Source organism: Dermacentor variabilis, chromosome 3 (genome assembly GCF_050947875.1).
Source record: "Dermacentor variabilis isolate Ectoservices chromosome 3, ASM5094787v1, whole genome shotgun sequence".
NCBI classification, from domain to species: Eukaryota; Metazoa; Arthropoda; class Arachnida; order Ixodida; family Ixodidae; genus Dermacentor; species Dermacentor variabilis.
In genome coordinates, this window is record NC_134570.1 from 166207591 (window position 1) to 166279679 (window position 72089).

Consider the following 72089-nt stretch of genomic DNA (forward strand, 5'->3'; position numbering starts at 1 on the left):
TGATACGTAATGCTGTTTGTTTTTGTTCTATTCTAAAGATAGAAATCTTGGGTTCCGTCTTATATTCAGGCCTGGATATCTCAACACGAAGAACAGATAGACGACGAAGAAACATTGTTAAAGAATGGTCTGGCAGTTTTTGTTGTGGTGGCCTCAGGTGTAGTCCTTGGACTCGGGCGGCATCTTCGGCTTGCCGGACGGTGCGGAGCTGGTCTGCCAACTCTGAACTTTCGAGAGCCGCCTCCCAGCGGCGGCGACGCCGATTGAGAAGGTCCCCGGTAGCTCCCTCGGACGGGGCGACGCCGGGAAGAACCGAGCTCGAGGCTTCCCATACTCTGGCAACGGCCACGATTAAGGACGTGTCGTCGGGCGGAGGTAGTTTCAGTACCGTTGTTGTCGGTGCATTCCCAGAGCATGTGTCGCAGCGTTGGTCTCGGTCCGCAAGCTTGACACGCATCTGTTGGATATAAACTCGGGTAGCAGTGACATAAGACGGTGGGGCAAAGGTAGGGGTGTGTCTGGAGCAAGCGTAATGTTACGGCCTCGTTCCTGTTTAATTTATCGTGTGGTGGCGGGAATGTGCGTCTTTCGAGTTAGTTGTTTTGGGTGAGGTCTCTGAACGGTGGCTAGGCGATCGCCCCACGGCCACTGTGAGTCTTCTTGCTGCGTTTCTGTCGCAGTGTCCCGATCCGGCAGATCCGATGCCCAGCTGTCAAGAGGCGGAGGCGGTGGCAACAGAATCTGCGGCGACAAGGCGTATGAGATTTCGAGCCGTGGTGTGGGCCGCCGTGTTGCCCGCTAGCGGGAAATAGGTGTCTGCCGGGGTCCAGAGGAGGAAGAGCGTAGAATTTCAGGATTGCGAGGGCGATGACGAGTCGCCGTCGTCACAAATTTGGAGTATGAGGGGCCGCATTCTTCTTTTTTTTGAGAACGAAGCCTACTGCATAATCTATTTATTCAATGGGCTGTAAAATATACATTAATAGTCGGATAAAAAGAGTGCTTGCCATCTTTCATTCTCTACTCTGTGTGCTATCTAAAAGTGCCTTACAAATAACTTTTTGTGAAATTTATTTCCCATTCTGGCCTTAACCAATGGAAGTGCAATGTTAATTATCACAGGAACTAATTTGCCGGCAAAACTAATAACAGTTGAAATCAGCACAGAAGCTTTAATAACACTGGGAGGTTTCATTAATATTGTTGAAAAACATTATGAACATTATTTCAGTAGTCCCGCTCCTTAGTATAGTGCTATAGTTTGTCAGCATATATATCTTCTATAGGACGAACGAAATTAGCCTTGTGGAGAGACTTGCAATTGTACCTTTCATTTGCAATGCATGTTCATATATCACGATGAATTTGCCTCCCCTAGACAGCCCATCAAATGCTCGTAGCCAATTGGTGGGGCTTGTTGATTAGAGAAACCTGGGGGCTAGAATTTAGGTGTCATTGTCCAACTTACCCCATACGTAGATGCAAATTATCACTGTTTCCTGCCCAGACCTGCCTATATGACAGTTTCCCAGACAGGCCACGACAGCAGATTAAGGTGACTGTGTTTCTGCAGATGTGCTTTTCACCACCTTTACCACATCTCGATACTACCTTCCTCGCGTTGCAGGGCACATATACTTCAGTTCTCGCTTCATGCATTCGAAATTAGGTGCTCTTAATGCCACAATTAGAAGAAGTTTACTTACTGACAGACTGTTTGCATGCTGGTTTTAATTTCTGATCGGTGCACGACAGTCGGTTTAACACATTTGTCGACATAGATGACGACCACATTATTTGTGATGGCGATAGGATCCGACTTGTGGCTCAACAGCACACAAAGTAACTAGATGAAATTTATAGTTTTGTATGCCTTATTTTGCATCAGTACAAATTTATGGAGGTTATACATTGATGTTATGTATATTCTTCATCAAAGAGGAAGGGCATAGCCATGGAACGAATGAAAACGAAGATATGCTGACGAACAGTGACGTAGATAATGTCAGCTGCATGCAAATCAGGCCCAGCGACCTACACCAGACGTACTGATAGGCATAAGCTTCCCGCCAAGCCTTTTGATATCAAGGTTAATACTGCAAACCTGAAACAAGGAAAGCTGTCTTTCTCCACAAAATCACGGATTGTGACCTGGATAACGACACACTTACGCACAGTAAGCTTGTGAGTAGTTCCAATTAATGTCAAGTTTTCTTTCAAATGCTTTGTAAAGAACATTTTAGGGGAGTTCGCCTCTTTAAACATTGGTGTGCCATGCATTTTTGCTAGATGCAATAAATTATATTTCTAATGACATATACGTAAGCTTTAAATTGAAATCCTATTTATTAGCAATATGTTGCTGAACATATTAAACAGATTTAAGTTTGAAAATTCAGAAATATACCCTGCTCAATAAAATAATCGATGTCCTTAATTGGAAAATTTAGCATTCTCAGTCAGCTTGGTGTCTTCGTTCCTATCATTGTCCCTTAAAGCACCTCATATTCAAGATCAAAATCCTCTAGAATTCATAGGGCGTTGTTCTTTGTTCTTAAACTGTGCAGGATGTTTGTGCTTATCCAGCAAGTCTGAAAACGATACGGGCGCAACGCCAACCGTTGCTTGAGCTTTGTCACGTTATGTGTCACATAAAAACAAAACCTATTATAATATGTTAGTTTAACCTTCTTGTCGCTTAACAAGCGACAAGAAGTAGCTTGGAGACGACTTCAGACGAACACCTTCCCCAAGCCCGTAGCCTATCACTACTACTACCGGGACCAATACCCTAATACATGTAAGCCACTGTAAGCAAAAAGCGGATATATTCCATATTATGTGGTCGTGCCCAGCCGAAAATCACACAAATCACGAAACCCTTTCCTGTTAGTCTGTACTGTTTTAGGATTTCCTTTCCTTTAATTTCTTATTTTCGGATCATACATTTTTGTTTTGTTAGCAATCTGTATTTATTTTTGCTCCCACTCCTGTAAGAGGCTGTCAAGGCTTACAGTATAAATAAATAAATAAATAAATAAATAAATAAATAAATAAATAAATAAATAAATAAATAATGCACTCTGGGAAGACATGGGTTCGGCCTCTTTTGAAGTCGCAGAAGCACTGAGCAAAATTTGTTTTGAACAAAGACTTCGGAACACGGATGAAAATAAATGGACAACTAAAATGCACGAGCATCTGTAGATTAAATGCGTCCCCACAGAATGGAGGAAGAGGTCAAGAACGTTGGCAACCAAGTACAGTGTAATTGAAACTGCAGATAGACAACTAGGAGTCATCAGAAAGAAAGTGAAAAAAAAACATAGACAGTTAATTGGATGGAAAGAATGAAAACAAAAAGGACCATGGAAATATACAAGAAGAAGAAAGAAAGAAATTGGAAGGGAGAACCTGTGCGATAACAGAAATGCCAGTATCTGGCTATTTTAGGATCGAGCCGATTGCCTACGGACAGAAACATACCGGAGCAAGTATTCGGAACTAGATAAGACGTGTATGTTGCAGCAAAAATCCGGACACCACTCAGCACATCCTAATAACACGCGAAAGGTTTCAACCAGTGAGAACCGTAGGTAACGCACACGTTCCAGAAGTGCCTTGGTTTAAAGTGTACGGAAACGTCAACCGATGAGCAGTCGAGATAAGCAAGAGACGTTTAGAGTATTTGAAAAAAAAATCAGGGAATAGATTGATATGACCTGGGGCCATATAACGTAAAACTATTCCAATACGTTTTTATTCCAATCCTCTGACGTCATATTTGCGTAACCACCGACGCAAGTAACGGGCGGTCAACCGCAGGGTTACCCGAACAGACCAATAAAACGCTTTCCTCGTTCATGGGAAGTCACTTTTGTTTGCTTGAAAAACGAATAATATTGCCTACACTGAGCGGCGCATCTGATCTAATTCCCTGACAAGAGGCGAAGAGAACGCTCAAGTGGAGGGCAGTTCGATGGGGCCGAGCCACTGCACTAAAGATCGATAACAGGATGAACAGGGAGGGTGCCAGCGTCTGCTATTGGTCCGCTTTCCCTCACCTAGCTTGCTGTGGCTGGTTCAAAATCACGGCGGCATGCAACGGTAAGTTAAGAATGCCGCTAAAAAGGATCCTCAGCAAAGTTGGCTGAGTGAGGTCGTAAGCGTGCCGAAAGTGTTCAAAAACGTTACACAGTCACGCAAAAGTTTATTCTACGCAAATAAACCCATGCTTACTGGCAGGTGCGAGTAGCCAGTGCCTGAGCGATTGGCGGCAGCCATCTTTTATTCCTTTCGAAACGGGGCAGCCTGCGGCTACTCAGAAGAAAATTCAGTTTGGTTCGGCGAAATAATGCATCTTTAACGCGTGCACGTCACTTTTGAGGCGGTGAGTTTTTGCAATTTTGTGATGTCGCGTAACAAGCATGTGAAGTGGGTGCAACCCGAAAACTTTTGACCACTAGCCGAGGGCTACTCGCGAAAAGGTGTCGAATGTGAAATAACTATTTTTTTTGTTCCGTCAATTCATGTATAATTCGTGTGTACACGTCGTGTCAGATGGGGAGCTATCGCGGTGTTTATGACGTCGCATGACATACAGGTCCAGTGGAGTTTGTCCAAAAAGATTTTGACCAATCGCGGAGGGCTCATTGCTGAATTGGAATAGAAAAGTTTGGAAAAGTTTTAAGTTATAGCGCCCCTGATCTCTAACAGTCAATGCTAGCGCCATAAATCATGCATTCAAAAATGCTAGATAAGGTACTTCCACAAGTGTAGTTCATAAAATGACGCAGGCGACTATCTGTCACCGCCCCGTTGCGAAGGGGATTCCATTAAATAATCATCATTATCAAAGCGCGAAAGAGGAGTCCCACTGTTGTGCACCCTTGACACATAACTCGTTTTGGCACATAACCCGTGGTACTGTGTTGCGTCGATACATTGATCCAGTGATAAGCGCATTACTTTCGACAGTTATAGTGAGTTGGGTTCCAGCAAATTTTTTCGAATAGCTTTTCCGCTAGAGTCAGTATAATATCTCTATAAGCTCCATAGTTCCTTTTTAATTTGGCTGCGTTTTACGCTTGGCACCCATTTGCTTATCTGCCGTTCGCCGGGCAGCAGCAGCGGCAGCCGCGTAAGGCCGGGAGATGGTAGGCGCTCCTAAGCTGGCGCCGTATTCCGTAAGAGTCCACCTAGTGGGCTGTCCATTTCGGCCACTGCTTATTAGATGCAGCGGGCAGCTTGCCAACTGCCGAGCGTATCCCTTTGAATCTTCGCATGAATAAGGCACATTCTCTGGGGAACACGTTCATACAATTGGCAACTGCGGCGTGTTTCTAGTAGTAGGAGGACTCACCCCTGCCAAAAGATGCGTTCCACAAAAGTGGTCCGCACAATTTCTTATGTAACGTAGTCGCCCACATATGCGGATATTGATTTAATAGGCGTAAGACAAACAACTTGATTTAGTGGGTTGGTTCATCTTGCAAGTAAAACTTCAAGCAGCGCGAAGAAGACGAAGACGACAATCAAAAACACACAGAACAAGACGAACGCTCGTTCTGTTTTGTGCGTTTTTGATTGTGGTCTTTGTCTTCACGCCATGTTTTGGATGTATGGGAGAGAGCGCAGTTCGGGCTTCGACACGGACAGACACCTCGGCGTTTGAATAAAGCGTCTCTTTATCGGACAACGGCTTTTCCTTCGCACTGCCACCGTGCACTCGAATCATCGAGGCGCGCGGATTTCGGACCTTAAACACCTTACCTCCTTAACTGGTGTTCAAGCTACCAGAGCATAAAGGGAAATGTTGGTGTGTGTTTGATTGAGTGCCAGTGAGTCGACATATCAATGAGTTTACGGACCGATGGCGGCCACTTTGGCCAATGCGAGCGTTGCCGAAAGACAGTGAAACTTCCAAAACAACCGCCCTAACAACAGCGTGTCACAGTCCTACGTAAGTACGTTCAGCACAACTGACTGTGGTGTCAGGAGCATGGCTATCAAGCTTCAATTGAATGCTGGCTCAGCGCATTCTTCGACTGTAAAATATCATCTATGTTATGCTTGAAATCAGCCGTGTATAAAAGATGTTCATTTCCTGCAGGCTAGTTCAGGGGCGCAAGCGAACGGTTTTCTATTGGTTATGTATTCTGACAATTTATCATTATTATTAGTTAGTTTTTAGCATGCACTCGTGAACGGTTTCTTCTTTAAAATGAAAGCAGTGGGAGAAGACAGAACCTCCACGTTTCTGCTGCTGTGTTGCAAAAGAAAATGAGTTATTCTGTGCCTGCACTCTCCATGTCACTCTATAGGCTGTTTTACGTGACACGATTTTCAGTCAGCGACACAGCGAATTCCGTCGCTCAGCGACCGCCGCGACGTCGTGGGCTCTCCGCGACTGAATTCCAACAAGTTGGTCGCGCCGTCGCCGAGTCGCAGCGATAACGTACGTGCCGACTTGATCGCCCCCGTCGTCAACCTCTTCATTGCAACAAACTGTGCGAGCTGCTTTCACACTCACACTGAATATTAGCTTGTTCTTCTGCAAAAGCAAATACTCATCCAGGAAAAAAATGTTGGGGCCTTCATAGTAACAACTAAATTAGAGCGTACTAAACGGATCCACCCCACCGACGCCGCACAAGCCGCACGCTCGTACTTGCGGTGTTGTGCAGCGTCTCACTCACCGCATCTGAAAGCTGCCCTAAAGCCTCAATGCTTTTAAACGTTAAAAAAGGGTGTACTTATTCTATTATCGAACAATAATAGAAAAATGCGAATATTTGACTAGTTTTCATATTGTTTTTCTTCAATGATACAGGCATGGACACTTCGTGAGCAGGAGGCAACCTTGCGCATCTCTGCGACGGAAATCGCGGTGCCGCAAGCGCATGTGAAAGCTGTCAGCTAAAATCGCTCTACGGCGTGCGCGGAAAACTGTTTTTTTTTTCGCCCCAATCGCGCCATGTGAAACAGTCTTATGTGATTCGGACTGGTACTACGTACGATGCCGGCATAGTGTTCTTTTTCAGGAAGTAGGCTCGAAAGTGCTTATGCGTTCATTAGGAGGAATGCACAGAGTGGGACTGGTCGTCAGGGGACTGTGTGCACATTTAACCACGCCACGAGCTTTACACGCTGTAGTAAGGCTTGATCACAAGGCTCGTCTGTCTTGCCGCAAGACTTACATTCCGAGAACACAGCCATGGGTCGTTCCTAAACATTTCGTTACACTGCAGATTCCTATGAATATAAAAATCTAATCCGTTGCATCCATTTGCTTCAAGAAACTTTGCGTGTTCCGCGTTTCTGCAGAGTAAAGAGATACTGTACACGTTGGCTCTGTCACAGCATTTTCCTCCACTGTAGCTTTCGTAACCCTACATATGATCATTGCTCGGCGGTTTAAACTAGACCATAGGTGAACATCAACTGCCGCAGAACTTGTTGCTATCCGGGAGACAGATTTCTCTCCGAGGAGCCTCCTCACGCAGGGACAATATTCTGCTATTCCAAGTCAGCTCTTCAAACGATCGACTGCATAGTATTCGAGGACTACAGAACTTACACAGCGTCTCGACCATGCAAATAGAAATAGCCACAACCTCACCTTTTGGTGGATACTTTGCCACTGTGCCGTGATACGGCATGAATAGGCAGACGCTGAATTGAAAGCTGCATTAAATAATCCTTCTGAAATATGGATACTGCTCTCACGAACAGACATACGCGCCCTACTTTGCTGCGTAATACGCAACCGTGCTTTGGAACAATGGACCCATTGACGTTGACGACACGAACGAGCACATAAATGGGACCAAGAAATGAATTATTGTATGCCTCACAAACTCAAAAGAAACAAACCATGCAAGGTGCACCAGATTCCCCTTGGTATCGTATTCACCAGCCATAATTAATCTCTGATGGGTTGCAGTGACAGTAGCCCAAACTGTGAATATTGTCAGGTGCCAGAAACACTTGAGCATATATATTGCGTTTTTCCCGCGTACGCGCAAGAACGACGGAAACTGGCCTCTTACATTGCAAACGTTGATAAGAGGCCGCTATAAGACGAGTTTCCTTAGGTTCTTGGCCTAATGCGAACAGCTGAGCCCTGATAATAAGTGCCGCTACAGCCTTTCTCCAGCCCACTGGGCTGGACGCACGGCTTTAGAGATGCCACAACGCTGTGAACATGTGTATATGCACCTCTTCCTCATATCATCATCATCATCATCATCATCATCATCATCATCATCATTTTTATTGTCCATCAGCCCTTTTGCTCCCAGTCCCTTTTCGCCAGTGTTGAGTAGCAGGCTGGAACGAGTTATAGCTCAGGCCGAGATCTCTGCCTCTCTTTCTCTCTCTCTCTCTCTCTATATATATATATATATATATATATATATATATTGTGAGACGAGGTTTAGGCAGCCAGTCTCTTCTTTATTCTCTCGAGTGAGAGCCCCACCACCAGGGTCCAAAACGGTGATGATGAGTATGTACAGGTGAGAATATGAAGCGTATGAATAATGCTCACACTAATTTCCCCGCACGCGCAAGCGGCCAGCCAGGCCGTGACTTAGCCAGGAGGGGAACGCCGAACGAATCGTTTTAGGCGCGAAACGTGAACGATCTCCGAACCACGACAACGATGGTCGGAAGAAACGTCTACGGGAGTAACGCGATAGTTCACGGGGGATGTTTGTTCGTTAATAATATAAGGTCCAAGAAAGCGGGATTCAAACTTCTCGCACAAACCGGGTGTACGAATGGGCGTCCAAAGGAGCACTTCTTCTCCAGGACGAAAGGAGACGTCGCGACGAGAGATGTCGTAACGTTGCTTGCGGTCTAGCTGACTGACTTCTGTGTTGAAGCGAGCGCGTTGACGGCATTCCTCAAGTCTCGAGACGAACTGTTCGGGTATACTGGCCGAGGTGTTAGCTGGGGCATTGAAGAAAGCGGCGTCGATGGTGAATGTCGGGGAACGGCCGTAAACTAGGTAGAAAGGTGAGTATCCCGTAGTTCGTTGGATAGCGGTGTTGTGAGCAAAAGTCACGAAAGGTAAAAGTTTGTCCCAGTTGTCGTGGCTTGGCCCGATATACATGGATATCATATCTATTAGTGTGCGATGAAATCGCTCGGTTAAGCCATTTGTTTGTGGGTGATAGGCGGATGTTGTCTTATGAACTGTGCCACAAGCTCCGAGTACTTCTGCTAGCATTGTTGACATGAAAGTCTTGCCGCGGTCGCTTAACAGTACACGAGGTGCACCATGGCGCAGCACAATGGCATCTAGAAAGAAGGTGGCAACGTCGGAGGCCGAACTAGAGCGTAGAGGAGCGGTCTCTGCGTAACGTGTGAGCTGGTCAACAGCTGTCACGACCCATCGATGACCCGCTGGCGTTATGGGCAGAGGGCCGACTAGGTCTATCCCAACGATGGCAAACGGTGTCTCGGGACATGGAATGGGCTGTAAAAGCCCAGCAGGAGGCGAAGTCGGACGTTTCCGCCGTTGACACTGAACGCAAGAAGCGACGTACTTGGCCACAAAGGTAGACATGCCTGGCCAAAAGAAACGGCTCCTAACGCGGTGGTATGTTTTGTGGAATCCCAAATGGCCAGCAGATGGGTCGTCGTGCAAGGCTTCAAGGACTTGTGTGCGCATCGAACGTGGAAGAATAGGTACCCAGCGGTGTCCGTCGGAGTTGTATACGTAGCGGTACAGTACATCGTTGTCAAGCTTAAATAGCCGCAGCTGTCGACGTAATCTGGCATTTGGTGCAGATGTAGTTCCGCACAGGCGTTGGATGATGCTGTCGCAGTAGGGGTCAGAACGTTGACACGAGGCGAGGTGAGTGACGCGATTGGAAGATAACGTGTCAGTAACCGATAGAGGTAATAACGGTAATAACGGGAGTGACGACTTAGTCTCATCATCAAGTGGCGAGCAATGGGGAGGTGTACTCGAAGCTAATAGTGGCAGCGGGCAGCGAGAGAGAGCGTCGGCATCTTGATGCTTTTTCCCAGACTTGTAGACAACGTCAAAATCGTACTCTTGTAAGCGTACCACCCAGCGACCAAGTCGTCCGGACAAATTTTTGATTGACGACAACCAGCATAAGGCGTGGTGGTCGGTTATGACCGTGAAATGGCGTCCGTAAAGATATGGTCGAAATTTTTGGATTGCCCAAACTACTGCGAGACATTCCTGTTCTGTGATCGAGTAATTCTTTTCGGCAGGTGTTAGTGCGCGACTGGCATAGGCAACAACTCTCTCTCGTGAGGTGGTATCACGCTGTAAAAGTACAGCACCGATCCCATGGCCACTAGCGTCGGTGTGCAAGCAAGTTGGTGCGTTCTCATCGAAGTGACAGAGGACAGGGTCGGTGGTTAATGCCTGCTTGAGGGCTTGAAAAGAAAGTTCGCATTCATCTGTCCAAGGGAAAGCAGTGCCCGACGTGAGCAACTTGTGTAGCGGCGATGCCACGGCCGCAAAATGACTGATAAAGCGGCGGAAGTAGGATGCCAGGCCCAAGAAACTTCTTAATTGCTTTTGATTTTCAGGGCGAGGGAAGCGAAGCACGGCAGCAACCTTTTCGGGATCCGGTCGAACGCCATCTTTGCTGATAAGATGGCCCAACACTGTGATGTTCGTTCTGGCAAAAAGGCATTTCTTTGTGTTGAGTTGGAGTCCAGCGTTGGAAATGCATGTGAAAACTTCGTCCAAGCGCTCAAGGTGCTGACGAAAAGTTGTAGAAAAAATAACGATGTCATCTAAATAGCACAGACAGGTCTTCCACTTAAGGCCACGTAAAACTGTGTCGATCATGCGTTCAAATGTTGCAGGGGCATTACATAAACCGAATGGCATGACGTTGAACTCGTAAAGTCCGTCTGGTGTTGCAAAGGCTGTCTTGTCCCTGTCCGCATCGTGCATGGGGATTTGCCAGTATCCGGATCGGAGGTCTAGACTAGAGAAATATTCTGCACCCTGGAGGGAGTCAATGGCATCGTCAATTCTTGGCATCGGATATACGTCTTTGCGCGTGATCTTATTAAGGGCTCGATAATCAACGCAGAATCGTACAGAGCCGTCTTTCTTGCGAACCAGCACGACAGGAGACGACCAAGAACTGGAGGATGGCCGAATGATGTCTCTCTTGAGCATGTCATCAACGTTATCCGCAATGATTTTCCGTTCTGCGGAAGACACGCGATACGGGCGGCGGCGTACAACCGAAGTGCCTTCGGTTTCGATGCGATGAACTGCGACGGAAGTGCGCCCCAGAAGCTTGGAGTGGACGTCAAATAAGGCTCTGTGTTTGTGCAGGAGTGCCAGAAGGTCTTCTTTCTGCGCAGCGGTCAAATCGGGATTTATCGCGGCCGTTAAAGCAGCGGTAGCAGTGTGATAATCAGTTGTGGTAGACAAAGGTGGTGATTCGGTGTGAAGCGGTACCAGCGAAAGAGGTTCGGTGTCAGTAAAGCATGTCACAGTAGAGCCCTGGGAGAGCACAACTGGCGAAGAAGTAGGGTTATGAACAGCGACTAACGCTCTACCGTCCTGAAACCGTACTAGGCTAGGAGTAAGGCTAAGCCCACCAGAAATGCAGTAACCGCTCGGTGCAAGGAACACATCACCATTAATAATAGTGTCGGAAGTCAGCGTCAGAATATGCTCATTACCCGCGGGAATGAAACAGTCGGTAGACGTGACAAAACGCAGGCTATGAGCATTGACAGCGGACGAAGATTCAGTGTCCGTCATATGAATAGTTCGCTGACGGCAAGAGATGAAAGCTGAGGCGGAGGACAGGAAGTCCCATCCCAAAATCATCGCGTAAGTGCACGAAGATAGCACGACGAACTGAATGTGGTGGAGGATGCCATCAATGAAAACGCGCGCAGTGCAAACACTGGAGGGCTGAACAAGAACTGTATTAGCACAACGAAGGGGAGGGCCATCATACGGTGTCTTCACTTTTCGCAATCGAGAACACAAGTCAGCACTAATAACGGAAAGCGATGCACCTGTGTCAACCAAGGCTTCGATTCGGACACCTTCAACACACACCAGAAGTACATTTGACGGGCGCTCCGGAGGAGTTTCACGTTGTCCAAAAGATGCAGCTTTCCCTCCTGAAGCTGCACCATTTAGTTTTCCGGGCGGTGATCGGAGGACGAAGTAGCCGGTCGTAGAGGGGAAGAAGAGCGCCGCATCGGTGATGGAGAGCGACGACGCGGGAAACGCAATGAACCGGCAGTGTTGAAGTCCTGTGGAGATGGGGAACGTCGTGGATAATAATCGTAGTCAGAACGCCGACGTCGTGGTACAGGGCCAGAAAACTGATCCCTTTCAAAGCCGTCATAGCCACGTCTTTCATCTTGCTGACGGCGTCGGCAAAACCTGGAAATGTGGCCACGGATGCCGCAGTAGTAACAAACCGGTCGAGGTGGGCTCCATGCGTTATAAGACGGAACAGGCGATGGTCTTGCAGTGATAGGATTCAGGGACATGTGCGGTGCAGGTGCATGTTGTGGTGGCTGCTGGGAGGGTGGCGCTATAGAGGCAACCTGAGCGTACGTTGGCGTATGGATCGGGCGCGGGCTCGTGATTTGCGGGCAGGTCACGGCAGCTAGCTCTTCCCTCACGATATGGCGTAGGCCGCGACCAGGGGGCATCAGATGGACCTCAGGAGGGTTTGACGAAGCTTGGGCGTGCAGTTCCTCACGGATGATGGAGCGAATCAAAGCACGTAGCTCGCTGTCGTTGGACGCCTTGCAATCAGACGTGTCAGGGTGTAAGCGGAGCATATGAAGGTCATCGAGACGCTGACACGTACTGATGATGTCGGCGACGGTAGTGGGATTCAGCACTACAAGAGCATTGAATGCCGCAGTCCCAATACCCTTGAGCAGGTGGCGCACACGGTCACTCTCTGCCATCGAGGTGTTCACGCGGCGGCAGAGGGCGAGGACGTCCTCTATGTACGAAGTGTAGGACTCGCCTGAGTGCTGTACACGCTCAGCAAGCTTCTTCTTAGCGATATCGGAGCGGACAGACGAGTTCGCGAAAATCTGGCGTAGATGGTGTTTAAAGATGCTCCAGCTGACCAAATCGAGCTCATGATTGGAAAACCAAGTTTTCGCAACTCCGGTTAGGTAGAAGGCGACGTGAGCAAGTTTTGCTGATTCGTTCCAGTGGTTAAAGTCACTCACGCGCTCGTATAGCTCCAACCAGTCTTCAACGTCGTCGCCTGGAAGCCCAGCAAAGAGCGGTGGATCCTTCTGAGGGGTGGTGACTGTCCAAGAAGGGGTTCCCGCAGGAGTAGGCAAGGTGGATGTCGTGGTACTGGTCTGCTGGTCTTGCGACATGGTTGAGTGCAGTTGGTAGAGGCGGCGACCCGAGCGGAGCTCCAGGGATGTAGCGTAGGTGAAGCTGGAGAGAGACCGGGAGCGAGAGGGCGAAGGAACCGGACAGCACACTCCACCACTTGTGAGACGAGGTTTAGGCAGCCAGTCTCTTCTTTATTCTCTCGAGTGAGAGCCCCACCACCAGGGTCCAAAACGGTGATGATGAGTATGTACAGGTGAGAATATGAAGCGTATGAATAATGCTCACAATATATATATATATATATATATATATATATATATGTATATATATATATATATATATATATATATAGGAGAAAGAACCCGACGCATTGAGGAGAAAGAACCCGACGTGTGCCCACATGATATATGGTCGCCATCTTTGCCACCGTTGGTCTACATGTTAATGTATTGTAAATAGACTTGTACATCAGCTACACGGAGCATTAATTTCATTAATTTGGTGGAGGCGGACGTTCCCCGTACCCGCCATGGAGCTCCGCAGCGGTCGCAACGGCGACAGTGTTATTTCGGCTCCTGCTGGCGGCACTTCATCTCCACAAGAGTCTCCGCCTGCGACCCCGACCAACGTCGCCGTTTTCCCCCCTTGGATCCTGGTGCTTTCATCGGAGTCGATAGTCCTGATGTTGACGACTGGCTGCGCTTATACGAACGTGTCAGCACCAGTCACAGGTGGGATCCGACTATTAGGCTTGCCAACGTTCTTTCTACCTCGACGGAGCTCCACTGGCATGGTTCCATACTTACGAAGAGGAGTTCTCGAGCTGGGATCTCTTCAAAGAGAAGGTCCGCGACCTTTATGGCAATCTGTTCGGTCGCCAAGTCAATTGAAAGAAAGCCCTTGCCACACGTGTACAGACGTCCACCGAGTCCTACGTGTTGTACATTCTCGACATCTTGGCCCTTTGCGCCAAGGCTGAGCCGATCATGTGTGAAGACGATAAGGTTAATCACGTCCTTAAAGGCATTGCTGACGACGCCTTCAATTTACTGGCGTTTGTGAACGTCACTAGCATCGACACGATCCTCAAGGAGTGCCGGCGTCTCGATCATGCTAAAAGCCGCCGGGTATCCCAGCACATCACGCGACTTCTCAACACAGCTGCTACGTCACCTTGTGACGACCACTTTCACCAGCCGTCGTGATGCGACCATTTGCCCTGTATAATTCGTCGTGAATTCGAAGCAGCACAACCGGTGGCCCCTTAATTCCCCTCACCTGATCATTCTCCGGTGACAATCTCCTTGATCCAGGCCGTTGTCTGTCAAGAGTTGTCCAACGTCGGCCTGCAATCCATTCGTTCTGTACACTCAGAACCTCCTTCTCCACGCACGTCCCCACCGCACTCTTCTTACTCCTCTTATGGACAGCGCAACCACTCCGAATGGCTAACCGTGGACGACAAGCCGACCTGTTTTAACTACCGACGAATTGGACATCTCACTCGCCACTGCCGCAGCCGCTGGACTTCTTCATCGCGCTATTCTCCTGATTACCACCCTCGTCCCACAAGCGCGTCCTTTTCCTTCGCTTCTTCTATGCCCGCCCCATCATCGGAGCCTGCGACACCTTTGACACGATCCCGCTACTCCCACTCTCCTTCTCCACTCACCGTCAATCTCGCTCGCCCCCGTCATGCCGTGCTCCTTCTCCTACCTACTCGCCGCACCCCCGACCGGAAAACTAGACAATGCAGCTTCTGGAGGTGAAGCTGCAATGACGACATTGGCACAAAATACTCACGTCACCTTACCCACGAATAAGAATATTTTGGACGTTCTCGTCGACAATGATCCTGTGTGCGCGTTGATTGACACCGGGGCGCATGTGTCCATTATGAGTGCTGTTCTTCGCTGTCGGCTCAAGAAAGTTCTGACGCCTGCCCCGAACCGAGTTGTACAAGTCCCCGACGGAGGGACTGTCGCTCTTGTTGGCATGTGCTCTGCCCGACTCACCATCGCTGAGAGACCCACCGTCGTCCTCTTCACCGTCATCGAGCATCGCCCTCACGAACTCATTCTCGGTCTGCATTTCCTTGCCAATCATTCTGCCCTCATTGACTATTCGCCCGGCTCACTTTGCCTTGAATTGCCTCTTGCTGACCCTGTGGACCCGTCTCCAGGCCATTTGAGCTGCATGGATTTTATTCGCCTACCGCCTCGCTCTGTGACACACGTCGACTTATTGTCCTCACAAGCTGTACCTGACGGCAATTACGTAGTCGCACCAATTCCGGCCATTATACTTACACATGGTGTTACCGTGCCGCACACTGTGCTGACAATTACTGGCAACCGCGCCTGCCTTCCCTTTGTAAATTTCGCGCTAACCGCGCAAGTTCTGCCTCAGGGAATCTCATTGGCTATAATTAGCGCTTTGCAGGATGATGAGGTCGAGCCATTCACAGTGGAAGGTCGTTACAGGTCAGCCCATACCGTGACGTTATAGCACGGCACTGACGTAGACATTGAGAAGATGGTTTCCTCTGACCTTACACCTGCTCAAGCTGAAGCGCTTTGCCGCGTTCTCGAAGGCTATGGCGACATTTTTTACTTTGACAATCGACCCTTAGGTCAAACGTCCGTTGTGACCCATCGCATAAATACTGGTGATGCGAACCCTATTCACCGACATCCATATCGTGTTTCTGCGTCGAAACGAGCTGTTATCCAACAGGAAGCAAAAAAGATGCTTGAAAAGGACACTGTCGAGCCTTCCTGTAGTCCCTGGGCTTTTCCAGTCGTACTTATCAAAAAGAAGAATCGAACGTGGCGCTTTTGTGCAGATTATCGCCACCTGAACAAAATCACTAAAGAAGGACGTGTACCCTTTGCCACTGTAGTGGGCAATATGCACGTGGCGCTGTGAGGACTGCCACCGCTGCGGCGCGAGATCCGAGCTCGGGCAGCTGATGCGAACGCCTAGGACTCGCGATCAAGCGCTACTTGCGATCCCGCGTGCGACCTGCAATAAACCCTCTTTCATTTGGTGGAGCTGCGGTGTAGACCTCGGAAACTGGAACTCCGAAGCCGGACGCTACTTACTGCTGCGACCATGCCTGACAAAACCACCCAGGAAGATGCACCACAGCCTCCGGCGGTCATCGTTTCCGGTGTGTTGCGCCAGCGTGATCCTGCCATCTTTAGCGGCACCGATAATCATGACGTGGAGGATTGGTTGCGATCTTACGAACGGGTGCGCCAGCATAACAAGTGCGACGACGTCACCAAGTTGCACAACGTGCTGTTTTACTTAACCGGCGTCGCGAACCTCTGGTTCCGAAACCACGAACACGATTTCGCAACATGGAGCACATTCAAAACAAGTTTCGCAGAAGTGTTCGAGCGCCCCGCTGTGCGCAAGCTTCGCGCAGAACAACGCTTACGGGGGCGAGCGCAACATCACGGTGAAACTTTCACAAGTTACATCGAAGATGTCATTGACCTGTCTAAGCGCGTGAATCCCTCAATGTCAGAAGAGGACAAGATAAAACACATTATGAAAGGCATTGATGAGAACGCCTTTCAAATGTTTTTAGCGAAGGATCCGCGTACCGTGGCTGAAGTTATCAATTTGTGCCAAAGTTTTGACAAGCTACGGAAATAACGCATCTTAGCTCGGCGCCCACCGCCTACGGAAGATTCGTTAGCAGCATTAATTATTGGCGACAACCACACAACTTTGCTGACGCAAATAAAAGAATTTGTGCGCGAGGAGTGCACGACAGCTCTCGATTTTGCCGACCACGGAGAATCCTTCTCAATCTTTGGCTCCAGCGATCCGACAGATAATTCAAGAGCAAGTGACCGAAGCTTTTCCACCTCCGTGTCAGCCGGCTCCCGTGGCCGCGCCTCTGACGTTCGCTGAAGCCGTTGCACGGGCGCCTCGTCTGCCGATGTTCTCTCCTCGGCCTTCGCCTCACCAGCCGGCGGATCCCTTTTTCAGTGCAGAGCAGCAGGGCACAAATCCTTGGCGCACTGCTCACAACCGCCCAATATGCTATGCCTGCGGTACCCCGGGTCATGTAGTGCGCTTCTGCCTCCGGCGCTTGCCGGCCTTCGTGGGCAGCCCGCGACGACCCAGCTCCGACTTCCAACCTTTCCGTATGCCTCAACGACCACCACCGGAAGTCTACGCTGCTGATGACATACCGGCACCGCAGTCACACCTCTACGGCACTCGTCGCTCGCCTTCTCCTCGTCGGCGCGCACTCTCACCCATGCGTCGTAGACCCCGTGCCAGTACTACTGAGGCGGAAAACTGATTTCCGCAGTTCCTGAGGCACGATCTGCGTCATCGTCGGAACATCAAAGTCTTCGTTTTTCCCCCGCTAACGTTAGTGAAGTGTCCGTTGATGGCATCAAATCTCTTGCGCTCGTCGATACAGGTGCTGCTGTATCCGTGATTAGTGAGAAGCTTTGTCGTGCATTACGGAAAGTGACCATGAAGCCGTCGGTACCATTGCTTAGAACAGCCAGTGCACAACAAGTACAGCCAGTCGCTATATGCACTGCCAGGGTGCTGATTCGAGACATCTTGTATTCGATTGATTTCTTTGTGTTAACTTGTTGCTCCCACGATGTGATTCTCGGTTGGGATTTTTTGTCGCGCCATCATGCCGCCATTGACTGTGCACGTGCTGAGGTTCAGTTTTCTGTTCTCTACGATTTGCCATCTCACGACTTTCAAGTTCGGGATCTTAGCAGGATCTGTGTAGCTTCAGATACTGACCTTCCTCCTGTATTTGTCCCGCTTTCATGCGCATCGCTTGCCTAAGCGACGGTCATGTTTACACCTGCTGTCGTCTTCATTCGCCGCCAGCCTATATTGTTGCATTTCGCCCTCCTCACGGTTCACCATGGTGCTGCAGAATTACTGATTTCAAACCCAAATTCGTACACTTTGGCTTTGCACTGTGGTGAGACTATTGGTACCATCGAGTCTGTGGACGCTGACGTTATTGTGCATTTCCCTATTGCCGACGACGTAGATACTGTCAACGTAACAGCATTGACACCCCATGTGCCATCTAACCGAGTACTACCGGATGTTTTTTCTCGCTCCGTTGCCGATGACCTCGAGCCGACACAACGTGAGCAGCTAATAACTCTTTTAAATGATTTTCACGCATCTTTCGACTGGAACCAAGCATCATTAGGCCGCACAAGTACCGTAACTCACCACATTGATACGGGACATCACGCACCATTACGCCAGCGTCCATACCGCGTGACATCCACCGAGCGTCGTGTCATCACCGAGCAAGTTGAAGACATGCTTGACCGTGGTGTTATCAAGCCAACCTGCAGCCCTTGGTCGTCGCCCGTAGTACTCATTAAGAAAAAAGATGGCTCGATTCGTTTCTGTGTGGACTATGGTCACCTCAACAAGATTACACGAAAATATGTCTATCCTCTACCGCGCATAGATGACGCCCTGGATTGTCTACATGGTTCTAAATTCTTTTCCTGTTTGGACTTGCGATCGGGCTATTGGCAAGTGCCAGTGGATGAATCCGACTGCTCGAAGACAGCTTTCATTACGCCTGATGGCCTGTATGAGTTTACAGTAATGCCATACAGCCTCTGCAATGCGCCCGCGACATTCGAAAGGATGATGGATAACATTCTGCGAGGCCTCAAATGGAAGATGTGCCTGTGTTATCTAGACGACGTGGTAGTTTTCTCCCCTGATTTCACCACTCACCTCTCTCGTCTACGCGAAGTCCTTACTTGCCTTGCCACCGCCGGCCTTCAACTTAACTTGAAAAACTGCCGCTTCGGAGCCCGCCATCTGACCATACTTGGCCATGTCGTTTCCAAAGACGGTGTCCTTCCCGACCCTGACAAACTTCGTGCTGTCGCAGAATTTCCACGGCCGACTACACTGAAAGAGCTCCGAAGCTTTGTCGGCCTTTCCTCTTATTTTCGAAGCTTTGTGCGCAATTTTGCCTGCATCATCGCTCCCCTGACTCAGCTCCTGGCAGGTTTCCGATAGAATAAGCGCCAAAATTGACGGCACACAAGAAGAAATACAGACAGGACAAGGCGCTTCCTGTCTTGTCTGTATTTCTTCTTGTGTGCCGTCAATTTTGGCGCTTATTCTATCGAAAGCTATGAACCAACTAGCCCCACAACGTGTTTTACTCCTGGCAGGCCCTGGTGACCTTCGCGATTGGACTCCGGCATGTGACCAAGCCTGCACCACTTTGCGTCGCCTGCTTACCTCACCGCCTGTTCTACGCCACTATGACTCGACTGCACCGACCGAAGTTCATACGGACGCCAGCGGCGTTGGTCTTGGAGCCGTCCTTGCGCAACGCAAGCCTGGCTTTCCGGAATATGTGGTTGCGTATGCGAGTCGTGCCCTCACGAAGGCAGAAACCAATTATTCTGTCACAGAAAAAGAACGTTTGGCTATAGTTTGAGCGTTAAACAAATTTCGCCCTTACTTGTATGGCCATCCGTTCGATGTTGTGACAGACCACCACGCACTCTGCTGGCTTGCGTCACTGAAAGATCCGCCATGCCATCTTGGACGTTGGGCTTTTCGGCTCCAAGAATTTGACATTCGCGTCATCTATCGATCCGGGCTCCAACATTCTGATGTGGATGCACTCTCCCGATCGCCCATGCGATCTGATGAAACGCCACCCTCATCCACAGAGTGCCCGGTTGCTACACTGGCCTGAACAGAGGAAAGATCCGTGGATTGTGTCTCTCATTGACATTCTTCACAGTTCTTCAACGGCTACATGCCCTCGAGCCCTTCGTCGCCAAGCCACCCATTTCGTGCTACGGGACACCATCTTGCTGCGTCGGCGGTACAAGATTGGACGCTGCCCTTCCAATCTTGTATCGCCGAAACTATCAGCCGGACGGTCGAAAATGGCTGCTAGTCATCCCTCGCCATTTGCGCTCCGGCATATGCACGTATTTCCCCGCCGACCCACAACAAGCTCATGCTGGCGTCCTGAAAACCTGCGAGTGGTTCCGCCAGCGCTACTACTGACGCGGCATGTATTCTCATGCCCGCAAATACATTCGGTCACGTGTAGCCTGTCAGCGATGCAAGACATCTTCTCATACAACAGGCCCTCTGCAACCTTTACCGTGTCCTGGACGTCCTTTTGATTGGATTGGCATTGACCTTTATGGGCCTCTTCCATGCACTGCTAAAGGAAATTGTTGGATAATTTTCGCAGTAGACCACCTCACAAGATATGCCGAAACTGCTGCACTTGCTTCGGCTGCTGCTCGCGACGTCGCCGCATTCATGCTACGGCATTTCATCTTATGGCATGGCGCACCGCGAGAACTGCTCAGCGACAGAGGCCGTGTCTTCTTGTCCGAAGTTATTAATGAGCTACTCGCCGCTTGCCGCACTACTCACCGCATCACTACGGGGTATCACCCACAGAGAAACGGTCTAACAACGCTTCAACCGCACTCTTTGTGACATGCTCACTATGTATTTTGCGTCTGATCATTCCAATTGGGACGATGTCCTGCCTTTTGTGACGTACGCGTATAATACCGCCATTCAGGCTACCACTGGCTTCTCACCATTTTTCCTTGTTTATGGACGTGAACTATCCACTACCCTCGACACCGTGCTACCATATCATCCGGACGCCTCTGAATTCACCCCTCTTTCCGAAGTTGCTCGCCATGCTGAAGAGTGCCGCCAATTGGCTCGCTTGTTCACGTCGGCTACCCAAGGAATTCACAAAGATCGCCTCGACAACGGGCAGCTCACACAGTCCTTCGCCGTGGACTCTCACGTCTGGCTTCAGCTGCCCTTCCAATCTCCAGGCCTTAGCCCAAAGCTTGCTCAGGGTCCGTACCGGGTCGTCGCGTGTACATCGCCTGTGAATTATGTGGTCGAACCGCTGACGCCATCTTCGGACAAACGCCGCCGTGGCCGCGAGACGGTTCACGTCAGCCGCCTGAAGCCGTACCGCGACCCCCTTATCGTGTCATCCCCTTAGGTCGCCAGGATGGCTCCTCTTCACCGCGGGGGCAATTGTAGTGGGCAATATGCATGGGGCACTGTGCGGACTGCCACCGCTGCGGCGCGAGACGCGAGCTCGGGCTGCTGATGCGAACGCCTATGACTCGCGGTCAAGCGCTACTTGCGATCCCAAGTACGACCTGCAATAAACCCCCTTTCACCACGTATTGATGACGCTCTAGACTGCCTGTACGGTGCCACCTATTTTTCTTCTATCGACTTACGGTCAGGCTACTGGCAGATATCCGTCGACGACATGGACCGAGAGAATTCTGCAGTTGTTACCCTTGACGGCCTTTACCAGTTCAAAATGATGCCTATCGGTCTCTGTAACGCGCCCGCCACCTTCGAATGAATGACGGACCCTTTGCTTCAGGGGTTGAAGTGGTCCCCCTGTTTGTGCTATCTGGACGACGTCATCGTTTATTCGCCCCCATTCGACACGCATCTAGACCGTCTTTCAGCGATTCTTGACGTATTCCGCTGTGCCGGTCTTCAGTTCAGCTCGTCAAAACGTCATTTTGCTCGCCGCCAAATCACCGTCCTTGTGCACCTCGTGAATCCCAGAGGCGTGCGACCTGACCCGGACAAAATTCGCACCGTTACGAACTTTCTTGTTCCGAAGTCTGCCAAGGACGTTCGTAGTTTTGTAAGGCTGTGCTCTTATTTCCCACGCTTTGTGAACGATTTTGCGACCATCGCACGTCCCCTTACCGACCTCTTGAAGAAGGACGCCCCTTTTTCTTGGGGTCCTGACCATGTCGCATCTTTTTGCGGCTCACGACTCTCATTACCACGCCTCCAATTCTGGCCCACTTTGACCCGTCTGCCTCAACGGAACCTTGAACTGATGCCAGTGGTCACGGCATAGGAGCGGTGTTAGTACAACGCCAGCGTGGACATGATCTCGTTATAGCCTATGCCAGCCGACTTCTATCACCCGCCGAGCGCAATTATTCAACCACAGAACGCGAGTGCCTCGCTCTTGTGTGGGCTGTTGCGAAGTTTTGTCTGTACTTGTACGGACGCCCATTTTTTGTGATCACTGATCACCACGCTCTCTGCTGACTATCCTCGCTGAAGAACCCCACGGAACGACTCACTCTCTGGGCGTTACGCCTGCAAGAGTATACCTTCTCCGCGGTATATAAGACGGGACGCTTGCACCAGGTTGCCGATTGTTTGTCCCGCTACCCCGTCGACGAACCGGCTGATGCGGAGGCCATCGCTTGTGTTTTCTCCGTGTCCCAGTTGCTTGAAATCGGCAACGAGCACCGCCGCGATCCTTCATTACGAGCCCTCATTCACCGTCTGGAGTCAACGCCTGGCGACGCCTCTTTCCGGATGTTTCTCCTCAAGGAGGGGACATAATACCGCCCCAACTTCGATCCACACGGCCTTGACTTTCTGCTCGTCATCCCATCGCAACTGCGTTCCACCGTCCTCCACAACTTCACGACGGCGCCTTGGCTGGACACTTGGGTGTCTCGCTCACATTAGACCGTGAACGCTGTCGATTCTTTTGGCCGGGTCTCGCCCGCTCCGTGCGCAGCTACGTTGCCGCTTGTGAGCCCTGTCAGCGCCGGAAGAAGCCCTCCATACTTCGAGCTGGATGTTGCCAGCCGATAGACATCCAACTCAAACCCTTTTTCAGTGTTCGTCTAGACCTTCTTGGACCGTTTCCTCTCTCGGGCTCCGGAAATAAATGGGTCGCCATCGCTACTGATTATGCTACGCGGTACGCAATCACCAGAGCCCTCCCTACAAGTTGTGCTACTGACGTTGCTGACTTTCTTCTCTGCGACATCATTTTAGTGCACGGTGCTCCGCGCCAATTACTCACTGACCGTGGCAGCAGCTTTCTCTGGGCAGTCGTCGAGGGCATCCTCCGCTCGACAAAGCACAAGTTCAGCACGTCCTACCGCCCACAGACCAACGGCCTCACGGAGCGCTTCAACTGGACCATCACCGACATGCTTTCGAAGTACGTTGTGACCGACCACCCCGACAGGAATCTTCACTTACCATACGTGACGTTCGCGTATAATTCGTCGCGTCACGTCATCGCCGGCTATTCACCATTCTATCTCCTATATGGCCGAGAACCCACGTTGCCCTTGGACACTTTGCTGCCCTCGGCCACAAGTTCCGCCACTGAATACTCCCGCGAGGCGATCGCACACGCCGACCACGCACGCTAGCTAGCCCGCACCCGTCTCGAGGCCTCACAGGAGCATCAGAGACACCTCTGTGATTGCCACCATCGCGACGTGCACTTTTCTCCGGTTTCTCTGGTGCTTCTTCGGTCACCCATTCGACATGTGGGCCTTTCCGAAAAGCTGCTGTCGTGCTACACTGGCCCATACCATGTGGCGCGACAAGTGACCGATGTCACGTATGAAATCATCCCCGCCTACCCCTCAGCGTCATCGTCAGCTGCAAGGGACATCGTTCACGTGGCGAGACTGAAACCATACTGCACACCTTTCACCACGGATGTATGGATTGAGCACCGGGACGTTGCTTCTACTGCCGGGGGTGATGATACGGAACAGCCGCCACAGTGTGGTTGCATTGTAGACAGTGTGGCTGAGAAAGAAGACGTTGGCCCGGTTGATATAGCGTCGCCATCTTTGCCACCGTTGATGTACGTGTAAATATATTGTAAATAGACTTGTACATCAGCTACACGTAACAATATATATATATATATATATATATATATATATATATATATATATATATATATATATATATATATATATATATATATATATATATACGCATTGACCGAACTCGCCGGTGTATCAATGTTCACTTGAACGATTTAACGATGTCAAACGTGCTCCAAGCTATAATTTATCAGGACCTCGTTAGTTGCAAAGCTCCTCACCAACTTTTACCATAAGATTTGCAATGTTGAAATCGCCAAGCTTTCCGTATTCTTTCTTTAGCCAGAGATCTATCCCTCTAAGCAGGATGTTTCTATTATAGATAATTCGTAACTATATCTCGCGCCATGTGGCGATTAATTTCTCACGCCATTTCTTACAGTACTCTTCTTTATTACAATGTAATTACGATCTTGTTTCCAGTTTCTTTTACAGCCCGGTATGTTTATTCGGCGCATGCTTTCGATAAGCCTCCAGATGAAAATCGCTCGCGTATTGCTTACTTCTATTGCTGTTGAATCACCAATGTTGTCCAACGCTCCAAATACTTCATTCGTACTGCATACATAGTTTCCTTAAAGAAATGTCAACCATTGGACGTCGGAGTGCTCACAGTGATGCCTAATAAGGGACAAAGGCTGAAATGGAAAAGCAGATAGAACAGAAAGAAAGGGGGAACTGGAGAAAAGGTTCGTAAAAGGTAATAGAGCGCTGATAAAAAGTCCGCGATAAAATGTGCAGTAAACGGCCCATACATTGACCTCGACGCTAGAGCGCCGCTGCGCAAACATGCCACCCCTCTGCATCTAGGCTGACCTAGATGGAGAGGGGTGGCAGACATTGTGGAAGATAGCGACTTTGCACGTGCAGCTTTGGTCTGCCGGCTCAACATGCAACGAAAAGGCGGAGACACCATCCCCGAACGCGGTTCCATTTTTGTCAGGTTAGAAGATAATTTTTTTCCTAGCAACCTCGTTATTGATACCACTGTTTGTGACCTGAGTATTGCAGTATTCTGAAAGGCTGCTTTCGAAGCAACAAAAGGAAGCAATCCGGCCTCTTATTTCTAACATGATGCTACAATTGCATTCATAACAGCCCTCCTGAAAATAAATTCCAGTTGAAGCGAGTGCTATTTCTTTGTTAGAGAAGGAAAAGCAGCACCTCCACTTTATTGAAGCGTTAACCGAACCATGTAGCATTGCCAACGGAATATCATTTAGATGAGTGGGAACAAATAAGTCAACTGAAGCTCAGCAAAGCACACCTGAGTTATCAATTGAATACGGAAAAAATAGCTTAGTGAAATCGTTTTCGCAATGCGGCTGTTGATGGACAGAATCCTTTTTTGGGCACGTCCCTTTCGTTAAACATGTGCCTGAAACCAATGCAGACATGTGGAGAGCGTATCCATTTCTCCATGTCCGGTGGCCCAGAATGTTTAGGCTGACCTTCAGCGTCATGTCAGTGGCCTTGACGCCCTGCTGCTTAGTGCGACGTAATGGGTTTGTGCCCCATCTGTTGCTTTATGACATCTAAACTTCACCATTGAAATGATATCTAGACACTTCGACACAGTGTGAACGTTTTCTGCAAACCTTTCGTTAAAGGAATGGAATTTTTTTTACAAAGCACCAAATTTTATGAATGCTCTAAATAACAGCTGATTACATCCTAGGCAAGATAAACGTATTTACGAGTTATCTTTAAGTAGTCTAAGGCTGGTCTGTTTTGGCAGCGACCCAGTAAATTTCATAAAGTTTCGCGAAGACATGTGAGTAATGTCAATTGTTTAGTACGATGACCTTCAATACATTCTAACGTATTGTTACAAGTCATTCACGTACATTTGATGGTGTGCCAGCTAGGGAATGAAGACGACGACCGAAGAAGCGCTCGTGTGGTTGTTCTGCCATCTCGGCTTCTCTCTGTATGTATATTCTGCAAACACATTTTCCTTTTTGTTTTGCCTACTCTTATCCCCGTCACAATTTTGGTGGAGGTACGGGGTGCGAACTCCATACAGCGGAGCTCCTCAGCGGCCGACACCAGGCTCTTTCCACAATGACAGAAGAGACGGCTCCCACTGCAACAGTGGCAACGTCAACATTTGTCTTGCCCAGCCATGAGACCGAGCAAGGCACGTATTGCGAGACTGATGATGTCGACCTTGCAGAGTGGTTGGCAATCTACTAGCGTTCAAGTAAGAACAACCGATGGGAAGATACGGTCATGCTGGCCAATATGCTATTTTATCTTCAAGGGACAGGAACAGTGTGGTTCCAGAATCATGAAGAGGAAACTGGAAGCTGGATACCCGCAAGGTAAAGATACGAGCTCTGTTCGGCAGGTCATTTGGTCAAAAGATCGCGCCGGAGAAGGAGCTAGCATGATGTGCCCAAACATCGACAGAGTCCTACCTGTTATACATACAGGATGAGCTGGCTCATTGCCGCAAAGCGGATGACGGTATGAGCGAGTCTCAAAAACTGGGACACGCTCTGAAAGGGATATCAGATCTATTTATTTGTTTATTTATTTAATTTATTTATTTTACATACTGTAGCCACACTGAGGCTATTGCAGAAGTAGGATGAACAATAAACATACAAATATTTATAAACAAGCTTGCATGAACTGTTTCACTGGTAGTGAACAGATGTTGCCCAGTGATGACTTCCAGACTTCAATTGTTGATGGGAAAAAACTGTGCGTAAAGGAATCAGTGTGGCCAAAAAAGGTTGAGATATTTAGAGCGTGGTGACTCTTCGTAGATGAGGGTTTGGAAAAAGTAAAATAGTTATCTGGAGAGGAGAGGCGAGGTGAAGTCATTAAGGTGTGAGGGAATTTCAGGCATTCAAGTTTACGACCCTCTGCAAGAGGAGTGAGAACAAGTAGGGGGAGAGAACTAGACGGCGAAAATTCCTTGTCATATCTCCTACAAACAAAGCGCACTGCCTTTTTTTGCACTGGTTCTTGTTTTTGGCGTCATAGTTTTCGTATGGATTCCATACAACGCCGCCTTTAGTTTCTTAAGGAGCAAGACGAAGCGTCCGATGTAAGGAATCGAGTCTTTTAAGGGCTTTGTTACAGGTGACATCAATGTGTTTCGACCATGATAAATCGTGTGTTAGTAGGATACCTAAGCATTTGAATTCGAAGACACTATGTAAAGTAATAGTGCTAAATGCCTAGGCGAAGAAGGAAGGGGATGAGCGTCGTGTAAACGACATGGATACAGACATGGAGACCACCTAGATGATGCGCTCCATCCACTAATCTGCAAGGACTGACATAGTAGCTTCCAGCATTCAGGAGTGTAGGCGTTTCGAAAACTCCCAATGTCGACGTATTGCCCATCAGTTCACTCAACTTTTCCACACGGCAGCAACATGGCCATGCGAACACGTAGGTGCGCCATAGCTGCCGTTAACCATGGAACACATGATGATGATCGTACGGCGTGAACATGAGGCTGCGTCTCCTGCTTTGCCGTGCTCCCATGCCTGTGAGTCTAGCTCTACCATAATACCACTCGTCCAAACCATCGTTCGGCTGGAGTTTTCCAATGTTGGCTTGAACTCTGTGCGCCGTCGCTTCCTTCCGCCCAACTGGCCGTTTTCCAGTTTCGTATTCCCAGTGCCTAATGTTAAGTCGCTGCAATCCGGCCGAGTTGAGGACTGCTGACCAGCGGTCCATTTGATGTAATTCCGTCGAATTGGTCATGCCGCCCGATATTTCAGCAGTCTGCAGTCTTGGCCTCATGCGCCTTGTGGTCATAACCATCGCCTTGAGAACAATCGTGGCCGCTTCCTGCCTTACAGCGAGTAACCTGAGGCGAACGGTGATGACTGTCTGACCATGTCGAACTGTCGCTCGCCATTTCCGCATGGCCACCAGCTTCATTCGCCGTTGTCTTGTCGCCTATGATCTCGCTCTCCACAATTCCGGCACCCTCCATCGTCGATTGGACGCCTGCCTGCAGAAAGCTAGACGATGCTGCTCCCGGAGGTCAAGTAGCATTTACAACTCGCCCGCAACATCCCCTGACATTGCCGAGTAGACTCAACTTAATTGACGCTAGCGTGGATGACGCACTTGTCGTTGCTCTCGTTCATACGGGGGCACATATATCAGTGATGCATTCGGAGCTTCATCGTCAACTTAAGGTCAGCATGCCACCCACGTTACCACTTATCCGAGCCACCGATGGGGGAACGCTTCCTATCCTTGTTATGTGCTCCGCACGAATAAGTATCGCCCGCCGCTGTACGACTGCATTACTTGCTGTGCTCAAGCATTGCTCCCATTAACTAACCCTGTGCATGAACATTGCATCTGCCCACTCCAACTTTATTGATCGTTGAACCGGCTTGCTTTAGCTTGACTTACCTCGCTACCATGACGCTCCTCCGACCACACGTCAAGCGCGGTTGTCTTCCGTGGATTAAATTAGTCAGGAACCACCATCCGTTACGTATGTGAAACTAATGTCGCTCCATTCTATTCCCAAAGGTGATTGCGTCCTGACTCTCATAGTTGACGTCCTATTGGCCAGAAATGTCACCGCTCCCCATAACATCCTCACCGTTACTAGCCACGCGTCCCGCACCAGCTGAAGTCTAGAACTTCAGCTGGTGCGCGCAACTTAACAAGCTGATGCCTTTCGCACACTCAGATGATTACTTATCGCCCCAGCCATCTTCGCCCATTTTGACCCATCCGCGGCCACTGAAGTTCGCACCCACTCCACCGGATACGGCATCGGCGCTGTCCTCGCCCTGAAGCAACAGGGACAAAAGCGGATCATCGCCTTCAGAGCGCAAGTTTTCGATTACTGTACGGGAATGCGTCGCTCTAGTTTGGGCGCTCGCAAAATTGTGACGATAGTCGTTTGGCAGTACGCTTTAAGTCATCACAGACCACGATGCACTAAGCTGGTTCATCAGAGACCAAGGCACGTAACAAGCACGTCACTACGATCCGCAAACAAATGGATTTACCGAGAGTTTTAAAAGCACGTTCACTACGGTGCTCTGTATGTCCGTTTCCGCAGATAATCGGGATTGGGACAGCTCTTTTCCTTATGTGACACTCGCATAGAATTCGTCCTGCCACCACGCCGCATGCTTTTCTCCCTTCTAACTGTTTTTTGGCCGCCACCGAACGCAGTTCCTCGAGGATCTGCTGTCGTCACCTACGTGCACTCCAAGAACACAGAATACGCCCGCGATGCATCTTGGTCACAAACAGCTTGCCAGATTGGCCTCTACAAGGCTATGCGCGAGCTCAGTGAAGTCACATACGAGGTTGCCGCGGTGAATGGTAGCTCGTCATTGTCCCTACCACCTAGTGACATCGTTAACGTTGCACTCAAGCCCTATTTCCCTTACAACAACCCTTCTCTTCCATAAGCACGGAGACGGCCCTCTCACCGGCGGAGGCCATATGTTAATATCTACCGGTATATTTGAGAAGGCGCCAGCAAGGGGATGAAGACGGCGATGAAAGAAGTGCTCGTGTGGTTGTGTTTAACACCGTCTCGGCTTCTCTCTGTATAAATATTCCGCAAACACATTTCCTCTTTTGTTTTGCCTGCTTTTATCTCCAGCAACGTATGGTCCAGGTATTCCGAAGCAAAATGTCCTGCAGGGGTCGCACAAATCGACGTTTTTTCTTAAAGTCTGTGGCATCTGGACCAGCCGCTCAACTCGCCATTGGGGCTTTTTTGCAGTCATCCGATGGCCCGGTAAGCGGTATTGGGATTATTGAGTCACTGACCTTTCTTGGGTCCTTTCAGTTAATAATGGGCTAGAGATGTCCATACCGACATCAACCAGGTTGGCCTTGGGGCCATACTCGTGCAGGGAGACTAGAATGGAATGGTACACATTGTCGCTTAAGCTTCCGGAAATCATCAAATACTAAGAGTCATTATCATTCCAGTTAGTTCGAATGTCTAGCAGTAGTCTAGAGAGCCGGTGACATGTTAATAAGATGTTATTTATATGGATGCACGTTCACAACTGTGACATCTATTTCAGCGATTGCCCGGATTTTTTCGAAGCAGCGCCCGAAGCACGAATTCGCACGCTGAATCCTTCACATTCAAGAGTACGTCTACGACTTGCGATAGCGGGCCTGTGCTCAGGAACCACGTCGGCGAAGCTATTTACCGAAACCCAGGCTTCAATGTCTCCCAAAGAAAGGAATATCGCTGGATAATATTTTCCCAGCAAGACATATCCAAGGCCCAACGCGAAGACAGAGACCTGAATGAAATAATCATATCGCTGCTGGTTACACTGATCAGCCCCAAATTTGTGGTGCTTGAGGGCGCTCTATACCGTCACAAGCGGCAAAAAAATCGGCCAGATGTACAGCACATCCTGTTCTCTTCTGCATCGTTGCTCCCCACATATTACACGCTATCCATGAGACATCGGAAGTAGGATATGCCGCCCAAAGAGCCACGCTGAGGAAGGCTCAAGAGACCTTTTGGTGGACAAATGTAGAGAAGGATATTCGCTCATACGTGGCGTTGTGCGAGGTGTGCCAGCAGCGCAAATGATTTACACGGTGCAAGCCTGATCTCCTCGCGCCAATTACAGTGCTAGAGGAGAGAGAGAGAAGTGGTTATTGTGGGGAAGGAGAAAAGGCTAGCGCTATGTTCTGCAACCCATGCGGGAGCACGGCTCAGCGCGAGCAGGGTGGAGGGGATGGGGTTAAAAAAGAGAGAGAGGGTAGGAGGGAGAAAGGTAGAGGGTCGTAGAGATGGAAGCGAAGTAGTGGCCGATCAGGAAGCCCGAGGTGGTGGGATGGCCGTTAGGCCATCCGTCTTGTAGAAATGTCCTATAGTCTCGCCGAGAGCCCCGACGAGTCGAGGTACTCGACGACACTTAGGAAGGCTGGCAGCTGACTACGACAGGGCAAGAGGATATCTTCCTGTCGTGAACATGGGAGTCCCAGGCGGTGGAACTCTTGCAGAAGTCGACCGCGGTGCTGCAGGTGAGCAGGGTAGGCCAGCAGGAGGTGCTCCAGAGTTTCTGGTTCACCACAGGAGGCACAGGCTGGCGAGGTGGCTTTCCCAAGGCGGTGCCGGCGGGCTGCCGTCCAGTAGCAGCCAACTCGCAGTCGGAGCAGCAACGAGGCCTCCCTTCGTAGGAGGCCGTGCTGTGGAAGAGGCCGTGGAGGCCGGCCCACGGATACCCGTTTGTCCGGGTGGCAGGCGATGATGTGCCGGCGCAGCCTGTGTCTCGAGAAGTCCGCGGCCGTTACAGCAGGGCTGAGGGTGACGCTTGAGTGGTGGGCGCTTTTTGACAGAGTGTCCGCCTCTTCATTGCCCGGGATCCCCTCGTGTGCTGGTAGCCAATGCAGAGATACTGAGCATCCTGCGTCCTGAAGGGCCGTCAGTCTTGAAGAGAGGAGCGCTACCCCAAGGCTAGCCCTGTCAGGGTTCTGCAGGCAGAACATCGCCGCCTTGGAGTCGCAGAAGATGGCTGCCGGGGTCGCTGGTAGCTCCTCTGCAAGTAGGTCCACACCAAGGTGGAGTCCTGCTAACTCTGCTGCGGTAGAACTTGCGTGCCCCAGGAGACGGCACAGCTTGCTCTTTCGTAGGGCCGGTGTAACGCAGGCTGCTGTGGATGAGCCAGTCTCCGTTATCACGGATCCATCAACGAAGATGTGAAGGTGGTCCCCAAGTCTCTCTTGGAGGAGAGAGGCTGGCGTCTGCTGTACGGCACATGTTGGGGAACGATTATTCGAGACCCCTGGCAGCTCCGTCGAGATAGGGATTGGTGGTCGATGTGGTGGGCGAGGCTGTACAGCGTTTGCAGGCATGTCCCCTATGACCTCCTTATAGAGGCCACACAGTCGTCCCACGTGTGATGCTGGCCGGGAGCGTAGGCGGGTCAGGAGTGCTTGATCATCTGCGGCATAACGTAGGCGATCAATGTGTCTTAACCCCTGTTGTAGGAAGAGTAATGACAGGGGCAAGGAACCTGCCTCAGCCAAAGTGGCGGCCACTTGTGAGGTTCGGGGAACGCCAAGACAGAGCCGTGTTGCTGACCGATGCTCCAGCTCCAGTTTCCGCAGGGGGGGTGGGGGCAGCGCCACAAGAGGGAGGGCATACAGTAGCCGTGAAGTGACTGCAGCTTCAGATAGCTGCAGGGCCCACCTGGTGGTACAGCCCTGTCCACGGGCAAGGAGCTGTGAGATAGCCTTGCGGACCCGAAGCGCCTCGGAGCACAGGGCCTTGGTAGCCGGCAGTCAGTTCAGCCGATGATCAATGCGCAGCCCCAGGTAGGTGACTGCCTTCTTCCATGGTATCTGGACGCCCTCCAATAACATTGGTATCCACCAAAATTGGCCACAGCAGTGGGCAACCGGTACATCCTAGTTGAGTTAGGCTACTTGTCAAAATTTCTGGAAGTCGTCTTCGTGGCTGGTCTCACCGTCAGCTTCGCCCTTAGTTTTTTGCTGCACCGATTCAAATGTAGGCGGGGTGTAGCAGTGAAGCTCATCTCAGTCAAGGCTACCCGCTTTCCGAAGACGCCAGCTCCCGACCTACCTCTCTGCGGCAGGAGTAGAGCACAACTTTGGATCGGACTACCATCCGCAAGCCGACGGTCGAACCGAAAGGTGAAGTCAGACCATCCAAGCTTGGTTGCCTCCGTAGTGTAAAAACAGCAAACTGCGTGAAGCTGAATGACACCAGCACCTATAAGCAACCGTGTATGCCATCGACACCCCATTTCAGACTTTTGCTGGGATGACGCCACAAAGAATTGTGAACGCACAGCTGTCGAAACCGAAAAGATTACTCAACGTAGGCACGCCCATAAATGCTGGGAAATTTGTGACAAGACAGACGTTGTTGAGCAATACGCGAGTCGAGTCAACAATAAATCTGTCCGCGCAAAACCGGTTATGAAGCTCTAATATGACCGACGTCATCGTGCAGCAGCAGCGTGCGAAGTCAGAGACGAGGTGTCGATAAAGCTGTCAACGCAGATGCGCAGTGGAAAAGTATGCGCGAAATACGAGGGACCTTTCGTGATCACCAAATGGCTGGGTCCAAATTCTTGACGTGCGAGTTGTACAACCTTTGAAAGTCGCTCAGAGGGGCAAAAAAAAAAACATATCTGCCGTCCTTGTGTCCCGTCGGAAAATAAAGGTTTCTCGTCAGAATTGACATCGGTGTGCATGCTTCGTTTCATACGACCCAGCGCAGTGTGGCCGAGTGTGGGGTAGCTGAAGGGGCGAACCCGAAGAGAAAGAAGTGAGACGCACACAGGTACTCTGGCAGACGGTCACTTGTCTGTTTTCTTTCACTATTCTGAAGTTTCTAAGTGGTGTTTTGAAACAATCGCGCCAAGAATTCTGCCATGCGTTCAAGGTGCTCTAATGGTGCGGCTAAACAGGATGATAGTTTGCTAGATACAGTCGCCTGTATCTAGCAATATTAAGGCGACTGTAGTGTTCCGACGTTAAAAGGTTGCTCCCAAACATGGCTGATATCTGGTTGAAGCCCTCGATATGTGTTTCGTTTTTGTAATTCAACATGAAGTTCTTTGTGGTAGCCAAGTTTTCATCCCGTTGTTTTATACGTTGTTTGTATCACGTCTGCCGCGAAAGCGGTCAGTAGGCGCGGCTGTCATTCGGCCTAACACAAAGTGCAGAGCCTTTTTAATTGAAGAAGCTGGTCGGCCGAGGGCGAACACATAAATGAGCAAATATTTGCAATGGAATGTGAAATGCATCTTCTGAGGAAAAGATTCGAGGACGACTTAGCACATTGTAAAAAAACGCCAAAATATTTAAATAGCAGTACTGTAGAGAACGACCACCTTGCGGAAACGCAGGGGTTCAGAAATAACTGTAGCACAACCGGTCAGCAGCCAACAAACATTTAGAGTATACCTAAAAAAAGCAAGGAAGAGAAGAAATTGGGGCCCTCAGGCTTAATTTGTTTTGCAAAATAGAGGTAGCGGCTTTATTGAGCAGAATAGGTACAATGTGGAGATAGGCGATGTGCCAGATTGCAACAGATGCAGTAAGACTTAATTTGCTCGTGACGGCTACGTGCCTGTATTTATCATCCAGACTCAACATGTGTCGCTACCCAATTTCAAGAGAGATGCCGTCAGCAACATCGACCATCATCATCTGTCCACTTATTTATTGACAAAGAACTTACTCAAACATCCGTGCACGTGAAGGAGAGAGAGTGAGAGAGAAAGGCACTTATCATGATATAAAAGCTGACAGGTCAGCCTGACAGGCTACGTACATGTTACTACTTGCAAAGACGGCGCTACCTTCCTAGTACTGAAGAATCGGTCACCGGATGACAGCGACGATACCGGATTAAGCTTTCAACACCTTCTGTCCGCTCTTTAGCGTCCAAATCAATTGTATTACTAATCTTAGAATACGCCGCGATCATGCGAGACCCTTTTACTAAGTCTAACATTAACAAACTAGAAGAAGTACAAATACGAGCGACGCGTTTTATATGCAACACTTTTTTCGATTACTTCAGCTACAGACCTTTTAAAGCATAGCTCAAGTTGCGCCCTTATATTTAAGATACCGTTGTTCAAGACTTTAGTTCTAATATGAATTGAGTAATGGCCATTATAAAATTAACATAGCTGATATTTCTTCATTTTCTTCTAGCTACAATACTAGGCAGAAACACGACCTTACTATAACCCCTTTTTGCACGAGCAATTTTTGCTTTAAGTATTCATTCTTTCGTCGCACCATAGTCGACTGCAATAAGCAAACTAATGCAATTGTTTCAGCACCCTCGTTGTCGTTGTTTTCCTCACAGTTAGAATACGAACTGACTAATTGAATTGTGTTAAAGTGAACTGTACCCACTTGTATTCTATTGTCACTAATTCCTCTGCACAAAGCTGCTAAGTACTCACAAACAGATTCCCCTCCCCCCCATAACGTAAACATTGATACTTCTACTGTATCGACATTTCTTGTGCCCTTGATTGCTTGTATTTCTGCCATCTATTGTATAACCTATATTTGCTATATATTCGTATACGCGCCATCATTTCTTTTTAATCATCTCAATTTTTTTATGTACCACCCTGGTAAAGTCACCGAAAAGTGATTGCAATATGTATAATAAATAAATAATGATATAAGCCAGAGTATTCAGGAAACCTTCCGTTTATTGAATTTATACTACAATTATTGGATGGTCGAATGACTTATTTATATGTAGCTTTGAAATATTCCTTCCCTTCTCCGCTTTTTAAAGGTTGCTGGTAACAGAGACCACGCTCCAAAAACTCCTGTCTCAATCCCCTTTCAAAGCGAAGCCGTCTATCTCTACCTTTCCATGGTTTCGCCTGGATCGGTCGGTCTGTTAAGTTCCAGGTCCAACGAGCTGAAATCTACACAGCGAAAAGCTTTCTGTGACTGCATAAAAAGTCCAAAGAGCAGTTTGTGTGCTACCGCTGTGAAGTGCGGGAATCAGCAAGCCCACCTACAAAGCAGATGGCGCGGGCAAAGAGCCCTTTGAGCAAGCCGTGAAACGCGACGCGATCATAGCGATCGCGGCGCGCCCTGTCGTTTTACTGGTTCCTTTTTTTAAGTTTCTCCAGCACGGCTACCGCCACCACCGGTGCCGAAAATGTGCGGAGGCGAGTGCCATGTGGAGGCAGTGTAAGGAACCGAGCGGCGGTGGCGTCTGGCGCGCACGTCCTGCGCTGTGAACCATTAGGCTGCGACCACTTTTCTTGTTGCAGGAAATCAAAACCACAGCACTCACCACAAGGGAACAATTTAAGCACAAATCAAAGGGGTGAAACACGCCATGGCATTTTCTACAACGTTGGGATGCTAAAGTAAGAAGAAATGAAGAAACTCAAGAATATAAGATTTGTAACATTGCGCAACACCACTACGCGAGAGCATATGCGCGTTCGGTGGAAATTCGAAGTTCCCATGCAGGCTGGAAATTGTCTACACAGCACGATTTTGCTCATCAGTACATAATAAGGCAGAAGCCCCTCTCCCCCAGTCACTAAACTTCAGTAATGTATACGCCGCCGCACTTTCTTCAACAGCCAGCGCTCACGTGGTCATCAAAAAAGGGAAGTTATTCGCCGCTAATGGTCACTCCGTGTGAATCAGAACTCCCACCTGGTTGGCAGCCGCTGCCTCGAGTGGATTGCGTTAAGATTAATCCGCATTCACGCCAAAAGTCCGTGCCAACTGTGAACGGGTTCTGGGCCATCGACCAGCCTTCGGGCCGAGCTGTCCTTTTACTGCGTAAGTTGTTATGGGCTCATTCCAATAGCGGCTTCGAGTGGCGATGGAGTCCCTCGCAGCCACCGCAGCCGGTGTCCGGCGCCCGTTGTAGCTATCGCCGGAAATCGGGAAAAGAAATTTACCTAATTCCCGCCGGGACGGAACCCAGGCGTGCTGCGTTGTAGTCACCTACTCCAATACTGAGCCACGTCAGCGCTTGCTAGGATGCAGCGCAAAAAAAAATATGCCCTGTAAACGCGTCCTAGGGCGCGAGGAGACGCGCCATGTCACATGCGCCCCCGTTGCGTCAATATGTGCACGTTTTGCGTTGCGCGTGCATATAATTTGACAAGGTAGAACGCCATGTAGCAGATGCCCAGGTAGCGGTATAAGACATTTAAAGAAGGTTTGAGGATGAAAAAGAAGTCTAAGAAGATGTATAGAGAAGTGCTAGAAAAAATATATTGTGTATCTGATTAAATCAAGCTGGCTAGGTGACTCTATCACAGCCACGTTTCAAAGGGACGCCAATAAATCATCACAATCATCATTAGCATCATATCGCGGTCCTTGCCTTGTAATGTGAGATTGGAAGACTTGAGGAACCAAAATAAAGTTATGGAGATGTATAAACAATTAATGTAATGAAAAACATGTATGGCATAGCTGATTGATTCAAGCTGGTTAGGTTACTGTTTGTCGCCGTCTCGTTTCAAAGGGAATGCTATTAAATCATCATCATCATTATCATTAGCATCCTACCAGGCCACAAGGACACGCGATGTGAAAGACACACCGGGTAGTGTCAATTCGTACAAGTTTTGGATTGAAGTTCTGTTATATTCCACCAGCTTTTCCGACACGTAGCAGTTATATAAATCATTTGCATGCTGCATGCATGTAACTGGACCTCATTAACTCAAGCAGGCCAGCTGAATACTTGTGACTACCGTGTTTCGAAGGGGATGCCAAAAAAAAAACGCACTAGGATGATCATCAATGGCAACGTAGCATGTGCATGACGTAGTCTGGATACCTGTGTGTACTCGTCGGTACACGTAATGGAGCCTCCTTGGAAGATACGAACTTCTGCTGAAGAAGCGAATCTTAAGGCTACACGCGCGGCTACAACCACCAGGAAACATCGGGCTCACCAGATAGCTGCACAGAGAGAAGGACCAGCCGCAGCTCGTCGTTGACGCCGGGAGGACAGTTGAGATCGCTCTCGGGAAAACGACGCGAAGACTCTACAGTGCGTGGTTCCAAAAATGGAGCTCCTAAGGAGCCGCTCCTCCAGCTTACGCCATGACTTTATTGCGTGTGCAGTGCAGGCTTGTGACTTTTCTAACTTCGGGCAGCTGCTGTCACAGACTAGTTAAAATGAAATTATACGGTTTTACATGCCAAAACCACGATTTGATTATGAGGCACGCCGTACTGTGGGACAACCGAAATTTGGACCACTTAGGTATTTTTAACGTTTTAACGTTTAAGGTTTTTGACGTGTTTTCGCACTTCGCCGCCATAGAAATGCGGCCGCCGCGGCCGGGATTCAATCCCGCGACCTCGAGCTTAGCAGCCCAACACCATCCCCACTAAGCAACAACGGCGGGCCGCAGAATAGTGCTGGACTTCTTCCAACACAACAGATTACAGCTGCACATAGTATAACATACACGAGTGACATGTTTTATGCAACAGTACAAACTTTGTAATTATATTAAGAGATCAACTCAATTCGCTTTGTCTTTAAATCTATGGTGTTGTTGCGACCATCCGTCACTTCGTTGTCCCTCGTTGCCTTCTGCTGGAACTGAAGCGGGTGTCCGACAGGGGCACCACCACTGGCACTCGGCAAACCTGCTTTTACTTTTGAATAAAGCCATTCGACTCTCCCTTCACAACCTGTCAAAGCGTGTATTACTTGCCTCCGGTAAACCGAGCTCTCAACAATGCTTCAAAACTGTTTTCTATGTGTTACAGCTCATGGTGGCTGTGGCTATTGTTCTATTTTTGGAGGTAGCAGAGACTGATCTTGCGTGTTACGAATCACTGCGTATGTGTCGGTGCCTCCGTCTGCGGGGCAGACGATTCCATCAGACATGTGAGAAACAGCCATGACATTACGCAAAGGGCCTCTTTAGCCTCCTTTTGTTTTTTCTTTCGCACTTTCACTATTTAGTTTCTTTTTTTTTCAAATCATGGACCCTCCTAGATACAAAACATTTTGCACTCTAAGCAAACTATTCGTATTTCAGTGTGCTGCAAGTATGCATTTGGATGCCAGCATGTGCTCGTAATCCCGTTATCAAGCCCTCTTTTAGAACCCGCGTCGGAGCATTAGGCTTAGAACGCGCATACCACTGGCTACAGCAATATAAGAGAGAATAGCTTTCATATCGAGGCGCAGAATGCGGCGGAATGCCTGGCGCGCCGCTATAGCCGGCTTCAAGTTTTCACGCGCTTTCGTACGGTTGTTTACATGGTGACGCAAATGCACGACGGCTATAATGACGATGGTTCATTAGCTTCCCCTTTGAGACGGGGCGTTGACAAATATTCACCCAGCCCGCTCGAGCGAAACATGTATGCTGTCAGGATCATAAGGATTCAGTGAAAAATAGTACGCGCCCTCTTCCGTGCGGCAGCAGAAAATCTGGTGTGAAGACAAAGCAAGAACGGCGGGCCGGTATCGCTATAGGTCATATTTAATCGCTCCTCGGCCAGCTCAGCTGGGCTGAGTCATTTGCGTTGCAGGAGATTACAATAAAGCGGCCTAGAATGCTCGTTTCACCGATGGTCAGTCGCGTATACTGTCACAATGTAAAAAAGAATCACGTTGGCGCACATCTACGGTGACTCATTCTATTTCTTGAAAATTTGTGGAACCCCTAGATAAACAGTTTTTGTTTCAAGATAGCTGTCTCCCATGTACGAATCGTTTCCCAATGATCCTTCGCTGCGCCTGGCCAAGAACGCTAAAGAGGGCACACATGCAGCATTTATAAAAACAGGCATAGACAAACCTGACTTGTTGAAGCGCCTGGCCTATCTTTGCTTTAAGGCGTAAATATAGTCCGACGTAACGCGCGCGCGCGCTCGCGCACGCTACGTTACGTTGGCGAAGACAACTCCTTCTATAGTCCGACGCACTGCAGCGCCGACGTAACCGGCGCCTGCCAGCGCGCCCCGACGGGCTCGGCGCAAATTTGGCTCCTGCTCCATTCGCGCGCCGGCGCCGCCGACCGCGTCGACCCACAATGCATTGCGCGCGAAGAAAAAATGCCCCAACACAACTCTGCAGACGGCTTTTGCGGACGGCGCGCGACTTGGCGAATGTTCTGCGCATGCTCCGAAGATAGCGGCCGACGGCGCGCGCGTTGAAGTATAGACGGGATGGCATCTTGGCTGGCGCAGCGCAACCGACGTAGCGTGACTGACCGCGAACGACGCTCGCCCGCGCGCCGATAACGTCGGACTATAAACGTGCCTTTAGACAACACGCTAGCACACCCGCCGCTTTTACTGTTTTGTGCGAATCTTTGATAAGGCATTTGTACGTACATGCTGTCGCTCGGGTTAAGGGGAGCCGCTCGCGTAGTGCCTATTCCGGGCACGTGGCGTGATCCCTGGCGCAGTGAAACTAACCGCGAAAACATTGTTTTGTGGCGAAAACGCAGGTTTGCGCAGTACAATTACACATGCACCGGCGTGGCAATTACGATGTCCTTTAAAAAGTAACATAAACTGGTGCCCTAAAATATCAACTTGATGCTCTCCTCTACCTCGTTTTGATCCTGAGCAGCCACTACAAAGAAGAGGGCACCATGCCTCGATGCTGCTCATGGGATCGCTGGAACTACTGCTCTCGGCTGCCACAGCATGGTCCCGACAGCGTTCACAGCTGGTTAGTGGCCGGTGAGTAACTGATCTTCTATTATAGCATAGGCAGGCGTCCGCGGATATAATTAAGCCACCAGGACGTGTTGTATTCAATAATGGTGCTCACAGGGTGTAAGGTAGGCGTGAATTAGGCTTTTTGCCTAACATCCTGCGTTTTATTCTTTGTAAGCAAACCGAAACAATAAATGACATAAATGTAAGTTCCTGCATAGCCAAAGGCTGCATTTATGACTAGCGGTGAATAGAAGTGGTTGCCATGGATGCAGAGCAAAGTGCTAAATGCAGAAATAGGTGAGAAAGAAATAGTGAGCAGGGTTGTCTGGAGAAACATATGCGGAAAGCTAAAATTCACTGCCGAACATAGGCTCGCTTTTACCTACGTCATTCGATAAGACATATAGACGATAAAGTTATTAAGGAAGTTGGAGTTTCAACTTTATTCGCATCAAGTAGGATTTACATGATGCGCAGGCCCGGCAGAAAAAGCTGTCATAAATGTCAGCTTGACGTAGCCCCGCACACCCCTTCAACGGCTTAGAGGCATAATGCGTAATAAATAAAGACATAATAGATAGTGCATAATAAACAAGGGCACGCACACCAGAAACAAATAACTTAATTAGCGTACAATTTAGGCAATTGGGATGAATACACATATCGCGGAGCATGCATCTACATAGGGATTCCATATACGACATGGAAAAAACGTAGCATAAAGATCCAAATTATAAAAATCAATATTACACAGAAAACAACATAAAAACACAATAAATAAAATAAAAATTTGAACACCATATAAAAGGAGGGCGGCGCAATATTTATCTACGTTACAAAAGGCAGACTATTATAGTGTTGTCGTAAATATACGTTTCTCAAAAAGAGAGCGTTTCAATCTTTATTTATCTAGTGTTAAATCTTTGATAGCCGAAGAAATATGTTTTGTAGTCTCGTAGTGGGCATGTCTTGTTCTCTATGTTGCAAACACCTACTGTTCGACGCTCTGTCTATTGTGCATTGCAATATTTTGTAGGTTCGCGAGCTGTCGTACAAAAAGTTTTATACTTTATCTCTTGTTAAAGACTTTGCAAAGGTGAGAGCTGCACACTTTGGAAACAGTCATTTCATTGTATTCAGTTTATAAGTTTCGAGTTTGTGAGGTTGATGGCACATTCTCCACAGCACGCAAAAACTTCTTTTGAATTTCATGTATTTGAAACGCTCACAAACAATGCAAAGGGGAAAGGTGCAGAGTTATATTTAGTAAGCAAGTTAAGCGGTAGATCAGGATAAAAGGTATGAGGGTGCACTGACAATTCCAGCGTGTATTGCCATCGTCGAAAGCCTGTGCCTCAGCTAGTGACAACACAGAGATGAGTTTTATGCATTTACTTGTGCACACTGGGCTTTCATACGTCGATCTGTGTCATAACACATCCACTTATTCTGCACTGTCACCCGCCGTGGTTGCTCAGTGGCTATGGTGTTGGGCTGCTGAGCACGAGGTCGCGGGATCGAATCCCGGCCACGGCGGCCGCATTTCGATGGGTGCGAAATGCGAAAACACCCGTGTGCTTAGATTTAGGTGCACGTTAAAGAATCCCAGGTGGTTAAAATTTCCGGAGTCCTCCACTACGGCGTGCCTCATAATCAGAAAGTGGTTTTGGCACGTAAAACCCCAAATATTATTGTTCTGCACTGTCCAAGCGTCTATGTCAAATCAGATAATTACCACTGCAGCGACATTTGGCAGCGGGCACCGGCTCTGTGTAGCCTAGGCCGAAAATATGGCGGCGGTTTAAAGAAGGCCGACTAACCGGTGAAAAATGGCCGCCGCCCTGTCAGGTACACATTGGTCTGGTCGGGGATGTAGTCGTGTGATGTGTTGGAGACCATCTTGAGCAGCTTGTCGAGGCACTTGGTGAACTTGCTGATGAGGACGTTCCAGCGGCCGGAGTAGTTGCACTTTCGCGGCAGGCCCACTACCTTGATCTGGCAGTTGCGCTCGTGGCCAGCCCTCCTCGTTCTGTGTTCGCATTGGCTGCGGGAGCTCGTGCGCCGAAACCACGTGGCCACCGGTTATTCAAACGGGCGCGGGCGTCCTGGGGCACCTCTCACTGAACTTTCTTTAGGGGAGAATTGTCCTGGAAAAGCAGTGCGCGCCATGCAAAGCCCGTCGAACCCTGTGCGCACAACACAACCCCGAAACACTTCACCCTATGGCTGTCGGCTGCCATTGTCGGTGGGCTTTATTATGGCCTTGTATGACACATATTTCACATATTTTGTGAACTATAGCAAGGAGAGAACATAACGTTTGTAACATTAGATGTCTTTCAAATGAAATTCTTGAAAGTCTCTGAAATGGTTTATTTGTGTTCCACGTAGGTGCCTGTGCTCTCGCCTCCTTCTTTGCCATGGCCGGACGGCGTTCGACGGGATTCCTATTCGTCGCCACACTGGAGACATTCCAGGTGAACCGGGTCGAAGGCTCGTGGCCGATAATGGTGCTGGGCGCAGTAGTTTTACTGGCAGGTGAGAACAAGCGCTTTTATTTACTACTGTCTGATTCAGCACCAGCAGGTTTGAGAAGACACTGAGTTTTTGTAAGCACCCGTATATTTTTCAACATTGCGAAGCAGCGTGTGTGGTTGCGCTCAAGTACAGTGCCATACCAGGGTGTTCTATTTACTGCAGCAGGTTGCTGCTAGATTTGTGAATGGCAGGGAACACGGAGCAACAACTTCAAAATAATATTGAATGCCACTCCGAGGTGCGGCAGTCAGCTACAAAACATTTGACAGATATATTTGGTCGACGTTTTGCTTCCCGTTTTCAACAGTGTCAGGTTATCACCTGTAAGCGGCATGCAGTCACGTCGTTTCTAGGGCTCGTGCGCTTCAAAATTTATTCCGTGGTTAAGCATTACAAGCATGCTAAGGTATTGAAGTGAGCTCTGCTTTTTGAGACGTTAGACATGGTTTGCACCATTAGAACTGTGAATATGAGAAAAAATAGCAGTCATGGGGAAAGGGTGGCCGTTCGTGGTTTATTAGGTACAAAAAAAATGGGAAGGCGGAAAGGAAGGCATGAGTAGAATAAAACATCCAAAGTTCCAAGCTGTGAAAATGTAAACATATTGAAAAGGGATGTCAGGGGCGGGGATATGGTCATCTAATGAAAACACACGCGCACACATGCTCACGTACACACACATGAAAAGGAAAACTTCTGGTTGCTACCCTTGATAATGACAACCATCGGGATAAATCTGTTAGCCGCAGATTTCATAGAAGCATAGGCCCCTCAATTCGCAATAGCAACATGAATTCAAATGACCTCCATGAGGCTATGTAAAGAAGCAAGCATGAAGACTCAGCAGCTTTCTCAAGAAACTGAAGCCCTGTCGGCGACTATACAGGCCCGCAAAGCCTACACGATTTAGTCCTTTTTCAAACGATGGAGGCGCGTCGTTGCTACGTTGTCGGGCTAGGTTTTTAAGCGTCGTATCGCAACCATACTTTCATCGTTTGCTGCTTTTAGGTTTCAAGATATGGGCTGACGCACTAGCCCTGCTGATGGACCGGCCCCAGGCTTGCCCAGTGTGTGGTCGGCTCTGTGGCGACACATAGCGCCCTGTTGACGGCGAACGCGATGGACGTCGGGGCCTACACTGCATTGCGGCGACGGACGTGGCCCGCTTCTCCGGAGTGATAGCAGAGCGGGCGGAGGTGGGGCTGCGCCAAACGCCAGTCTTCCTTGGAATGCTGCGTGGGGCGACTGGCTGGCGTGCCGGCTGTGCTGGCGGTGGACGATCGAACTGCGGCGTTTCCAGACCCAGGCGTGGGTGCGGAGGGGAAAGTGACGGCGGACCACCGCTGCGTACGTCACCACTTCCTGCTGAGGCTGCGGTCATTGAGGGACTGTCGGTGACTGTTGGATCTACTCGCGCACGAAGTCGGCAATCGAAGCCACTTGAGGCTGTGATGGAGAAAACTTCTCAAGCTCCTACCGCACGACCGCTCTGATGGGCTCGCGCAGGCCGTCGGTGCCCAGTGATTGAATTTAGGCGTAGTTTGTTGAGATTGTGCAGCGGTTGAATTGTCAGTTCTGATTTTTCAGTGTTTTCTCGATGCTAGTAGCCTTGTGAAGAAACTCTTCGATGGTCTAACGTGGATTTCGTATTATTCCAACGAAATGTTCTTGCTTCACAACACGCATGAGTAGGCGAAGTATCTTCTACTTGGACATATTCGGGTCGGCGTGGCGGAACAGACGGGCAATTTTTTCCGTGTAAATCGAAAAGTTTTCTTTCGGGAGCTGTACTCGGTATTTTAGCAGACAATCTGGCCTTTCCGTGCGCACGACGCTCGTAAGGGTCTGCACGACGTCGTCGGGGAAAAGGTCCCTTGTCGTCAGGTCCGACGGCCGGTTCTCAAACCACGTTCTGGCGGCATCTTCTAAGGCGAAGTATACTTGCCGCAGCTTGTCGTCGGAGTTCCAGTCTTTTAATGTCGCGATACTTTCGTAGGTAGGAATATGCAGCCGGTCATCGACGGATGGTCGGTGGCTCTCGAGGTTGTTGTAGCAGGACAGGCGACGCATGAGCTGTCATCGTGCCTACTGTCTTGGTGTGGGTAACCCGCCCTGGTTGCTTAGTGGCTATGGTGTTGGGCTGCTAAGCAAGAGGTTGCGGGATCGAATCCCGGCCACGGCGGCCGTACCTCGATGGAGGCGAAATGCGAAAATACCTGTGTACTTAGATTTAAGTGGATGTTAAAGAACCCCAGGTAGTCTAAATTTCCGGAGTCCCTCACTACGGTGTGCCTCATACTCAAAAAGTGGTTTTGGCACGTAAAACCCCATAATTTAAATTTTGGTGTGGGTCGTTCTGGTCTGCCAGGGAAGAAGGCTATATGAGCCCTCTCGATGCGCCTAGACTCCTTAACCATTATAGATCGCTTTCAAGATAGGGCTCCGTCGGCCCTGCAATACGCAGAAGCTGCCGGAGCAAAATGCCCCCCACCCTCCCTTTCCGCGGTGCCTTGGGTGCGACAGAAAACTTACTTACTTGCGGGCTTCATTGACGCATAGAAAAACACTTTTATGTAGCACGTATCGAGCAACAGAAAGTTGTATCGGGAGTTTTTCACGCTGCTCTACAATTTCATCAATGGTACTTTTCAACTAAATACAATGATTCAGGAGTTGATTACTAATTAAGACTAAGTATCTAATTAGGCACTATGAAAAAATAATTCAAGTATCTCCAAGCGACGGCAAACATTACCTTGGTTCTGTCAAGCTACGTGGTATTCGGATATTGACACTTGTACTTATCTTTATCGCGCGACCACGTTTTGCCGCCTAACAATTGTTATCGCACAGGGCAGGACGCGCCTGCATGTAAAAGAAATTTCTGGAATGTTATCGGTGGTTCCGTCCACTGTCTTTCACCGCGACTTATGTAATCTGATTGCATGTATGCGCGACGCGAATAGTGTAGAACTTTGTGGTAGACACGCGGGCCCCAGCGGTTAATCTGGAACATTCGACGACTGATCTATAAAAGCCGACGGTATTGACCCGCTGATCAGATTTTCGACGATCGCCGACCGTGTTCGCCGCTATCGTTGTGCTATAAGTGTAGCCTGTCTTGTGGGCACAGGTTCGCCCAATAAAAGTTAGTTTTGTCGTTCACAGTATAGCTACTGTGTTCTTTAACGTCACCACCACGTGACATCTGGTGGAGGTGCTTTTTGTTCATGTATCGGACGCCCCCGACAAGCCGTGATACAAGCCCGGACCGCAAAGAGAACACCAGCGTAGTCCCGGACCATCGAGCAAGCCGCCGTCTTCAACAGCTGCCCCCGGAGCACGGACTTCTACCTGAGAAGACCAAGAAAATTGTGGCCAAGGCAACCCCAATGGCAGCCGCAGCGTCCCCCATCGTGCTGCAGCAGCCCAGGGAACCACCGACGTTCCACGGTTCCACATTTGAGGACCCGAAAAGCTGGCTGGAAACGTATGAGAGGGTCGCTGCGTTTAACAGCTGGGCAAGCGGCGACAAGCTGCGATATGTCTATTTCGCATTGGAGGACGCCGCCAGGACGTGGTTCGAGAATCGAGAAGCCACCTTGACGACGTCGGACCTGTTGCGAAGCGGCTTCTGCAAACATTTAGAAGCGTCGTGCGAAAAGAGCGAGCCGAAGCTCTACTGGAGACCAGAGCGCAGCCGCCGAATGAGACGATCGCGATCTTCACTGAGGAAATGATCCGGCTGTTCCGCCACGCCGACCCGGAAATTTCCAAAGAGAAGAAAGTCCGCCTACTGATTAGGGTGTAAAGGAGGAACTTTTCGCCGGAATGGTAAGAAGCCCAGCGAAGACCGTCGACGAGTTTCTTCGTGAGGCGACGAGTATCGAGAAGACACTGGAAATGTGGAACCGGCAATTCGACCGACGCACCAAGAGCCAACAAGCTACGCCGGAGTTCAATCAATGGCCACCGACGACCTGCGCGAGACCAATCCGGGCAGTCGTACGAGAGGAGCTTCAAAGAATCCTTCCCTTCATCGCAACCTCAAGTGGCCTCAATCACCGAAATTGTCGAAGTCCAGCGGTCGCTCGGAGTTCCCGACGTACAACCACAATCATCGCGGACCCAGCCAGAAGCGATGACCTACGCCGCCGTCGCCCGCCTTCAAGGTCCCCCTCCACGACCGCGTCAGGGCCCTCTAACGCCGCAATTACGTCGACCACTGCCGCCGCTGCCAGCACGCCCACCCGTCGCGCAGCGCAGCTACCCAAGGAAGACAGACGTCTGGCCCGCTCCTGACCACCGCCCGCTCTTCTACCACTGCGGAGAAGCGGGTCACGCCTACCGACGATGCCCATACCGGGAGATGGGACTGCGAGGTTTCGGCGTCAATGCTCCGCACCCGCAGCAAGGTGAACGCTCTCGCGATATCGACGACTACCTCGCGGCTACTCAGTGGAGCTCTCGACGACAGTCGCGTTCGCCATCACCAGGCCGCTACCCGTCGCCGCAGCGCCGACCATACACTGGCCCAGCCAGGGGTCGGTCAGCGAGTCCATATCCGGAAAACTAAAAGCAGCAACCAATGGAGGTGCGGTTGCTGTTCGTCGAACTGACGAAGATCCTCCGCCGCCGACGAAGAGACCATCTCGATGGCATAATAACAACACGCCCCCGTCCCGACGAAGTCGGGAAGCCACGACTACAGTGACGAAAGACAACTTGACGACGCGACGTTCCAGCTTCAGTTCAACACGACGCAGCCGTGATCCGACGCCAAGGTCTAACTGCAACGCCAGACAAAGAACCACCGACGTCGAAGTGCTTCTCCACGGCCACGCAGTTACCGCCTTAGTGGACACAGGGGCTGGTTACTCCGTAATGAGTGGACACATCGCCGCCCAGTTGAAGGAAGTTAAGACCGCATGGGAAGGCCCTCAAATATGGACCGCTGGAGGACACCTCATCACGCCGACTGGAATCTGCACGGCAAGAATAACCATTCATGACCGGACTTACCCTGCCACCTTCGTTATCCTCCAACAGTGTTCATGAGCCGTCATTCTCGGTATGGACTTCCTGAACCAACACGGCGCAATCATCGACCTGAAGTCGAATTCAATAACGCTGCGGGAAGATAAAGCCATCCCGCCGGAAAGCCCTCGTACTCACCACGCCTTGAGTGTGCTTGAAGATCAAGTGAGCATCCCGCCTCGCTCCAGCATTGTTGTTTCGGTCGGCACCGAAACATCCGTTGACGTTGAAGGCGTCGTCGAAGGCGACCAATGTCTACTGCTAGACCGTGAAATTTGCGTCGCAAGAGGGATCGCTCGACTGCATGGAGGGAAAACTGAAGTGTTGCTGGCAAACTTCAGCCAGTAGTTCAAGCCCATCAACAAGGGCACGGCGATCGCGTACATCGAGGAAATTCTGGAAACCAGTAATGCATTTGTCCTCTCGGATTCCGCCGCATCTACTCCGACGACCATGGTTCCCGAACCAGACTACGACATTAATTCAAGTCTCCCCGTGATTAAAGAACAGCAGCTCAGAAGTATGCTCCGACGATACAAAGGCTGCTTTTCGACGTCATCGAGGATTCGACAAACACCAGTCGCCAAGCATCGCATAACCACCGAGGAGTGCGCTCGACCACTCCGCCAGAGCCCTTACCGAGTTTCGCCGCGAGAACGTGAAGCTATAAGAGAACAAGTCGACGAAATGCTGCGCGACGACATCATCCAGCCGTCGAAAAGCCCGTGGGCATCCCCTCATGTCTTGGTAAAGAAAAAAGGACGGAACCATACGTTTCTGTGTCGATTATCGTCGTCTGAACAAGATCACTAAGAAGGACGTATACCCCTTCTCACGGTTAGACGACGCATTGGATCGGCTCTGCAACGCTAAATACTTCTTGTCGATGGACCTCAAGTCTGGCTATTGTCAAATAGAAGTCGACGAAAGAGATCGCGAAAAGACCGCCTTCATCGCCCCAGATGGCCTCTACGAGTTCAAGGTTATGCCATTTGGACTGTGCTCGGCGCCTGCAACGTTGCAGCGCGTGATGGACACTGTTTTAGCATGATTGAAGTGGCAGACTTGTCTCGTTTACTTCGATGACGTCGTTGTCTTCGCCGGAAATTTCGACTATCACCTTAGGCGGCTTGCAACAGTACTCGAGGCCATCATGTCATCAGGGCTCACTCTGAAGCCAGTAAAGTGCCGCTTCGCTTACGATGAGCTTCTTTTCCTAGGCCACGTGATCAGCAAATCCGGAGTCCGCCCCGACCCGCAGAAAACAGCTGCCATCGCAAAGTTCCCGCAGCCCATCGACAAGAAGGCAGTGCGTAGATTTCTCGGCATGTGTGCCTAGTACAGGCGATTTGTCAAGGACTTTTCACGCATCGCTGAGCCGCTAACACAGCTAACTAAATGTGACGTTGAGTTCAAGTGGAAAACGCCGCAGGTCGACGCATTTCAAGAACTCAAACGACGCATGCAGTCGCCGCCTGTACTTGCGCACTTCGACGAGCACGCCGATAACGAAATCCACACTGACGCCAGTAGCCGAGGCCTCGGTGCAGTCCTAGTCCAGAGAAAAGATGGGCATGAACGCGTGATAGCTTACGCTAGCAGGTCGTTATCAAAAGCGGAAGGCAATCATTCTACAACGGAAAAGGAATGCCTCGCCATCGTTTGGGCTACAGCGAAATTTCGCCCTTACCTATATGGCAGGCCATTCAAAGTGGTTAGCGACCATCATGCTTTGTGTTGGCTAGCTAACTTAAAGGACCCTTCAGGACGGCTGGCACGGTGGAGCCTCAGACTACAAGAATACGACATCGCTCTAACATACAAGTCCGGACGAAAACACTCAGATGCCGATTGCCTATCACGCGCCCCCATTGACCCGCCGCCGCAAGATGACGACGATGACGACGCCTTCCTTGGAATAATAAGAGCGGAAGACTTCGCCGAACAAGAACGAGGGGACCCGGAGCTAAAAGCCCTAGTCGAGTATTTGGAAGGGCACACCGACGTTGTCCCTATTGCATTTAAGCGTGGATTGTCATCGTTCATGCTTCAAAACAACCTACTTATGAAGAAGAACTTCTCACCAGTCCGCGCCAACTACCTTCTTGTTGTTCCGTCGGCGCTGCATCCAGAAGTACTGCACGCCCTACATGAAGATACGAGTGCTGGGCACCTCGGTTTCTCCGGGACGCTATCGAGGATACAAGAAAGGTATTACTGGCCGCACCTAACCGCCGATGTCGCCCGTTACACCAGGACATGCCGAGACTGTCAGCGACGCAGGACACCACCGACAAGGCCAGCGGGATTACTACAGGCGATCAAGCCTCCTTACCAACCTTTTAAGTAGATCGGGATGGACTGGTTGGGACCGTTTCCGACATTAACTCCCGCAAATAAGTGGATCGTAGTGGCGACGGACTATCTCACGCGCTTCGCTGGAACTAAAGCTCTACCGAAAGGCAGCGCAGCCGAAGTGGCGAAATTTTTCGTCGAGAACATCCTGCTGCGACATGGTGCTCCAGAAGTCCTCATCACCGACAGACGAACGGCTTTTACAGCAGAGCTCACGGAAGCCATTCTGCAATACAGACAGACAAATCACAGGAGGACAACTACTACCTACCATCCGCAGACGAACGGTCTCACGGAGCGCCTGAACAAGACCCTCGCCGACATGCTAGCAATGTACGTCGACGTCGAACACAAGACCTGGGATGCCCTCCTGCCGTACGTAACATACGCTTACAACACGGTGGTGCAAGAAACAACACAGATCACGCCATTTAGGCTGGTTTACAGCAGGAACCCGACGACGACGCTCGACGCCATGCTGCCGCACGTCACTGACGAGGAAAATCTTGACGTCGCTACCTATCTCCAGCGCGTCGAAGAAGCCAGACAGCTCGCCAGCTCAAGAACCAGCAGAGGACCGACAGCCGACACTAGAACCTCCGACGACGCTTCGTCGAGTACCAGCCCGGCGACCGTGAGTGGGTATGGACTGCGATACGCCGACGAGGACAGAGTGAGAAACTACACCGACGCCATTTCGGACCCTACAAGGTCATCCGAAGTATTGGCGCTCTGGACTACCAGGTCGTGCCAGACGGCATTTCGCATTCACAGCGGCGCTGCGCACGATCTGAAGTGGTCCACATGGTGCGCCTTAAACCGTTTTACGTGCGCTGACGAACTTCCTTATCTTTTTGTTGTTTTCTTTGCTACGAGTGCCTTTGTTTATGACTTTTGTTTGTTTTCAGCATCGGGTTGATGCTCTGTAAGAGGGGGGTAATGACACGTGTACTTATCTTTATCGGGCGACCACGTTTCACCGCCTAACAAATGTTATCGCACAGCGCAGGACGCGCCTGCATGTAAAAGTAGTTTCTGGAACGTTATCGATGGTTCCGTCCACTGTCTTTCACCGCAACTTATGTAATCTGATTGCATGTATGCGCGACGCGAATAGTATAGAACTTTGTGGAAGACACGCGGGTCCCAGCGGTTAACCTGGAACATTCGACGACTGATCTATAAAAGCCGGCGCGCTTGACCCGCTGATCCGATTTTCGACGATCGCCGACTGTGTTCGCCGCCATCTTTGTGCTATAAGTGTAGCCTGTATTGTGGGCACAGGTTCGCCCAATAAAAGTTGGTTTTGTCGTTGACAGTATTGCTACTGTGTCCTTCAACATCACCACCACGTGACAATGTTTTGAAACTCTGGCTAAAGATAGCTGGGACACCTTGTATGTGTATATATATATACATACATACATACCTATAGTGCCCTGAAAAGTCTCAGCCGTGCGCGTAGCTCTTGACATGAATGCATAGAATTTATTGATAGGAAAGACAGAGAGGTCGACCTGAGCTAGTGCGCTCTAGTCTGCTACTCTGCACTGGGGAAGAGGGAAGGGGGGTGAAAGTATTGGAATGGATGATGATGATAAGAGAAGTGGTGAGTGCTTATGTACATGAGACAGTTGCCTCGCTAGAGCCGCTCGTCGAGCTTGGTGTCCTGCAGGAACTTCAACAATACTTTTGTTGCACGCATTGAAATTGCAGTGTCAGGCCATGGGCCGAGGATAGCTTCCTCCGACAGTAGTTGCCTGCCAACGCTGGCTAAGAAACTGTCTAACGTCCTTCGCTCCAGCATATATGCTGGGCAGTCGCACAGTACGTGTTGCAGTGTTTCGGGCATCTGGCAGTGTGCACAATCAGGGCTGTTCGATTGGCCGATGAGGTGTGCGTAGCGACGGGTGAAAGCAACGCCGAGCCGAATCCTGTGTAGCAATGATGTAGCTCTTGACATTTTCTTTCAGGTATCATTGCGGGACCGCTGGCTCACAGGTTCAACGCTCGTCCAGTGATTATCGCAGGAGCAGCGATTTCAGCAGGCGGCGCAATTCTCAGCTTTTTCGCCACGACTATTGCATTTATGACAGTAACACTAGGAGTAATACACGGTAAGGCACTTTTATATATATATATATATATATATATATATAATGATGGCACAAGTGAATTGTGCGCGTCAGAAACCATTGAAACGATACGACGTTGTGACACAGACTCCCGCAATAAGTCAAAGGCCACTCCATACTGCCAATTGCGGAGACGTACTTTCGATTCTTAACCTCTGAGGCTGCATTTGTCTATACGTGGGGAGGAGATACATATATTTTTGAGGAGATTACACAATACGGGAACGAGCTATCGTTGTCATAACTATTACGGAAGCCCGTGCATGTACATTTAACATATTTCATGTGCCCATTGTGCAGAAAACGCTTCTAATTTTCGTTACTCAGGGCTGTTCCTTTAAGCCTATCTGAAGCCTTTACGGCCAGTTGCTTGCCTGACGAAACAGTGAAAACTAGTAGGTCATTATCATTTGGCGTGAATTGTTTTTTTCTTTTCGTGCAGGGAAACACTAAGACGATTTGGTATTACTGCACAACTATTGTATGCGCAACGCGGTATCAGAGTAACGCATGACCAGCTCGTGACGAATCTTAGCGCTAATTTAATTAGGTTGGTTTCGCATAATTATTCATATTTTGAATGTTACATTTATAAGGGTACAGTGTACGGGGACCAATATAATTTACGAAGACGCTGCAAATATCTGCACAATCCGTTACTGTAGAAATTATTATAGGTTGTTGGGACGAAATCTGAGCGTACCATGTCTTTACATGTAATATGTCACGTGACGGCAGTTCTTCACGGGGCATCAAGTCACCTAATGCGTTTTTTTCCTTATCTTCTTTCCACGGGCACAGCCATAGGAACGGGTATGGTGTTCATAGCAGCCCCTACCATTATCAGCGAGCACTTTGTCAAGAACAAGGGCCTCGCGATGGGCGTCAACTTCGCTGGCGTCACCGCTGGTCTTTTCGTGTTTCCCAAACTTCTGGAGTACCTCACCGCCACCTATGGCCTACGTGGTGCTCTCCTGATCTTCGGTGGCGTCACCATGAACGGGCTTGCATTTAGCCTATTTCCCCGCACCCCTGCTTGGAGGAAAGCTTCCCGAGGCAAGAATCAACTCGCTGCTCGATTTCCATCGAAAGCCATCGGAGACGATGGAAACAACGAGCTGAGCCATGCACTGACGGTGTTTAAAAGCCCCGTGTTCTATCTCATCATATACAGCTTTAACGCTTACTGCTTTGGATACGAGTGCTACTTATCACTTTTCGTCGACTTCGCCTGTGATCGAGGAGTAGTGCTGTCCACTGCCGTTACCGCGATGGCGGCGGGAGCAATCGCCGAGATCCTGGGGAGGCTCACATTGCCGGCAGCAGCCGACCGCGGCGTGCTGAATATCAAGACGGCTGTGGTGCTCACACTGGCTGCCCAGGCGGTGGCGTTTCTCGTTCTTCCGTTGCTACGCTCTCAAGGACTTATTTTCGCCGTGGCCGCTTTCATAGCCTTCATAATCGGCACTGGAATGGTAATTTTTTCGATGATCCTGGCGTCTTACTTCGGACACGAGAAGATGTCATTATCGTTCGGCATCGTCGTCGCGTCAGCCGGGATGCTATCATTTGTGAAGCCGTGTTTGATAGGTGAGACTTATTCGTGTTACTCTCGTCACGAATTTATCACTCACATTCTTTGGATTCTAATGCGGCATGCGCTCAGGCAGCGCGTAGAGTACAATTGTGCATTTCAGCAGTTGAACTCAAAAGAAAGATAACAAATAACTTCAACATTTAGCTTTAAGGAAGACGGCGAGGTTTGTGGAAGCATTCTTGACATGCATAATTTCAGATAGAAACTGTAGGTCTCGTCTACGGAATGCTTACCAAGAAGCAAACCTCGCCGTTATGCCTAGAAAATTCAATGACAATGCAAAGTAATGTTGGGACAGTAGAAGGCCGTTTATATCAATGAATATTCATGTATTAATGCCTGCTATGCATTGGTTTGTTCCCGTTCTAGTTTCAGGAGTTACGAATGTATTACATTAGAATTCTAGGATTCCATTCACACATGATACATGACTGCCTGACTGCTTGAAAGAGGAGCACTGCATGCTTTCTCTGCAAGCAGTGCTCCTCTTTTGTCCGTGTATGATATGCTGCAAGGGGCTTTCCTGTTGCTTTTCTTGGTTTCTTATATTGTCTTTAGGATGGTTCACGTGGTTTCCCTTTACTAAGATAGTCACGAGATTATTTCTGCTTTGTCTAGTGTGTTTACATTTACACCATAGCGGCCTCTGTTAGAACCTAAATTCGGTTGCTCCTCATATGTGATGGGCATTGGGAACCATTGATATAAGAAATGTTGGGTGCCGTCTTCCCACTTCACAGAGAAACTTCTTCATAGTGATGAGCTTTGTTCCCTGTCGTTTTCTGAAAGCCTAGGGAGGAGCAATATATATTTCGAGTGAAACGCTCATTATTCGGTGTGTTTTCCTGTGTCGGGGAGTTTTACTTGCGATGATCATGTTCTTTACGCTGCAATGATTGGTAAGAGACGAGCTGATTTTCTCTGCGTGATAGTTGCCTAATAGAAGGGACTACACAAATTTTAGAAGCTTAGGAGGAGGAGGAAAGAAATGTATTAAATAAAGAAATGACAAGCAGGTGTCTTTCTGCTTGTGCGGAAGGCGCCCTTAGTCGAGGGCTCCTGCGGCTCTTGGTGTCTCCCGGGCCCGCCGCATGAGTTCTTGCTGGTTACGAGGATCCGAACTAGTCAGCACGGCCTCCCATTTCTCTGGTGTGGGGTTGGGTATTTTCGGGGCTGCCTTGACGTTGGCGCATGCCCATGTGGTGTGGTATAGTGAGGCGTAGTCGTTACAAAGGGGACATTTGTATGAGTATAGTGTAGGGTGTATCGCGTGTAGACTGCTTAAATGGGGGTATGTATTGGTTTGTAATTGTCGCCATGTTACGGCGTCTTCACGTGAGGGTCTTGTGGGGAGGTGGGTATTGTCGTCTGTTCAACCTGTGGTGTTGTAGTATGGCGTTGTGTTGTAAAGGTACGGGCTCCATAGATGCGGCCGTATCCCTCTCTTGTGGCGCCCGGGAGGCATTGTCACAGTGCTATCCTTTAAACGACCTTCCTGGTCTTGAGTTGCGCATAATCTGGGTGAAAAGTTTAACGTGTTCAACTCCTTTATGACTGATCAACGTACTACTTGTTCAACTACTTTGTGCTGTTCCCAAACGGGTTTAAACGAAAGATGATCAATAGTAGAGCAGAACAGAACTTATGTTATCGCTAGTATGTTGCAGGGCATGGTGTTCCTTCTAATTGTGCCTTTGCATTACTGCCTTAGCGTAAAGGTATGACTTCTATACATATGCATGAAGTCGCAAATTAGCAGACGTGATTGGCAGTCTGGATAAAAGTAAAATAAAATGCTCGCCACACGTATGTCGTGTCTGCCGACCTAAATTCTAGAATGCGATTACCTGTGCCTTGCTATAGTTCAAATAAAAGGAATGCCTTAAGTACAATTCGCAAAGTGTTACCTGACCTGTGAATTCAGCTAAAGGGAAGCAAAATGGACAAGTCAAGGAGTGAAGAGCCATGACTTGGTTGTTATGACTTTCATTTGGGGGCCTGTGCGTAACATTTCTTTACTTTACGGCAATGAATACCGCGGACCAAAGTTCTTGTACTAAAGGGCAACAGAAGTGAAAAAAATAAGCATGCTGAAGGGTGTGGTGAAAGTACACAAATAAGGGTGCCGCAATGCCTTTAACTATAGTGCTATCTTGACATTCAATGTGATCGGCTTACATCGCGAACTTTTACGCGAAACGCTTTTTATATGACATCAGAAGAAGGTAGTCTCGTACAGCACTGACTGCGACACCTTTTTAAAATAGTACAGGATCATTTGCGCAGAATTTGTCGAAGTGCTGCGCTAAACATTGTATACTCATGTTATCGCAAATTAGCTGCACTGACTGAAACCCTTATGTACTACAGTGAACGAGAGGATAATCTATAATACGTTCTCCTCCAAGTAGTGGTGATGATGCTATATAGAGACTGTACTCTAACCTTCTGATATCTGAAAACTAAGAGGCATCTTGAGAATTAGTGAAGCCTCGAGTTTTAAGAATTGCTTGTCACATATATTCTGTGAGTGATTCTGCCCTAAAAGTTGAGCGCAAACCAATATGGTATTCATCATGCACTTTGCATCATTCCCCTTTTTGCTGGACGATCGCCTGACCAATCATGAAGTCTGGTACATCAATTCACACAACTGCGAGTAGATCTCAGCCAGTATTACATTGCAGGAATGCAAGAACTAAATTGCGTCATACACTTCGCATTCGGCGGGCGACCGTATCATGGCAGACAGGTGTTGTTTCGAATCGTGCAATCATGCCGTCAATTAAAACGTTTTTCCAGTGCCGCGTTACCGCATACTTTCTCGGATAATGCATTTTCCGTGCTTCATTAAAACTGATTTTTTGGTGTTAGCCAAAATATTAGCAGCAGAGTGACATGCAAAACCTAGCCGTGTGCTGCGAAAAAAAAAACAAGATGGTCGGGACCTGAAAAATAGTCTGTACGTCATTCTATCTCAAAATATAAGCATAGGTTTGTTTCTGACGTCCATGCACGATATAAAAATTAAGCTAGACTTACCTTTTGGGCGACCTTTGTACACAGTTTTGTTGTTAGGGAGATAATTCTGGCCGATGCTTGCGTTGTTTGGGAACTTTCGTTTAATCAACAATTTTATTTTCGCGGCTCCTGCACTAGCAATACTTCCATTTTATCATGTTTATTTTACAAGAAAATTTGATAACGCGATCATGTCTTTTTCTTTTTTCAGGGCACTTCAGGGACAGAGTAGGTGCCTATGACTGGCTCTTCGTGATTTGTGGCGCTCTCAGCGCAATTGGAGCTGCTTTTTGGCTTGTAGTGATTGCGTGGGAGAGAAGAAGGAGCGAAAAGGAAGTTATCCACAATAAAAGCTCACCGCCCTACACTATCATTACCATGAAATGTATCAATTGCTTTCCGCAGAAAGGTCAGAGGTGAAAGAAGAGACGCAATTGTGCCGTGGATGGAGGAGTGCAATAAAAGGAGATATTTTTCCTGCGACTTTGTGTTTAGTCTGTGTCTTCTTGTGCAATTGAAGACCAGGCAATATGATAAAACCGCACTGATCAGGCAGCAGGGGCGCGATCCGGGATCGGTGATAATAATAATAATATTTGGGGTTTTACGTGCCAAAACCACTTTCTGACCGGGATCGGTGATCGTATCCCGCCTTGGTCACCCAAGTTGTTTGACAGCTCCGTCCACGATGTACGGCTTCGTGGTCGTGATGGCGTAGTGGCAGTTGTGTCGTCGTCATTCCAGCTTTGTAATCCGACGCTCGTCATGCTGACGTTGTCTGGCAGTCGTCGTCAAAGAACCGTCATGAATTCGTGGCCACACCGCCATAGTGATGCCGTCGTAGTCGTTTAATGGTCGACATTCCAGCTTCGTGATCTGGCGGTCGCCATGATGTCACGCCTTCTGCGAGGTCTGTTAGAAAAATATCCGACCTTATTTTTTTGCATACTTATTTTCATGGATATGAAACTAGCGCGCTTGCATCAGCCGACCTTTAAACTTAGTGCGCATGCGCGAATTTTTTCCGCCTGCCGATAGCGTCAGTCGCTGGGACGCAGCGTTTGAGTGAAGTAGTGCGCAGTACTCTCGTCGGTTTTTTATTGCAAGGAAAATGGCGGAACGACTGGAGCAGCGCTACTGCATCAAATTTTGCCAGAAACTGGGCGACAGCCAAGTGGAAACCACGCGGAAGATTCACACGGCTTTCTGTGACGATGCTATGAGTAGCACACAGATTAAGGAGTCGTACAACCGGTTTCAAGACGGCCGCACATCGGTGCAGAGCGAGCCATGCTTTGGTCGGCCATCAACATGCCCAAATGACCAGGTCTTTGCCGAATTGAACGCTGTGGTGATGCGGGATCGTCGTGTGACCATCCGAGAAATTTCGGAAGAGGTGGGCATCAGCACTTTTTTCTGCACATTCCACTATGACCGAAGATTTGGCCGTGAAGAGAGTTGTGGCGAAATTCGTGCTGAAGCTGCTCACGGGGGAGTAAAAGCAACTTCGTGTTGATGTCTCACAGGACATGCTGGATGCCACAAACAGTGACCCCGATTTCATGAACACCATAATCACTTGCGAAGAGTCTTGGGTGTACGGGTGCGACCCGGAAACCAAATCCCAGTCGTGACAGTGGAAGCATTCCTCGTCACCAAGACCAAAGGCCCGCACAAATACGCAGCAACGTCAAAGTGGTGGTGACTGCTTTCTTTGACTCCCGCGGTGTGGTACACCACGAGTACGCTCCACAGAGTAAAACAATCATCAAAGAGTACTACAGGGATGTCCTTCGTCGCCTACGTGATGATGTGCGGCGCAAAAGACTGGAGTTGTGGTCAACAGTAAATTGGCGCATCCATCACGACAATGTTCCTGCACCTTCCTCCTGCTTGACCCAGACCTTTCTTCGCGAAAAACCAGACTCCTGTAGTTCAACAGGCTCCTTACTCTCCTGATATGGCCCCCTGCGACTTCTGACTGTTTCCCAAAATCAAGAAGGCGTTGAAAGGAGCGTGATTTCAGACAAGAGAGGACATTATGGCTGCAACGACAGCTGATCTAAACTCCATTCCGAAAGAGGCATTCTCGGAATGCTTCCAACAATAGCAGCACCGCTGAGAGCAGTGTGTGGAGTCACAAGGAGACTACATTGAGGGTGATTAGGTTTCCAACGCTCCAGTTAGCCGAGTTTTTTTTCTTCGGCCAAAGGCCGGATACTTTTCTAACAGACCTCGTAATCTGACCCAGTGGTCAAAGGTTCCTAATAGCTTTTGCTAAGTGGCATGTGTTCGGGGTCGTGATACCAGCCTGGTCGTTACATCGTACTCCTTCCAGCTTTGCCATCCGGCTGTCGTCCTGCCGTCGTATCACGTCGTTGTCATCACACGAAGGTAGGCATGCCGTGATCGTCACGCTGTAGTTTTATAACCGCCATCGCTTCAATACCATCATGCAAGCGTCACGCCGTCGTCACACCGATTTCTTCGTTGCATTTTGTCGTTCCTGATCGTGACACCATCGTCTCCGCAGTTTCATCATCCGGCTCTCATCACGCCATATCCTCAGGTCATGGCCGTCATGCAGGTTTCGTGATATAATCATTGTCACGCCATTGTATATATAGCCACAATTCACAAGCAGCATGAACTGACAAAACAGGACAGGAAAGTTTAATTGCAGGCAAACTGAAGAATGATCGTGCAGGGACCTCGTATTTTCTTTTGCAATGCTCGAGATCTTCGTCTTTCTCTACGCGCCGCAAATTGGATGTGGCATTTGCCTCTCTCCCGGAGAAGAAGAACGCCTCCGCTTATGCAGGGATCCAGCAAATCCGCATAAGCGTAGGACTATACAAAGTGGCCGCGTACATCGCGGCCATGGAGAACACCTGCAAAGGGATCTTACGAAAGATCGACGCGCACATCAGCGAGGCCGAACTTCAGCGCATGATCGTCAACCATCGTAACCCGAAGGCTCTGGAAGTCAAACAAATTAAGAACACCACCACAGTCGTCATCCTCTTCGACGGCATCAAAGTGCCCAACTATGTCATGTGCGGTGGCAGCCTTCTGCGCTGCACGCTCTACAAACACCAAACCGAGGTGTGCTACGCGTGTGGCGGCTTGGGACATCGTGCGGACATCTGCCCCAACCCCACCAATGAGGATTGCCGGGGCTGCGGATAACCTCCACACCCGATGACCACCAGTGTTCGCCGAAGTGCGCCCTTTGCGGAGGCCCGCATCTTACGGCGGACAAAACGTGTAATCAGAGCTTTCAAGTCCCATACATCGTACGCAGACGTCGACGGTGCCATAAGCGCGCCAAGAACAAGCTCCAGCAGCAACAGCTGGCCAAGGAGAACCGGCCACATGACTCCAGCGCGGCGGGAGCCTCCAGGAGGGAGCGCTCCGTCACGCTAGCTGGTCGACAACGCAGCCTCTCCAGAGGGTGCTCTTGTACCCGAGGGGCGCTCCATCTCCCGGGTTCGGACCCAGGAAACGCCAACCTCGGCCGATCGTGTCAAGCCGAAGCAGACGACGCCGGCGTCAAAGGTAACGCAGGTAGCATTGACAGAGCATAAAGTTGCTCCCAGAGTGGCTCAACTCTTGCAAGAGAACGCTCGACTCAAAGCAGAAATGCAGCACATGAGGGCCGACTTTGAGTCACTCCGTAAGTCTTACCCCCGCAAGTCGAGAACCAACAGGTGCCCCCCTCAGGTGAGCCACAGGCGCGCTCGGGTAAACGTAGGGCCGCGCACCCAGAGGGCGACGCTGACTCTATGGAGACCGAGTCCAATAACAAAGACTTAGAAAGCATGCAGCAGGCAATTCAGCAGCTCGCTGAAAAGCTGACTGCCCTCCTTAAAAGGATGGCGTCCCTGGGCCACATTACCTACGGTTAGACAGCCTTTGAGGGAGCCCCGTCGTGCACCTTTACCCGCATGCGCCGTCCCCGTCAACAAGACGGTGGAATTGCCAATCCAAGGCAGTCACCATGGCGGTCAATCCCAATAAGTTCGTTCTGTGGCAGTGAAACTATGCTACTTTCCAACGGCGCAAAGCTCCGCTGCAGCAATTCGTTTCGGCACAGAAGGTCAAACCGCACGTAATTCTGTTACAAGAAACTCTAGACGACGCGCCCACCTTCCCGGTATACTGGGTTGTATCGATACGGGAGGAAGGAAAGCGGGGCTTAGCAACCTTGGTCGCACGGAAGTGCTCCTTACAAGCACACAAATTACCACTTGGCAAAACTAGGGCGTAAATCATTATGGTCGAAATTGTGCCTAACAATTGGCTTAAGAGCAGTGTCTTCCTTTTGAACATTTACAGCTCGCCGTCGGATCAACAGTAGGCATTCGCCACGATCATGACAAAGGCGGCGGCCCTCAGCAAGGGGGTCCCCATAGTGATAGCGGGTGACTTCAATGCACCCCACAATGCCTATGGATACCCCCAACAATCCACCAAGGGCAATCTCTTTGTCCAGACAGTTGCTGACTGTTCACTGGAATTGATTACAGACCCTCAATACCCGACGCGAACCGGCACGTCGGTACTCCGACACACCATTCCGGACCTGGCGTTCGTCAAGAACGCCCACGAAGCAGGATGGCAAAATTTGAAAGAGAACGTGGGTAGCGACCGCTTCATTGTGGCGATTACCCTGACAATTAGCACAGACCCTACCAGGGAATTTACAGTGACAGACTGGGAAGCCTTCCGGAAAATGCGGAAGGTGGACCAGATCTACTACGATAATCTCGATAGTCTGTTCACAAGACTGCAGAAGGACGTACAAGCTGCGACCAAGGTAGCTAAGACCGACGTAAAAGTAGATCGGATGAACGCGCGTCTTGCGCACCTCCTAGAAGCCAAAATCTCCACCCTGAGCCGTTGAAGAACGCACAGACTCCACCGCAGAGTTCGCAAGCAAATTGCGGAGCTCCATCGTACAATGGAAACTCATTCCATCGAACTGTTGAAACAACAATGGAATGAAGTGTGTTCCTCGGTTGATGGGCACATGAGAACGGGGGCCAATGGAACCTGCTCAAACACTTAGTCGATGATTCGCAAAGCAAAGCAATCAGAGACTAGCCATCGATCGCATAGTTCATAATCAAAAGGCGGCAGGCGTATTTGAACACGTCCTCCTGCAAGAGTTAGCCGCGTAGTATCACCCGCTGGGCCCCTCCGGTGACGGGGATTGTCCTCGTTACCGGGGGGTGGGGGGAACGGTGGGGGAGCTCGACGACCCCTTCACTGAATCCGAAATCTGGGAGGTGCTCCAAACGCTCAACGGTCACTCTGCACCGGGCCCGGATGGCATCTCCAATAAGCTCCTCCACAACTTGACGAACAATCAGTTCCGCTGCTCCCCGAGGAAGTCAATAAAATCTGGAAAATGGGCCTCGTCCACGAGTCCTGGAAGGCAGCCTCAGTGGTGCTCCTCCCGAAACCAGGCAAACCTGCTGCGCCGGAAAACATGCGGCCCATCTCGCTCACGTCCTGCGTCGGTAAGGTGGCCGAACATGCCATTCACAACCGTATATCTAGGCAGATAGAAACTAACGAGGTATGCCCTCACAACATGGTCGGCTTTCGGCTGGCCCTCTCCACACAGGACGTCATGCTACTTATAAATAGGTAAAACAGTGATGACGAAACTAGAGACACTCGTGGCATCCTTGCTCTAGACTTGTCCAAAGTTTTGATAACAACTAGCACCGGTTCGTGCTAGACGCCATCTCGGACCTGGGCCTGGGCCCCGATTCCATGCGTAAGTTAGCTCCTTCCTCAGGGATCGCAAGGCCACTGTCAAAATAGGGCAAATAAAATCTAGGCAATTTACATTGGGAGCGAGAGGCACCCCGCAAGGGCCGGTCATTTCTTCCCTACTGCTTAACATCGCTATGAGGGGCCTCTCGGAGAGACTGGCCACAGTAAGAGGAACGGGTCACGCCCTCTACGCGGATGATATTACCGTGTTGTGCATGGGAGGGTCTGACGCTGCAGCTGAGAGTGCGCTTCAAGAGGCGCTCCACATCTCAGAACACTTCCTACTAGACACGGGCCTGAGTCTCCCACTAACCAAGTCCTAACTGCTATTTTATAGAACCACTCAAGGGGGTTTAGGAGCTCCACACCCTTAGATCAAGTTCCCATAGCTTAGTTCCCATAGCCATTCCCATAGTTCCCGAATACGAGGGACGGACAACAAATCCACAGAGTGGATACCATCAGGGTCCTCGGACTCTTGCTGGAATCTCGCGGGGGCAACTCACAGTCTATAGCCCGCATTACCTACAAGACGGAGAGTAAGCTTCGACTTATCCTCAGGGTATCGAACCGCAGGGAGGGGGGAGGGGGGGCTAAGCGAGAACAATCTTCTCAGACTCTACCACGCGTTTCTGATAAGCCACGTTAACTATGTAGCTTCCGCGTTGCGCTGGTCTAAACGGTATGAGGCCAAAATCGATGCCCTCATGCGCAAAAGCAACAAGTACCTGCTGGGTTCACCACTCACTAAGAGCACCGTGCGTCTCACGCAACTAGCCATGCACAACAACCTGTCAGAGGTGATCGAGGCCCCACGAGTGGCCCAAAAAATACGTCTCTCATCATCGCGAGCGGGGAGACGCATCCTCGAATCTGTTGGATGCGGTCATCAGGAAATCACGGAACGCAACGTGAACCTATCACTCATGGTGCGAGATACGTTCAAGGTAGATCCCATGCCACGTAACGTCCACCCTCACTACAAGTAGCACGCCGCGGAGCCAGGGCTCGTTCCCTGTTAAAAGTCGCTGCGGCCACTCCGAATCTGGCATGTTTCGTTGACGCCGCCCAGTACGAGCGCGCTGATCACTATGCCGCAATTTCGGTTGACTCTGATGGCACTCTCATTAACTCAGCATCCGTGCGGAAGATTTCTGCAACAGTAGCCGAGTAGGTTGCTATAGCTATAGCACTGAAGGACCCTCCACGTCCCAATATCTTTACAGACTCCAGGTCTGCAGCCCAAGCACTCGCCTCCGGCTCGATCTCCAAGGAGGCAGCGGCCATCCTCGGCAGCGAAGAGGCTGCTGGTTTTCATATCATCAAATCGTTCCCGGCCCATATGGGAATCAATATGCACTCTCAGGTTGTTAACGCCAATGAGCTTGCCCATGACTGTGCGCGAGGCCTTACACCCCGCGGCGGTTCAGGTGGACTCACGGTCGGCGATTCTGGACTGTACAGGGATTCGCTTCTCACCTTCCATGAAATCTTGGCACATTATCAACTTGCTCGGTGGGCCTTTCCGCTACCACATCCTAAACTTAATAAACCACAATCCTGGGCTTTTCGCATGCTCCAAACGGTGTCATTCCTCCCCAGGGGCCGCTTCAGTCACTTCGCGCCTAATGTACAACTCCACTCTCCAGACTGTGGGGAGGCGTACTGGTCCTTATCCCATATGCCCTGGCAATGCCCTGCTTTAGGCAGCTCATAACTAACGACTCTAACCAACTGGTATGCAGCCTTTAAGAGCGGCAACCTCTCAGAGCAACTACGGGCTGTTTAGAAGGCCTGCGGCAGGGCGGAGGACCACGAACTTCCGCCCCTGACGTGCGTGCGGCCCGCGACGGCTACGGGGACTCCCTGAAAAGTGAGGTACCCTGTACCCTAACGCAGTTCCTCAGGACCATTAGTAGACTTCTCTGTCTGTCTGTCTGTCTGTCTGTCTGTCTGTCTGTCTGTCTGTCTGTCTGTCTGTCTGTCTGTCTCCAGAGAGAGAATCGTCTCGTTGCTCCCATAGCGGAAGGAATAGTGTCAGACGAGGTGTGCACACTTCATTCCGTAAAGTAGGACTTCATGTGCGCAATGTGCATGACTTCTGGTGTGCGCTGGCTCGCCCCAGAGGAAGCACGACTGTCAGGGATAACCTAATAGTTCAGGTCGCTGAGGTGCCGTACAACCTTGTACGGACCTCGCCGACGGATGGGACTCCAAACACAGACTTTGTCGCCTGGCTGATATGTGATGTATCGGTGTCGTAGATTGTAGCGTCGACCATCGTAGTCCAGCTGTCGGGTGATTCTGACGCGGGCGAGTTGCCTCGCTTCTTCAGCCTGTTGAGCGAAACCTTCAGCATCCGCGCCTGTACGACCGCACTCATGTGGCAACATCGCATCGAGCATCGTCGTGACTTTACTGCCACGAAGGCTAAAGGGAGTCTCTGGCGTTGTTTTCTGTTGACGAGTGCTGTAAGCGAATGTGATGTATGTTAGAATGCCATCCCAATTGTTGTGTTCCACGTCTACATACATACTCAGCATCTCGGCAATAGTCTTCTTCAATCGTTCTGTTAGGCCGTTCGTTTGCGGGTGTTAGGATGGGGTTTTTTGGTGAGCCGTGCCGCTGAGGCAAAGCATTGTCTTGAGGAGTGCAGCCGTAAGGGCAGTCCCTCTGTCCGTTATTGACACCGTTGGCGCACCGTGCCTCAGAGCCACGCTTTCAATATAGATTATACTAGGAGAATGCCAGCAAACTTGAAAGTAGCAAAAATTGAGAAGCAGGCATAGACAAAGAGGCAGGAAGGTGGCTGGACTAACAACTGAACTTCATTCATGAAAACGACGTCCCCCAAGTCCGTACTGAACGTGTGCAAGGCACAACAAAACAAAAACACGGTCAATACCTTATCTATGCATGCCTACACTTATGAAGAAATAAGAGCTCTTTCTTTGTAAGGAACACAGATGGCGCACTTACACATTTCTCCGGGCCAAGTTTATAGATGCGATAGGATTCAATCAGCTTTCTTTCCTGCTGAGTGTTAGCCTTCGCCACGGAGTACGACATATAGGAGGTGAAACTCCCGTCAGCGCGAGCGAGCGCGGGCGACCAGATAAGGTCACAATTGTTGTATGCGCCGACGGGACCGTATACAGTGGCGGCGCCATGCGGCGCGTCGTAGAAGCCGCAGCGAAAGAAAAAATGCAGTGGCCGGGCAGGCGGCTTCGGCGCGCTCTCAACGGCGGTAATTTCTTTCCAGGCCGCCAGCACGATAACCGCTCCGCGGGCATGTGAATTTTTCTGGTCGCCGCAGACAGCGGAGTTTCCACTCCTAAATGTTTCTTGCTCCGTGGCCTTCGTCGAGATCGAAACGTCACTCAAGATAGGATTACAACCGCACTCCTTACAATGCAGCGGAAAATTACCTCCTGTGCCTGTGGGTATTAGGTTCGAGTGCTCACGTATGCGGTCATTCACACATCGACCTCTTTGTCCTATATAATCTGTACCCCATTTCAAAGGGATACTGTACACTACACATGTGTCGCACGTGCGGTGCTTCACGACATGCTTGGTATTGCACGTACTCTTTCGCGAACTGTGCTGCGAGACCCTCATGCAAATTTTTGCAAGCTTACAAGGCGCAGAACAAACCAAACTGACGTCCTTTCTTGCAGCAAGCTTTTTCAATCTATGTGAAATGCCATGTACATACGACATAACCACGAAGTCCTTTTTTATTTTGTCTCGCACTTCGCGACCCCCTCTGTTTTTCTTTTTCAAACGCTTGTACACAGATTCAGCAACTGCAGTGATCAGTCTTTGGATAGCCTGCCGCTAACAGTCTCCTTTCTCGCTGGGCGGCACTGTCTTCCATTGGATGCGTAGAAGTCCTTTCCACCGCATTCGACAAACATAAAGAGGCTATGTTGCGCTTGACCAGTGTCGAGTGAGCAGATTGGTACGGCAGCAACGCCTTTTTAGTTCTTGGATTACAAGCCCAGCAAATGTGACCTGGAGTATGAAAGGTTAGAGTCAAATCTAAAAAGCTGATGGAATTTTCTTGTGGTGCCTCGTGGGTGAAAAGGAGATGTCGAGAGCAATGCTGAAAAGCTGATAAGATAGTGCGAATGATATCAGTCAAACAATCATTTCGTCCGATATGTAAGAGAAAAAGGAAATCATCAACATACCTAAACACACGAGCAACACGGTAATCGGAAATGCCGTCTGAAAAAGACCTGTCGAATTTCGCTCAGAAAAGACCGCACAGTACCGGTGCAACATTTGACCCTATACATATGCCATTCTTCTGGAAAAACATCTTGCCATTGAATTTGACAAAAGTTGCCGACAAGTAAAGATAACAGCTCCATAATATTCTCAGTTGACAGGCCACAACAACCTTGAAAAGAAGTATCTCCTTGGTATTCAATAGCTTCCCGCACTGGCACAAAAAGTTCCTTACGTGGAATAGAATAATACAGTTCTTCAACGTCCACAGAAAAGGCCATGTTCGCTGTTAGCACACCCGATCTCAAAGCGTCGATCACTGCGTTTGAATTGTCAATGCCGAAAGGGTCCTCAGTAGCAAGGGCATTCAAGGAACGTTGCAAGGATCTTCCAACAGGCTTCTGCTATGAGCCTTCTTCTGTGACTATGGTTCTCACAGGGTAGTCAGGCTTGTGAAGGTCAGTCAGGCTTGGAGCAATGGTAATGTGCTTTCCGCATTTTTCACTGTAAAGACGCACAAGCCTGACTGCCCTATGAGAACCATAGTGACAGAAGAAGGCTCATGGCAGAAGCCTGTTGGAAGGTCCTTGCAACATTCCTTGAATGCGCTTGCTACTGAGGACCCTTTCGGCAATGACAGTTCAAACGTTGTGATCGACGCCTTCAGATCGGGATGGCTAACAGCGAGCACGGCCTTTTCTGTGCACATTGAAGAACTGTATTATTCTATTCCGCATGAAGAACTTTTTCTGTCAGTACGGGAAGCTATTGAATGCCAAGGAGCGAGTTCTTTTCAAGGTAGTGGTGGCCTCTCGACTGAGAGTTTTATGGAGTTATATTTTTACGTGTCGGCAACTTTTGTTAAATTTGATGCCAAGGTGTTTTTAGAGAAGAATGGTATATGTATATGGTCAAGTGTTGTACCAGTACTGTGCGGTATTTTCTTAGTGAAATTCGACAGGTCTGTTTTATGTATTTATTTATTTATTTATTGAAATTAGTTTCAAAGCCCGAAGGCATTATAGAAAGGAGTGGGTGAACATAAGAAAAAAAATGTGCAAAATACAAACATTTTTAATGTGGCATTTCATGAAAGCTGGTTTTGAAGGTGTCGGTATCCAGGACGGCTGCAACGGTGGCGGGAAGGTGGTTCCAATCTTTGCTTGTGCTAGGGATGAATGCATTACTACAAAGTTTAGTACGTGAAGACGGCACACCAACTTTGAAAGTATGGTCAGAGCGAGATGATATGTATGATGGTTGGGTGATAAGCTGCTCTTTCAACAAAGGGTTTGGTGGTAGATTTTATGGAATAGGGAAAGGCGGAAGCATCTACGACGGAAAGAAATTGCTGGCAAGTTAAGTGTTGTTTTCACTGAGCTAACGCTAGCATGTTGGGAGTAGTTTGATCAGATGAAACGTCTTTCAGACGCCATTACCGATTACCGTGTTGCTCGTGTGTTTAGGTATGTTGATTATTTCCCTGTTCTCTTAAATATCGGACGAAGTAATTGTTTCGCTGATACCATTTGCAGTATCTTTTCAGCTTTTCAGCATTGCTCTCGACATCTTAGTTTCCCCCAGAAGGCACCACAAGAAAATTCCATCAGGTTTTTAGAGCTGACTCTAACCTTTCATATTCAAGGTCACATTTGCTGGGCTTATAATCCAAGAACTAAAAAGGCGTTGCTACCGTACCAATGCGCCCACACGAAACTTGTCAAGCGTGGCATAGCCTCTTTGTGCTTGTCGAATGCGGTGGAAAAGAGTTGTACGCATCTAATGAAAGACAGTGCCGCCCAGCAAGAAAGGAGACTGTTAGCGGCAGGCTATTCAAAGACTTTGATCACTGCAGTGGCTGAATCTGTGTACAAGCGTATGAAAAAGAAAAACAGGGGGGATGGCGACGTGCGAGGCAAAATAAAAAAGAACTTCGTGGTTATGTCGTATGTATATGGCATTTCAGATAGATTGAAAAAGCTTGCTGCAAGAAACGACGTCAGTTTGGTTTGTTCTGCGCCTTCTAAGCTTGCAAAAATTTGCATGAGGGTCTCGCAGCACAGTTCACGAAAGAGTACGTGCAATACCAAGCATGTCGTTAAGCACCGCACGTGCGAAACATGTATAGTATACAGTATCCCTTTCAAATGTGGTACAGATTACATAGGACAAACAGGTCGCTGTGTAAATGATCGCATACGTGAGCATGCGAATCTAATACTCACAGGCACAGGAGTTAATCTTCCTCAGCGTTGTAAGGAGTGCGGTTGTAATCCTATCTTCAGTGACGTTTCGATCTTGGCAAAGGCTAAGGCTCAGCAGGAAAGAGAGCTGATTGAAGCCTATCCCATCTATAAACTTGGTCCCGAGAAGTGTGTAAGTGCGCCATTGACCGTGTTTTTGTTTTGTCGTGCCTTGCGCATGTTCAGTGCGGACTTAGGTGACATCGCTTTCATGAATGAACTTCAGTTGTTAGTTCAGCCACCTTCCTGTCTCTTTGTCTAGGGCTGCTTCTCGATTTTTTCTACTTTAAATTTTTCTGGTATTCTCGTAGTATAACCATGTACCAACTAGCCCAACAAGCCACTTTCATGATTTCAAAAAAGAATCGCGCTCCTTCGACTGCGGTGCCGCTTGGAAGGGCCTTGGTTTCTGCATAGCGCGTCAGGTAATCTGTCGCAACTATTACCCAATTATTGCCAGTATTGTAATTCGGGAATGGTCCAAGAAGGTCCATCCCGATATGGGCAAATGGGGTCGTGGGCACTTGGACTGGTTGAAGTAGCCCAACGGGTTTCATAGTGGTGGGTTTGCGATGTTGACAATGGAGGCACATGCGCACGTAATTTTTCACCAAGGTGGTTATCCTTGGCCAGTAATATTTCTCTTTCACTCGGGCCAATGTTCGCGTGTAGCCGAGGTGGTCAGATGTCGGTTCATCGTGGCAGGCTTGCAAGACCTCATGATGACGATACGTCGGGACAAGTTGGCGGCTGCTTCCGCTTGCAGAAAACTTTTTTTTGTAGAGAACATCGTTACGGAAGCAGAATGATGGCAAGCTTTTTGCAAATGTTTTGGGCACGCTTGTAACCCGACCTTCTAAAGAATCCGTAAGCGGAATCAGTTTGGTATCTTCCTGCTACAGACGAACAATGGTGGCCGTGTCTAGAACACTTATAAAAGCCATGTCTTCGTCATCTTCTGTGACTTCCTGCTCAATTGGTGACATTGAAAGACAGTCGGCGTCTGGGTGCTTTCGTCCCGACTTGTACACCACTGTGACATCGAATTCTTGAAGCAGTAGGCTCCAACGCACTGGTCGACCGGACGGTTCCTTTAAGTTTGTCAGCCAGCAAAGTGAGGGATGATCGCGGACAACACTGAAGGAACGGCCATAGAGATATCGGCGAAACTTCCTAACTGCCAATACCACCGCAAAGCATTCCTTTTCTGTAGTTGAATAATTGCACTCAGCACGTGAGAGCGTCGTGCTTGCGTATGCAATGACTCTCTCGGCTCAGTCTTGCCACTGCACGAGCACAGCTCCTAGACCCTACGTTGCTAGCGTCCGTATGAATCATGGTAGGGGCGTCCTCGTCAAAGTGAGACAGTACAGGAGGTGTTTGCAGGTGCTGTTGGAGGTCATTAAACGCTACTTGTTCTTCGCCCCACACGAAGGCAACGTCTTGTAAGGTGCGTTAACGGTGAAGCTATTGTGAAAAATTGGGAAGAAACCTTCGGTAAAGCGAGCAGAGACCTAGGAAACGCCTCACTGCCTCCTTGTTCATTGGCGCTGGAAACTGCGATGGCCGTGATGTTGTCGAGGTCAGGCCGGACGCCTTGATGACTCACAACAAGAGCTAACAATTGGAGTTCCTCGAAACCAAAGTGACACTTTTCTGCTTTGAGTGTTTGGACGGCGGACCGCATTGTTTGTAGAACTGCCAGCGGCAGTCCAGATGTTCTTAGAGCGTTTCTGAAAAAAACTATGACGTCGTCGAGATATACTAGGCATGTCTGCCACTTCAGGCCTGACAGAACCATATCCATGAGTTGCTGAAAATTGCTGGAGCTGAGCATAAACCGAAAGGCAGAACCTTGAATTCGTGAAGCACATTAGCCGTTACCAATGCAGTCTTTTCTTTGTCTCTCTCATCAACCTCAACTTGCCAATAGCCACTTTTGAGGTCCATCGACGAAAAGCGACGGGCATGCCTAAGCCTGCCGAGAGAATCGTCGATACGCGGTAATGTGTATACGTCTTTCTTTGTTACTTGGTTAAGCTCACAGAATTCGACACAAGAACATATACTGCCGTCTATCTTTTTTACCATCACTACCGGCGATGTCTACGGGCTTTTTGATGGTTGGATAACGTCCTCATCGAGCATGTTCCTCCCTTGCTGTCATATCGCTTCGCGCTCTTTTGGAGCTACCCGTTGCAGGTTCTGCCGGATTGGTCTCGCTGTCTCCTCCGTAATAATCCAATGTATCGTCAGTGGCGTCTGACCAACTCTGGATGTCGACGAGAAGCAATCGCGAAACCGGTGAAGCAGGTCCGCAAGGCGCAGCCTTTCAGCCTGTGATGAGCTCGAGCTCACGTCAAGAACAGGTAAGGGTGCCTAAGCATCTTGCTCTGCTCGTTGTAATGCAAAGCATTCGCCAGATTCCGCCATGTGGTCGAGGTAAGCTACTGCAGCGCCTTTTGAAATGTGTCTTCGTTCCATGCTGAAGTTTGTCAGGAGTAATTCTGTGTGCCCATGCATTACTTTTACTTACTTGGTGATTTACTTTTACGCTTTTGCTCACTCAAGGTGTTGCCACACGATGGGGAAGGTATTGCCGAGCAGATAATTATGCTTTTTCTCACTCAAGGTGTTGCCATACCCGAGCGTGTGGCAACACCTTGAGTGAGAAAAAGCATAATTATCTGCTCGGCAATACCTTCCCCATCGTCGCACCTAACGGAAACAAGACGGCAAGGTAACGGTGGTACGGTCACATCGTCTACTCTCTCAAACTAAGGTACACCCCCTCCCCCCGCTTCTGGGGTGGATAACCGCCACACAACAATATTGGTCATCTGCCTTTTGCGTTTCCTTCCTTGAAAATGC

General features: G+C 49.4%; 1 protein-coding gene across 4 annotated transcripts; it reads left to right on the forward strand.

The window, feature by feature from the left end:
- The first annotated feature begins 24894 nt into the window (after positions 1 to 24894).
- On the forward strand, positions 24895 to 57435 carry LOC142576496 (monocarboxylate transporter 2-like). 4 transcript variants are annotated; one of them, XM_075686645.1, is made up of 6 exons: positions 24895 to 25036; positions 40178 to 40290; positions 42661 to 42807; positions 52173 to 52316; positions 53136 to 53924; positions 57164 to 57435. In XM_075686645.1, exons 1-6 carry the CDS (start codon positions 24984 to 24986, stop codon positions 57370 to 57372), a joined length of 1455 nt encoding a protein of 484 aa, XP_075542760.1. In that variant the 5' UTR covers positions 24895 to 24983; the 3' UTR covers positions 57373 to 57435. The 4 variants fall into 4 exon arrangements, with proteins under 4 accessions (XP_075542760.1, XP_075542763.1, XP_075542762.1 ...); XM_075686647.1 differs by having other exon boundaries at positions 24900 to 25036; positions 42661 to 42746; XM_075686648.1 differs by lacking the exon at positions 52173 to 52316.
- Positions 57436 to 72089: the final 14654 nt, after the last annotated feature.

Excerpts from the sequence above, each read along its gene's own strand:
- LOC142576496 (XM_075686645.1), top strand. The coding sequence starts at position 24,984 with ATGCAACGAAAAGGCGGAGACACCATCCCCGAACGCGGTTCCATTTTT. Across the intron at positions 25,037-40,177 it reads CGCGGTTCCATTTTTGTCAG|CCACTACAAAGAAGAGGGCA; the intron begins GTTAGAAGATAA and ends GATCCTGAGCAG. Across the intron at positions 52,317-53,135 it reads AACACTAGGAGTAATACACG|CCATAGGAACGGGTATGGTG; the intron begins GTAAGGCACTTT and ends CCACGGGCACAG.